The 71,245-nt window shown below is 38.8% G+C and overlaps 7 protein-coding genes across 8 annotated transcripts in view; 4 read left to right on the forward strand and 3 right to left on the reverse strand.

Moving 5' to 3' along the window:
• The first annotated feature begins 13,621 nt into the window (after window positions 1-13,621).
• LOC147855517 (EKC/KEOPS complex subunit tprkb-like protein) lies at window positions 13,622-16,628 on the forward strand. Its single transcript, XM_087330772.1, has 6 exons — window positions 13,622-13,748; window positions 13,872-13,938; window positions 14,998-15,120; window positions 15,221-15,304; window positions 15,983-16,069; window positions 16,217-16,628. The coding sequence occupies exons 1-6, from the start codon at window positions 13,672-13,674 to the stop codon at window positions 16,301-16,303; spliced, it is 525 nt and encodes a 174-aa protein (XP_087186898.1). The 5' UTR covers window positions 13,622-13,671; the 3' UTR covers window positions 16,304-16,628.
• Window positions 16,629-18,705: 2,077 nt separating this feature from the next.
• On the forward strand, window positions 18,706-24,702 carry ATERDJ3A (DNAJ heat shock N-terminal domain-containing protein). Its single transcript, XM_087330398.1, has 7 exons — window positions 18,706-18,903; window positions 20,267-20,322; window positions 20,526-20,599; window positions 21,320-22,050; window positions 22,904-23,245; window positions 23,690-24,028; window positions 24,140-24,702. Exons 1-7 carry the CDS (start codon window positions 18,790-18,792, stop codon window positions 24,425-24,427), a joined length of 1,944 nt encoding a protein of 647 aa, XP_087186524.1. The 5' UTR covers window positions 18,706-18,789; the 3' UTR covers window positions 24,428-24,702.
• Window positions 24,703-26,910: 2,208 nt separating this feature from the next.
• LOC147855519 (ATP-dependent zinc metalloprotease FTSH 8, mitochondrial-like) lies at window positions 26,911-32,160 on the forward strand. Its single transcript, XM_087330178.1, has 8 exons — window positions 26,911-26,991; window positions 27,934-28,210; window positions 28,325-28,402; window positions 28,569-28,699; window positions 28,815-29,306; window positions 29,894-30,661; window positions 30,873-31,100; window positions 31,192-32,160. Exons 1-8 carry the CDS (start codon window positions 26,950-26,952, stop codon window positions 31,663-31,665), a joined length of 2,490 nt encoding a protein of 829 aa, XP_087186304.1. The 5' UTR covers window positions 26,911-26,949; the 3' UTR covers window positions 31,666-32,160.
• A 5,839-nt stretch (window positions 32,161-37,999) lies between these two features.
• On the reverse strand, window positions 38,000-40,222 carry LOC147855520 (uncharacterized). The gene is made up of 2 exons (XM_087330806.1): window positions 40,042-40,222; window positions 38,000-38,890 (listed from the first exon to the last, which is right to left on the reverse strand). The coding sequence occupies exons 1-2, from the start codon at window positions 40,137-40,139 to the stop codon at window positions 38,305-38,307; spliced, it is 684 nt and encodes a 227-aa protein (XP_087186932.1). The 5' UTR covers window positions 40,140-40,222; the 3' UTR covers window positions 38,000-38,304.
• A 553-nt stretch (window positions 40,223-40,775) lies between these two features.
• LOC147855521 (cytosolic endo-beta-N-acetylglucosaminidase 1-like) lies at window positions 40,776-47,336 on the forward strand. Of its 2 annotated transcripts, XM_087330450.1 has the most exons (11): window positions 40,776-41,511; window positions 42,683-42,820; window positions 42,963-43,072; window positions 43,178-43,289; window positions 43,375-43,482; window positions 43,629-43,741; window positions 44,218-44,299; window positions 44,394-44,474; window positions 45,800-45,855; window positions 46,007-46,139; window positions 46,495-47,336. In XM_087330450.1, exons 1-11 carry the CDS (start codon window positions 41,191-41,193, stop codon window positions 47,173-47,175), a joined length of 1,935 nt encoding a protein of 644 aa, XP_087186576.1. In that variant the 5' UTR covers window positions 40,776-41,190; the 3' UTR covers window positions 47,176-47,336. The 2 variants fall into 2 exon arrangements, with proteins under 2 accessions (XP_087186576.1, XP_087186577.1); XM_087330451.1 differs by lacking the exon at window positions 40,776-41,511 and having other exon boundaries at window positions 42,682-42,820; window positions 42,980-43,072.
• Window positions 47,337-47,840: 504 nt separating this feature from the next.
• On the reverse strand, window positions 47,841-50,859 carry LOC147855522 (protein IQ-DOMAIN 14-like). The gene is made up of 5 exons (XM_087329932.1): window positions 50,497-50,859; window positions 50,155-50,318; window positions 49,386-49,787; window positions 49,041-49,283; window positions 47,841-48,481 (listed from the first exon to the last, which is right to left on the reverse strand). The coding sequence occupies exons 2-5, from the start codon at window positions 50,275-50,277 to the stop codon at window positions 47,990-47,992; spliced, it is 1,260 nt and encodes a 419-aa protein (XP_087186058.1). The 5' UTR covers window positions 50,278-50,318; window positions 50,497-50,859; the 3' UTR covers window positions 47,841-47,989.
• Window positions 50,860-65,708: 14,849 nt separating this feature from the next.
• LOC147855523 (uncharacterized) overlaps window positions 65,709-71,245 on the reverse strand; it is a 9,585-nt gene continuing 4,048 nt past the window's right edge. The window contains exon 2 of the mRNA XM_087330083.1: window positions 65,709-66,649. Coding sequence (XP_087186209.1) covers window positions 65,709-66,649 — 941 coding nt within the window. The remainder of the gene's footprint in view (window positions 66,650-71,245) is intronic.

Genomic DNA, 71,245 nt, shown 5'->3' on the forward strand with positions numbered 1-71,245 from the left:
CGGGGAGTGGCTGCAGATCGGTGGGTTTTTGAAGACAATGACGCCTGATGCGTCATGGACGAAGGACGAGGCCAACCGGATCCGGAAGAAAGCGTACCGGTTCTTTCTCCGGGATGGCTATCTATGGAAACACCCAAAGAAGAGGGACGGCGCTCCGCCCCGGGTGGTGGCGATGAAGGAAGAACAGGAGGAGCTGCTGACGGCCTACCACGACAGCCCTTGGGCCGGACACCGTGGAACTTGGGCCACGTTCGAAAAGATAAAGGAGAAGTACTGGTGGCCGGGACTGTACCAGGACGTGCACCGATTAGTGACAACTTGCGAGAGCTGTCAGATGCACTCCGTGGTCCGACACCGGGATGAGCTTCACCCTACGTACCCTCCGACCATCCACTTCAAATGGATGGTAGATCTGGTGACGATGCCAATGGGGGTAGGACAGATGCGGTACCTGGTCCTAGCACGGGAGGATCTGACGAACCAGGTGGAAGGCCGGGCCCTTCCGAACAAAACGACCGCGGCCGTATGTCGGTTCCTAATCGAGGACGTGATATGCCGGTACGGGTGCGTCGGGAAGATTGTGGCTGACCGAGGGGAGTTGGACGCCGAAGAAGCCGCGGAACTGTTCGACCGGCTGGGAGTCAAGCTCTCGCTCACCACTGCGTACAATCCGGAGGCGAACGGAAAGGTGGAGCGCGGACACGGACCGATCGTCAAGGCGCTGGTTCGAGCATGCCGAGGCCAAGTCGGAAACTGGCCGCGGCTGCTACCTCATGCTTTGTGGGCAGACCGGACCACGCACAGTTCGGTAACCGGGTACATGCCGACGGAGCTCATGTTCGGCCAGAAGCCGATCATGCCGATAGAACGGACGATCTCCTCGTGGGCAACGGTCGACTGGAGGGACGAAATGAGCCGGGAGGAGTTGTTGGCCGCACGTATACGACAGCTCGAGCGGAGACCGGAGGACGTGGCACTGGCTGCGGAGAAGCTCCGGGTGGCGAGGACAAAGAACAAAGCCCGGTTCGACCGAACGCACCGGCTCCGACCGAAGAAAATCGACGAAGGTGACTGGGTGCTCGTCTACGACAGCAGCCTCGACAACCAGCACCGAGCTACACGGAAGTTCGCGCGAAGGTGGTTCGGGCCTTACGTGGTGCGGAGCGCCAATGACAACGGGACATATCACCTGGCGGAACTAGACGGCACGAGAATGGCGATACCGGTTGCAGGGAAGCGGATCAAAGCGTTCAAGAAGCGGCACGACGACGAGCCCGACCCAGCTCTCCTAGTCAGCAGTGACGAAAGATCCGAAAACGAGGAAGAACCGACAGGCGAGAAATGAAGACGGGCCGGTTTTCTCCATCCCAACTCTCTTGGTGCATACCGGAGGATGCACGGTTAGGTGGGGGCGGATGTCGTGAAGAAAACCGTCCATAGGCGGAATCGGCGCACCAAGGCGTGGGAACCGGTTCTTCACGCGCGCACGCTCCGAGTTGTACATAGAAGCGAATTAGGAGGATAATCGGCGGGAACGGGCCCTAACACGAGTGGAGACAAAGACCGCGCGAACAGTCTTTTCGGTCGCGCGCGCGAGCGAAGGGACTGTACGAGTCGGCGGCGTAACTACGCGGATGCGTGAAGGACGAAGGGAATAGAGCTGACATGACGGCCTGCTCGTCGGCCTATATAAGGAGCAGGAAAGTGTTGTTGCAGGGATCTCGCGCAGAGAGGACGAAGTGCTGCCGGACCGTTTCTGGACGCTTCTCTCTCTGTCTCCTTCCTTCTTGAGCTCCATAGCTTTCTGTGCAGGGTTCCGAGGAGGCTTGCGCTGTTTCGAGGAACGCCCGAGTGCTTCCGGCAGCACCTCCGACCGGCTACCCCTTTTGCGTCGAAGCGAACAGGCATCGGCATCTGTTCGCCGGCCTGCTCGGTTGTAACCAACCTGTGCCCCATCGAGGGTTGTAGTCGTGTTAGCCATTCTTGATATATATATTTAGTCATTCGCATCTGTCTGTGTCGGTGTTCGTTCGCGTTCTCCGTGCTGAAGGGCCGTGTCCCTGTGTATTCCCGGTCCTGCGTAGCCGGTTCTCTCTCTTTCTCCTCCCTCGCTTGCTCTTTGGTTCGAGACCCCCGCGGTCCCGCCTCGTTTCCACACGCACTTGCGTAAAAACTCGACACCGGTATTGTAGGTCGAATATCCTTTCGTTCCTTCACTCGTACAACCCCCGCATAGTGTACTGTTTTCGTACTTTGACGTATGCTCGCTAGTCGTCCCCATTCTTTTCGTATTTATTGAGAGAGTTGAAGAAGTTGCGGCCAAGTGATCCGGGGTCCATTAGTAATCAGCTCTTGCTTGAGGTCGAAAGGCTCCACTCCTTTCCCCATGGGCATATCCTCCATATTGATCTTTCTCCTTGAACGACGCCTTTTTGAAGGATTCTCCATCTTAGACTCCTTAGTTTTTTTCTTTATTTGAGGGTTACTTGACTCCCCTTCCACCTCTTTTCCCTTATGCGTTGCTCGAGTTCTCTTGATTGGAACAACATCACAATCATCGTCAGTATCATACATAAAATCAAGAAGATTTACATTGGAAGGTATTGTTGGGACTTGAGCCATTGGCAACGGTCCTCCATCACTAGAAACTTGATTATTGCTATTTGCATGGTTGTTAGGGGCATTTGAACCTCCTTGAACTTGATAGATACCTCGTCCTAAACCTCCTTGTCGTCTTGAAGGACATCGTGTAGCAATATGTCCTTCAACACCACAAGAATAACAAACCGGGACCCGTTTTTCTGGTGGCACCTCGCGAACTTGGTTGGTGTTGAAACTGGCTTGCATTTGGCGGAATTGATTTGTTAGCTCGTCAAGTCGTCGGTTTAGTTGCTCGGGGAAACTTCCATCAGTTCTTGGATGATCTACATCTCGCATCATTGGTAAATTAGCTTGGTTAGCTACATTAGAATTAAATATGTTTGGAAAAACCTGTCCTCCATGTACAATAGAGGATGGATGTGGGGCGTTTAGAGTTGACACCACATTCGCATTAGCTATCGCCACCGTTGTATCGACCCCCATCCGCATCACTTTTAGTTGTCTATCATATATTTGACACACTTGTAGAAGAGTTTGAAAATTGGTTGGGTCCTTCAAATTCGCCTCCATTGCAAAGTAAGGGTTCAAGCCCGCCTTGAAGCGATCCATCTTGAACCACTCATCCTCTACGCCTCCGCGTAGACGGATCCATGTTGACCACAGCTCTTTGAACACCCTCTCGTATTCCGAATACTCCATCAATGTTGTCATACGCAAGGCGAATAGTTCCTCTCGCACCTCCATCGCACTACGACGTCGGATGTACTTGCTTCTAAATTGTTGAACGAGCAATTGGTAGTTGGTTTGTTGGTTGGGAGGTAATGACTCATACCACTCCCGGGCTCTTGAGTAGAAAGTTGCCACCAACAAGGGCAATTTCTCTATGTCATTCACCTTCCCAATCGAAACCGCATGATGCTCGAACGATGCCAAAAAAGCTCCTCCATCCTGAACGCCATCACCTGCGAAAGCAAATTGAAACGCCATATCCACGTAATACTAAGACACAATCAATCTTCCCAAGGTACGGAAAAGATCGACCCTCCCTGGAGCGCCAAAAATGAAAAGAGAGATGATGATAGAAAAGAGAGAGAAGGAAGATATAGAAACCCAAATCTACAAAGATATATTAATAAGGAGTGATGATCATAGAAACAAGAGAAAGAAGATACATAAACTCAAGCCTACAAGGATGAATTGATCACTAGAAAAAACGCACTACATGAATAGGCAAGAAAAACCCCACAAGAAAAAGGCCCCTTTTCACCACCTCACCCTTCTTGCTTTATATGAAGTTCTCCTCTAGTAGATAAGTTTCGCTTGCTTTCTTTTCCACGCTTTTTTTAGAGCTTTTCCATCTCCTATTCTTAGCTATGACACAACGATCTTCTAATCGTCATATCTCCCTCATCCATGCTCCAAATTTAGAGTTTTAAAAAGCTACGGATAGCTCTCGTCATAAGCTTTATAACCAATATTTACACGTGATATTTGGGTGTCAAACGAGAGAGTTATGAGCATTTGTTTCTGACTGCGTTTTGGTGGTCTGCTTTTTCTCTTTTTAACTTTTCTCCATCTTTATTGCTTTTATTTGGACTTATCCACGAGATGTTAGTTCATGTCCTTGTCCTCCAAATGTGAATCCTCCATACCTTATATTCTTTTAGTGTCCAATGGCTTGAATTCTAAAAACAGTTTCACAAATACCAAAACCTGATTAATAGCATTCTTGTTCTGGAACATGATGTCGATCTTCTCCTAGAGTTCATGAGCCTTGCTCTCTTCATTGAAGTTGTTGTACAGGCTCATGTCGATGAAGCATTGGATGTATGTCGTCGTCTTCATGTGCATCACCTCCCACACTGTGGCATCGATCTTATCCGGTCTCTTGTCCCTGAACTAAACTGGCAACCAAAGATTATTAACCACCAGCATATCCCTCATCTTCGGCTTCCACACAGTAGTTGGAGCCGGTGAGCTTGAACATGCCGCCGAATGATTCTTCCATTTCATGTGTTGTTTAGTCTGATACCAGTTTGAAGAGAATAGCGCGGAATACTGCTCGGCCACAACCGATTCTTAGATCACTTCAATGAGAATGAAACACAAAAATGAAAATAGAGATGAATACTCGTACACCAAAAGAAAGTACATAGGATGTTTACGTGGAAAACCCTAATAGGGAAAAACCACGGGAGCCCACAAACTCCAAACTATCACTATATGAGAAAGGTACAACCAGAGACTCGGAGGCAACGACCTGGAGCTCTGTTTCTTCGCCAAGCAGCGGTTACAACAGAGTATTGCTCTGTATCTCCTCTCTCCCTCTTCGTCTCTCTCTATACAACAGTTATGCACATACAACAATATGACAACTCACTTTGAGTTATTGCCCTAAGTCATATTTATACTTATATGAACTTAGCTCAATAGGCTTACTCAAAACATATTTACAAATATGTCTTCTCTTCCGGTTCTCACCGGGTCCATCCGATCCGGTTTCCAGATCTCTTCCGGTTCTCACCGAGTCCATCCGATCCAGTTTTTGGATCTCTTCCGGTTCTCAGCGAGTCCTCTTCATCCATAACCAGATCCCATCCGGAGGGACCGACTTCCCTACAACATGCTGGAAGGGTTGCATGATACGGAAGCATACTTAGACGAAAACCCACAGATCATACCGTTTTTCGAGATAGACATCCTCGAGACGGATAACGGTTACGTAGCGTCGGCCGTACCAAAGGGCGAGGAGTACAAACTAGATTCGGAATCACTGCTAGAGCTGAGCAAAGCACGAGATGCGTTTGAGAGAAAAATGGAGATCTCTCGAGGAGTCACAACGTCGACCATAGAAGAAATCAATGTAGGGACAATGGAAGCACCATGGCCACTATTGATAGCAAAGGACCTGACGCCTACCGAAAAGGTTGCAATGATTGACCTATTATGAGAATATAAAGATGTGTTCGTAGTCGCACGACGACATGAAGGGACTAGACTCAAAAAAATTCTAGCATAAAATTAATCAAGCCACAGACACGAAACCAGTTCAACAATGACGCTACCGCATGAATCCGAATTACGCGGCACGCATAAAGGAGGAAATCGATAAGCTTTTGAAATTTGAGTTTATTCGGCCAGTGAAGCAAGCTACATGGCTTAGCCTGATTGTAGTCGTACCAAAGAAGAATGGGATAATCCGGGTTTGTGTTGACTACCACAAATTAAACGTTGTACAATCACAGACGCCTTCCCTTTGCCGTTTACGAATGTACAGTTTCCTGGATGGGTTTAGCGGGTACAACCAGATACACATGCACCCAGATAATCAGGAGAAAACCGCTTTCTTAATAGACTGGGGCGTTTTCATGGCCGTAGTAATGATGTTCGGATTAAAGATCGGCCCGGCCACGTTCCAACACATCATCGCCGAAATTTTTGGTGACTTCTTCCCTGCATTGATGCAGGTTTTCCTCAATGACATTGCGGTTTATGGGACGTGAGTGGATCACCTAGGCCATCTACGACTATGCTTAGAACGATGTGTGCCACACGACTAAACCTCAATTTGTCCAAGTGCACGTTCGGAGTCACCAACAGAGCCCTTGTTGGGCACATAGTGAGCAGGGACAGTATCGCAGTGAATCGTAGGAAAATCAAAGCCCTTGTCGAGGCGCTGACTCCTGGAAACGCAAAGTCTCTTAGCCACTTCTTGGGGCAAATTCGCTGGCACAACCGCATGCTCTGTTACCTGGCGGATTTCGTGACACCATTACACGCCGCAGTACACCGTTGTTGTGAAGTTTTACGGCAGCGGTGAGAAAATCACATGGAACGGAGAAAATCGAGAAGGTGGAATGTGCACATGAATGAATGGGGCGATCAATCTATGCATCAATCAAGCTATGTATTGAATCAACATCTTAATATTAAAAAAACCTACTTATCTTATTGGTGACTTGTCTTATTTCCCAAAATTGATGTCAAGGGTTCAAACACGGAATTGGAATTTCCATCCATCTATTTATCTATCTTAAACACTTCCTCAATTCCCGTCTCTCTCTCACACACACACACAACCACATTAGTGCGCACTTCGGCTACTACAATTTCATTTCGTGTGGTCATTCACTCTATCTCTGGAATTCTCATCAAGAAGGAAATAGCACCAGCAAATATCATTTCGTCGTCGTCATCGCCCGCTAAACGTTGCACACCACCACATTACCGCCGCCTACACATCAATCCACCGCACCGCTGATTCTAGTTTGGGTGCGTCTTCGACAACAAAGAACACCCCGACCATAAACCTAAAATAGCTACTTCATCTCCTCCATAACCACTAGTGGATAGAGGCCCGATGCTTGTCCGCGCCTGTGTGACATGCACATCGCGACCTGTGGCACGTGTGTCACGCTCCACGCGACACCGCACACCATTCAAATGGACCACGACGGAAGATAAGGCATACGAAGCACTAAAAGTGATGCTTACACAAGCACCAATTGTACAACCTCCGGCCTGGTCAAAACCATTTCATGTGTTTTTTGATGCATCCGACATAGCCATCAATAACGCACTCATGCAACTCACCGAGCCCAATTGGTATCGGCCAGTATATTATTCTAGTCATAAATTAACAGATGTCGAACAGAACTATTCAACAACCGAACGTGAAGCCTTAGGAATGATCTACAACATCAACAAATTCCGGCATTATCTATTGGGTTGAAAATTCACCTTCCTCGTGGACCACACCACATTGTTGTACCTCGTCTCTAAACAATCACTAACCGGGAAGTTGGCCCGGTGGATGTTGTTGTTACAAGACTTTGAGTTTGAAATATAGCATCGGCCAGGGACCCAGGATGCCATAGCGGATTATCTAAGCCGGATCGACAATGGCAACGACGCAGTAGTGGGGCATGACGACTTTCCGGACATTGAAATCTTGTGTATTACGACAACCACAGTGGAAGAAGGCAAGCAGTCCCTGTAGAAATGGCTGATGGAAATGACTTATTTCTTAAGTACGGGGTTGCCACCTCCGCGGTTGTGAACGGATGAGAAGAAACGACTAGCGGTCAGGAGCCAGAACTTCTGTCTATTAGAAGGAATACTATACCATAAGGGCAACGATTGCATCTGGCGACGGTGTGTACGACATGACGAGAAGGACGCGGTATTACGAGAGGCTCACTGCGGCACAACAAGGGGACACTACACGGGGGATGTAACTGCTTGGAAGATATGGCAAGGAGGATTGTGATGGCCAACAATGCAAAAGGATGCTTATGCATATTGCAAAGAATGCGACCTCTACCAGCGAATGGGCCAACCAACAGAGCTAGCATGGATGCCCCATCAACCAGTACTACCGCTTGAGCCATTCCAGAAATGGGGTCTCGACTTCGTCGGACCCTTTACCCCAACCGCGACTCGAACAGGAAATAGATATATCCTAGTTGCCATGGACTATTGTACAAAATGGGTGGAAGCCAAAGCACGACTCAACAACACCGCCCGTGCTAAACCTAGTGGCCCTAAAAAAAACAAAAAGAAGAAGAAGAATAAAGAGAAGACATAGAGAAGAAGAATAGACAAAGAAAACGAGAGGGGGCATACTAACAAAATGTTAGAAACCTAAGGATATAATAAGAATTTCAAACAAATTGGAGGGTAGAAGAGGAAATTTCGAAAACAGAAGGGCGGAAAATAAAGTTTTAAAAAACCTGAGGGGTACAACATACAATTTCGGAAACCCAAGGGTACACAAACTCATCACTGTTCACACTACGGAAGAAGAATATATATATATATATATATACCCACAATCATTGTTAGACCTCAACGACTTTTACCACAATGGATAAGCCGATTGGTGTACCTGGTGTGCAAGACTCCTTTGCTTCTTTTACCAGATCCTTTAAAACCTTTTCAGCTTAAAATCGATGCAAGTGATTATGTTATAGGTGCCATATTATATCAACATGGTCAACCAATAGCATTTGAGAGTAAGAAACTTGATTATGCTCAATGTCGGTATACAATTCAAGAAAATGAATTATTTGCAGTTATTCATGCGCTCAAGACATGGCACCATTATCTTTCGTTTTGTGGTAACTACAGACCACGAGTCCTTGAAATATTTTTGTGACCAACAAAACCTGAAAGGTCATAAGGGACGATGGGCTGATCTGATCTAGGACTTTGATTTTTCCATACGATATCATAAAGGTTCCATGAACATTGTCCTGATGCACTGAGTCACATTCGTGCAGTTAACATGCTTAGCTTCACTGAAATAACATCATATCTTTATGAGCACCTTCGAGGAACGTATCCTGATGACAGTTATTTTGGAAAATATTGGGGAAGACTTGAGTCTAGAACAAACACCACCACATCCTCGAAGGAATCCTTCCACATTGCAAACGATCTGCTCTACCGTAATGGGAAGGTTTGTGTTCCAGATTTGCTTGAGGTCAAAAAGAGAATTCTTTTTGAATGCCATGATGCACCCTCAACAAGGCACCTTGGAATACATCTTACACTCATTCTCATCGCCACTCAATTCTATTGGCTAAGATGTGTCCTGACATACATAGTTATGTGACAAAATGTCACCAGTGTCAGGTTAACAAAGCCGAGCGACTTAAAGTCGTTGGACTTTTACATCCCTTGGAAATTCCCAACAATAAGTGGTGAGAAAGTATATCCATGGATTTTATTGTTAGCCTTCCTCGCACCCAAAAAGGCCATGATGCCATATGGGTTGTGGTTGATCAACTAACTAAAATGGCCAGATTTATTGCTACTAAAACCACGGTAACAACTCCTGAATTGTCTTACCAATTCATTGACGAGCTATTTCATTTTTCTGGGTTACCGATGGATATCATGAGTGATCGAGATCCAAAGTTTACTAGCGACTTCTAGACACAAGTCTTTAAGAAGTTAGAAACTACATTGAGCATGAGCTCCACGGATCATCCTCAATCCGATGGACAGACAGAACAAGTAAATCAAATTATTGAGGAATACTTAGGCATATGTTGGTGCAAAGCCAACAAAGTGGGAACATTATCTCCCAAATTTGGAGTTTGCTTATAACAGCTCCAAGCATACATCGATGGGATATAGTCCTTTTATGTTGATGTATGGTTTTTAGTCACGAGCCCCGATTGATGTTAATATACATCATGATGAGTTGCGAAGTACGCAAAACTTTCTTTAAACTTTCTTTGGGATATGGACGATATGTTGCATATTGCATGAGATAATATAAAAACAACTCAAGATAGAGTGCGTTTTTATGCCGATCATAATAGGCAATCTCCTATATTCAACCCTGGACAGAAAGTATTTTTACGTGTACCTCACAATTCTAAGACATTATCTACAGGTAAATGCACTAAGTTAACCCCACGGTTTTGTGGACCTTTTACAGTCCTCAAACACATTGGTTCATCATCCTATCGTCTCACTCTTCCTGATGGCGTTGAAATCCATCCAGTTTTTCATGTAAGTAGTCTAAAAGAACATCTTGGTTTTGGCGACAATCCAGTTACAATAGAAACTTTGGTTACTTCTGAAGAATTATCTTCTAATCCACATGTACCGAAAAGAATTCTCGATGTTAAAACAAAAAAATTGCGTTCTAAAATAATCCGAGAATTTAAAATAAAATGGATGGATAAATCTATTAAAGATGCCACATGGGAACACAAAAATACTCTTAGAACTAACTTCCCTAACTTTCTATTGCAAGAATGCAATGTTTTAAAGAGGGGGAGTATGTTACGGGCATGACCATATCCCCCGTGGTAAGTTTTATCGTAGTATTCTATACAAGTGAATAAAGTGTGAGGGTTAAACAAGAGTGTAAAGAAGGAAAGGATTACTTTTAATACTTGGGATTGGGACAACCCATTAGGCCAAGTGTGAACTTGCCTGGGGGCCTTAGGTCTGGCTAATAATATGAGGCCTAACTACCCTCATTGGATACATTATCAACTACATCAAGACTCTGTCATTGTGGTGGGTCGACTCTTGTAGCGAGCTCGCCAACACCAAGTACGACTCGACGCCACGGTAGTGGTATGGGACGCCGATCGAGGCTTGAGTCCGTCTTGATCCCTTCGCTCAGGGGTGGTCGGGTGGATCGGCACCCTTCTTTCTCACTCCTCTCTTATCTATTTTATATCTATTATATCCTTATCTCATGCTTACATTAGTAGTTGGCTCTAACATAAGTTGTCTAAGATGTTTAATAATTAGGGTTTAGAAAGTTAGAAATTAGACAGTGAGAAGTTAGAAGTTAGAATTTGAAAGTTGAGAGAGAGACTGACAGGAAGCCATAGGCAACAAACTGTTGAGTGACGAGAGAGGGAGGGAAAGAGAAGGAGAGGGAGCCTGCATAGTGGACAGAGAGGGAGAGGGAGCCTACATTATGGACCTCCTCCTTGTTGTTATATACATTCTTTCTATACATATAGGTGAAATTTTAGTTCCAAATTCTCTCTTGAGTTTGACCTAGGACCTAGGACGCGACGAGGTCAACCTGAAGGTGGTCGAGGGATGGGGAATAGCAATCGATAATGGACATATTGAGGTCCAGAAAGGGTCGGGCGGTAGCAATCTACAAAGGAAGATGAGGGTGGGGGTGGGGGAGCATGTCAAAATTGGAGGAGGATGAGGATGGGGGACATGCCAAGGGGGTGGGAGTTACGAGGAGGAGAAGAAGAGTAGAAGTGGTAATGGTGTTTTTTGGGTTTCTTCACACCTCTAAAGCTTTTTCGTCCCAAACCGACTCACAAACCGGTTCCTAAACCGGTTTAGGGATCAGTTTGGTTTGGTTTGGTTCAGGTTTGAGAACCCCAAAACGGTTTAGGCTTAACCGGTTTGGCTTGGATAAGGCTTAACCGGTTAAGCCTAAACCGAACCGTTGTCGATTCCTATCCAAGCTATCAGTACCAATAAGGTAACCTAAGTGCTAACACACATTCAGTTGATCCAATATTTGCCAACATAATCCAAGATCAACCAAATCACTTAAAGTGCATCTAATATCCCACAACTCCAAGCACTAACTTCTGCTACTACTTTGGCCAAAAATCTCGCACAGCCTAACCATTAATTATATTGGTCTCCATTGAATAAAGGGCATAAGAGATGCAACTTTTAGTGTAAGTTTAACAAGACCAAATTTCCATGATTTAGGTATCTTGGCAAAACTCCTCACTTCTTGGAACAACATTGTAAGAGGACATTTGAGTTTTTCCTCAAAAATTTCTAGAAACTCATTTGTAATTCTATCCCAACCCATAATTTTATCATCTAAAAGATTTGAAAATACACACTCCACCTCTTCTTCCTTTGTATCCTCTTCTAAGGAATCATGACATGTTGCATAACATTATTACCCTTGATTGATTCAAATAGCATTAATCGTGCTTGCCTCGTTTCATCATTGTAGGGAACATTCTTAGCCCAAACTAGTTATGAAATGTTTAACACAATTATCAATATTTATTTGGGGCTTTGTATTAAAAGTTCCATCAATCTGTAGGCATACCACATTCATTATAACATGGGATGCATGCAACCCAAGAAAGTGTTTATGTGATTAACAATTGTGATCATGTAATTAATTTTTCATGCCCATCACACAACATTGTTGATAACTACAAACCTCTAGATCTTGTAAAGCTTGAGACAGCATCCATTGAATATCTAACAACAAATCATCAAATGGGATTGAGACAAAAAATGCATTACACTTGTCTAGAATTTGTTGGATTAATCTCATCTTTCGTTTGCGGATAGATGCTTCAAAAATCCCATAACAACATGGAAAATGTTAAATATTAGAAAAACAAATATAATGACAAAACACCATAGACATTGACTAATCTAGCAAACTATCCCACCAATTTTCCCATAGCATGTCGAAAATTATCATGTCTAAGAAAAGAAGTTTAAATGTAAGTGGTTGTCTTCCCAATAAGAATCTAAAACCATCCACTATTTGATGTGTGCATTTCAAAACACCTTGAAAATATCAAATGATCCAATCCCTCTATACACTTGTGTAGTCAAAAACCTTTGTAAAAATGTCTCATTATGCATTATATAAATGTTATCTAATCTACTCCAAGTTTATCTATGTTTAATAGATTGAAATTTATAACCAAAATAAGTTCCATTGATCATCCAAGTCCATCCATCATACGTTACAACCTCCACTATAAACAAATTTGAAGCCTCTCTTTCATTCATTGGTTCCCCCCATCCCCCCGAGAAAACAACAAAACATTTGTGGGGGACCATTAATGTGGACACACTTGCACCACTCAGCCTCTCCCTTGCTAAAGTAGAAAACCAAAGAGCAATCAAACGCCCTTGGATATCGAGCTTCGAATCACTCATTATCGTGTAGAAGCAATTAAGAAGATAAGGGAATGGGAGTTGAACCTTGCCTTGAAGCTATGGTCGTGATACCATTTACATAGTGACCATGGAGCACACCCTCATCGAAACCCTTCAATCCCTTACTCCATTTCAAGGGACTTGGATGGAAATGAAACTAGTCTCAACACATGGCCATTTCCATTATAGAACAACATGCTACACCTCACATTGAAACTCGTTTATTCATGTTTATTTCGTTTTCATTTTCGAGTATTGTAACCAGTTGTGTTATGGGCCAAATTTGGTCAATGGCTCGGCTCAAGCTTAAACCGAGTTGTTTAGCTGCATTCAAACGGTTCGACGGTTCGGTTGGGGTTCAGGTTTGAGGTTCCCAAACCGGTTTGAGCTGGGTTTGGCTAGGGGTCAAGCCGAACCAAAACCGTTTTGGGCCAAACCGGTTAGGGCTTAAAGTTTGAGTTGTACTTCCCAACCGGTTAAGCCGAAACCGGTTAAGCCGAAACCGAACCGTTGCCTATTCCTAGCCGGATTCTCGTAAGCCTTTAGAAGAAGACAGTACAATACCTTTCTTTCTTTTGTCTCTCAGAGAGTCAGTCAGTGTGAGTGAGAGTAGTAGCAGTAGTAGACAGGTTCTCGGCGATGGCAATTCTGGAGCTCGACACGCACCCTGGCCAAACCTTGGCGTTGTTCCTCTTCAGCGACGTATCGAACAGCAGGTTCTTCTTCCTTCCTTTCCTTTCCTTTCTCCGTAACTGTGTCTTCTTTCTTCACTTCCTAACTGGCTTCTCATCATCATCATCATCTTCTTCTTATTCTTCTTCTTCTTGCCCTCTCCCCAGAGAGCTTCTGCAGGCAGTCCAGCAAGGTTCTTTGGTTCCTGAGCTTTCTCTCTTCAACGCATCCCTGGTAAGTCGCACTATGTCTTCCTTAGTTGTGTCCTTATGAGAGGTCGCAACTCTACGGAGATATTCGAAGAGATTTCACGTCGGAGCTGGCCCTTACTGTCTTCGGCGTCATTGCAGAAAATGTGCAAAACTTCGAGAGTCCATGGAACAAACATGCATAGAAGTGCGAACAAATGCATTGAATATGTTAAGTAGAATGAAGGAAACTAATAAGGAGATTGAACAATTTTCATGTCAAGACTATTTCTGTGGTTTCCATAGAGTGCAAGTAATGTGGAATAAACATGGCCAATTGGAGCACACATATTTAGAAGATCAAAAAATCCATTAAACATCCTAAGCACAATGAAAGAAGTTAATGTGAAATTCAAACAAATTTCATGTCAAAGTTGCATTACCCTTTGGCTTCCATATTATGACGAAATGTGCCAATGAAGAAGCATAAAAGTGACGTTGGTTAACCTAAAATTATCAAGGATATTCCTTTGAGTTTGAAGCTAAGTTCAAAGGAGGGGAAAGCATATTAGAATTTTCAATGAGAAATTGGAAGTTGGAGCATACTTTGATACTGATTGTGTGTTTTGATTATCTAACACAGCCATTTTTGTGGTGTGTCTGGAACTTTTTCTTTTGTATGGGTAAATGCTGTTCTTTTAGTATTCTGTTTCTTTCATTACATTGTGCATTCAAAACAAAAAGCTCAAAAAACTGTTGTTTTTTGTTTTTCATGCAAACCAACAGTGTCTTGGGATCTTCTAAAACTCATATGACCAATGATTTTATCCATATTGTCTTTTCTACCACACAAAACAGAATAAATTGTATAATTTATATTTAAAATTTCGAACGTGCAAAGTTAGAAAAACAAGTTTTACCCATAAGTTCAAATTCCTGTATTTGAAATTTGTTTACTTAATGGAAAATGTAGCAAATTTGAAAGTTTTGCTTCGAAATAACTTTGTTCACCAAGTGTACAGATAACTTTTTTTTCTTTACAAACGCAAATCAGCCTTTTTCTGAACTCTTGTGAATCGGAGTCTCTTATGTTACTCATTGGTAGGTACCAGATACCTTTCCTTTGCTAGCTGCAGCGGATAAGACATTGCTAGCTCAAAAACGAGGCAGTTTAGTCACCCGAACTCTTCCTTCTGAATTTATTTACAACTATTCTGGTTCAAAGCATGTTAGTGGCCTTATATTTAGATTTTATAAACTCAGCAATTTCATTTGGTACAATATTCCAGTGTTAATGAGCTGCTTTACTTTCATTTTATTGACACCAGATCACAGAATCACTACGAAGATGTGGTATCACAGAAAGCTCAAACTATATTTTGGTTGCCCGATTTAATGCAACACCTGAAGAGGTATTTCTTGAAAGGTGGTCATTTTTGTCATGTGTTGATATTTCACATTACTTCCTGTCCTTGGTAATACATATTGTCTTTGATCTTTCTGTGAATATATTGCAGTGTTATATTATACTTTTGATTCGTGAGCTATAAAGAGTCTTATTGAATGTACTCCTAAGGCTATATGGTATGTAATGAGGTTTAGAAACATAATATTCATAACATAATATCCATGGTACATGATGAGAAATTGAGAGATCCTTACTACCATGGGGACTTCGAACAAAATTCTGGAAACAACATTACCTTGGCGTTTTAAAATTAAATTTTTTTTTCTCTCTCAATGCCACCAAATACTGCTTTTCAAGTACAATTGCCCTATCTATATGGGTTCAAAGGTTTGTAAAATAAATGAAAAGCAATTCAACTGCCTTAGTTCTGCTCTTTCTCAAAGGTTATGTCTAAGAAATGTTCTTCTCTAACTTTGACTTCCAAGATGTTTCCATTTCATTTTTCTTATGGAAATATCCAAAAAGTGCACAAGCTTTGAGTTATCATTCATTACATCAACTATATGAAAAACCATCCTCTTGCATAAAAGTCTACATTTCTCTCATGGAAATGATTTTAAATGACGATTGATTGAAGTGTGTCATTTCTTCCATAAATATATGTATACTCTACTCTACTTAGGTTGACATGGCAAGAAAACTAGTACATGGTAATGAAATTGATTTGAAAGAGTTGGAGTCAAGAGCAGACAAGTCCTTGATACAGAAGGTATGATTAATTTTATTTCTATTCTAGGGTTGGATTCCATTTTTCTTTTTCATGTAAAATGGTTTGTCATACACGGGTCACCTCATGTTAGAATAAGAAATAAGGAGGCAAACACTTCTTTTTTCTGATTGGCTAAATTTGTTGCAGCATTACAAGATATCCTCTTTGGAACTAGAGATCTCTAGTTTAGCTGATGCTATAACATGTCGAATCGCAGCTCGGGATGCATTATGATACCTTGGGGAGTTGAAAAATATATTTCATAACCTACTGATTTGCGAGGATATAGTTTCTTGTATCATCCAATGCTAGGATATGTAGATTAATGCATGGTTCAACTGGTTTGGATATGAGTTTATGTAGCCTTTAAAGCTACAACTGGCTTGGTTATGTGCTCATCTAGATGTTCATGCAATTTTTAGTTACTCTTTTTTGGTTCAGAAAACACATGACTATTTCAAGGAAAATTTCTTTCTTAACCAGGATGATCCAGTGGAAGGTTAAAATTCTTTCTAAGAGATAACTATCTAATTTGTTGCCAATCCAATGTGCGTTTAGATCTGGGGATCATGTTGCCACGTTAACCTAGCTTGAGTGTTGTAATTTGCAGTAGATAAAATGTGGTAGTTAGTGTACTAAGGTGCTTCATTGTTTGAATGTGCCTCTATACAAAAACCTGGTTTTCATTTTTCATGCATCTATTTTTAGAGTAGTGTTTGTTGGAATCAATACCAAATCATCGTAGTGATCTTTAGTTTGTTTATTGAACAAATTATATAATCCAAAGAAAAGCTTGCCCGACTTGCCTGGATTTTGACTTGTCGGCTTTGCACTTCCAAGGTAACTATATATAATGCTATGCTAGCTGATTGATTGCATTCTAGTATATCTGTCACTGAACTGCTTATTTTTAATAATGGGGTTGTGGGAGCCATGAATTACATGAATTAGTCCAAAAAACTTGAAATTGACATGGGATATGGTAGGGTTGTACCACCCTCTCTTTGTTTTTATAAAATTATGTGCACACATGGTAGCCTGAAATTACATGTATCTTTTCCATGTTTGTGCTCTTTGAAATGTGTCATTTTTGGAATCCATATAATCTTTAATAGCCACAACATTGAATCCTCCTGATTATACCGCATTGCCATGGTATTGGTATGTGAGAAAAGCAAATAAAGTGAACATCTGAAATAATTTGCATAAATAGTTAAGTTTGATGTCTATAGATATGTTAATGAAATTATTGTTTCTTGCATTGAAGAGAATGTGTATGTGAATGACATGGAACTCTCGTGGCCAACCACAAGGCACACCATTCGTTCAACATGTTAATGCAACACAATTGTTTTGAAGTGGTGATTGCTCTATAAGATGATGAAACAAAGAGAACCCGTTGGTTGCAATATTGTCATTAATGCTCATCTATATCATGAGTGTACAAACTTTACAAGTAGTGGTATGGAAAAGGTGCTCTTCATAAAAATGAAACCGTTAGTTGGAAATATTTCACAAGGTGATGAAAGTATGACAAAAACATGCAAAAACTTCCTATTATATATATGGCAGTTCTCAAAATTTACTCTTAGTTTGGGTCACGGGTGGGAAATGAAGCTTAGCTTGACCAAGTAGATCAAATTATGTTTAAAAACATTGCTTACAATTGCCAAGCTCCTTTGCCAATTAGTCACAAGGAAAAAACTTTGTCGGATATTGTTTTCAAATGCTTCATTCTTTTTTTCCCAATTGCATTTCTTGATAGTGCTTACAAGTACCATTTTCCATGAAATCTCTATGAATATTCAAAACTCTTCTCTCTCTCTCTCTCTCTCTCTCTCTCTCTCTCTCTCTCTCTCTCAATTTGAGGGTGGTGATTATTAAGGATGGACACATCCTTCAGGCAATGTCCATCTATATGATTCTCGTAAGCGTGTTTCTCTCTTAATGATATATTAGCATCCATGAGGGACCATCATCCCCCCTCTTCCAAGTAGATGGGAGCCATTTCTAAACAAATGAAAGAAAATGTTAAAAGCTCAAATGAAAAACGAAGCTTCACTCCAAATATCGATGGATGGATGTTACATGAGCGTCTTCATGGTGGAGTAAGTCTAGTGGTCACCTGGCACACAATAGTTCCATCCTTGTTAGTTCTTGAAAAGGTTTAGGTCGGCCGTCATAAGAACTCTTCAGAGTTCATGGAAGATGTCCTTGGGGCGCATTCATGCCGACTTGCCATAATATTGAGAAGGTTGATGCAACCGAGGCTACACAATTCCCGCACATCTATCTTTCTTCCTTTTTCCTACCGGTTTCATGTTGGCATGTGCCCGGCCGTTGTTTTAAGATCTTAGGGTGCACGGGAGCCGACATGCGTGTGATGGTCGGGACTCAAGGCATTGGTCAGGTCTTCTTCTCTTTTGAGGGGTAATTCGAGGAAATACTGAAAAGTTAGACCAAAAAAGATGTGTATATATAAATGAGTAGAAGCTTCTGGAAAATGCCGGCAAAAAAATGAAGCAAGGAAAATCGAATAATAATAATAATATTATCATTATTATTATTGTACACGTGGCAATATGCTATTGGATGTGTAGGCGCAGTAGTAAAATTGGAAGAGAGATGATGCGTCTGCTGCTTCTGCTGCTGATGAAGAAGAGTCAGGGATTTCTGTTTGTCTGTCGATTTTCTCTTCTTGGAGCTTCTCGGAACGAACGATGTTGTTGATGCAGGCGAAGATGAGGAAGGATCGATTCTCTATATCTCTGCTTAGTGTCGCGTTTCTTCTCCTTTTCCTCATACATTTCGCAGAAGCCAAAGATCTGTACAAGGTATGTCTTTGCAGCATCTACAGTTCTCTCGTATATACTATATATATATATATATATATATATATATACATATATTTGCATTCGTGCGCCTATGTATGCTCATAATGCGTATATAATTTTCTATGAAATCAGAATTTTGTGTCGTTTTCTCTACAAAGATCTCTGCATTGTATTGGTTTAATAGCGTCTATATAATTATTTCTTTTTGTTTTCTTTCTTTCTTCTTTACACTAGAATTTGTTTTACGTTTTTCCCCAAAGTATCTCAACGAAGTATGTTTTTGAAGCTTCTACGATTAGAAAAAAAATCTTTTTTATTTCATGTTTCTTCAGCACAACGATAACATATTTTTATTGTTGAATTGTTTAGATTGTTTGTATTATTCTGTTTTGAAAGTATTTCATTTGCTTCTCGGTGAAATATTCTAGAAGTTGTGCTCTTGTTATCTCTTGCAAGGGAGCACCTGGTGATACGAGAGCATCAAACATGATGCGTTGATCTAGCACCTAATCAGCCATTAGGTCAAGTTTCAAGACTAAAACTTACCGCAACTTATTATATTCCTCGGGTGTTCTCGTAATAAATGTGTGCTCAACGTAGTTTTACAGCATATTCTTAATAATGGGTAGATAGCATATCTATAGACTTCTCCCTACCATGGTTCATTGAAATACATATTTTGTGCCTTGTACTTTCAAACAGAGCAGGACAAATAGGGCTATATCTCATGTTCTGGAAACTTAAATACTAGCATGAAATGGAATAAATAGAAGATATTTCTTGCTCCATTAATTGCTAGTTGAATGTTGTGGAAAGTTGACTAGTTAGTTAGCCCAATAATTCTATGCTTTTAGGGTGCTTAGGAATCATAGTAGGCTAAAGAATCTTTGCAAAATTCTATCCTTTTTATAACTTCATACACTGAAAATACATCTTTGATGTCACCAGTAATGTTATTGTACAATGAGAAAACCAGGGATGAAATTTTGCTATCTCGTTTTTATCCTCAAAACTTTTTGAAAAATTGTCTGCAGTTGAGAAGAAATATAGAAGATTACGAATTTTATTCACCAGAAGTAATAAAATGTTACAAATAGTTGAAAATTTGCCAATGTTTCTACAATTTTAGGATTTCTAACTGATAGATTTTGCCCAATCATTTATACTTAATGCTTGTTTGGGGCTCCTTGTTCTCTACTGTTGGAATACTCAATTTTATAAGAAGAATTTATGGACATATTGTTAATTTATATAGTTCAAAACGACTTGAGATCAAATTTTGGTAGCATCAAAGTTACTAACTCAAAATGTGAGCCTTTCGTTTCATTTGGAAGTTTGAAGCTTACCATTGCTTATAATTCAGATTTTAGGTGTGGAGAAAAATGCGAGCCATCGAGATATTCAGAAGGCCTTCCACAAGTGAGTTTCTGTAACATTTATTTTACTGTAGAAAATTTTCAAGAATTCCGTTGTTGGCCATTGCGTAGCACCACTTGAATACAAGCAAGTCCATGGAGTAGTTCTTAGACTAAATTTTTTATGATGCGATTAATTAAAATATGTATTTTTGGGGCATGTAAATAATAAATGTTACGTTGAGACTGTTTTTCTATCATGGACAGGTTGTCTCTGAAATATCATCCTGATAAGAACCCTTCAAAGAATGCTGAAGGAAAATTTGCTGAAATAAATAATGGTAAGCTAACTTTTACTTTGCTATAATCTCTTCTGTATCTCTAAGGCAAAGATCTAATCCTTGGATCTCAAAAAATGAATGTTGATATAGTGTGTGATGTGGACTATATTAAACGATAAGAGTAGCCAATCATGTCTTGTTTTTAATGTATCTCTAAATAGTGAAAATCCTTTGAGTTGTTGTAAAATCTAAGCTGTATTGTTAGGTTTTATGCAATGTACTTCTCATGCAAAAGATTGTTGAGCACTGTTGTCAATGCAGGAAATGATTCCACAAATGTGGATGCAACAAAGTTTTCTATCAAATGAACAATTCAATACGTTAAAAGTTAGGATCAGGTGTGCATGGTATGTTCTCTAGAAGTTTTAGCAAATGAAGCGATGTTGTGGAAATAGCCTGATTGTAATAATATTGAATGAACGTGAGACAAACTCCCGTCTGGTTGGAATCTAGAGGCTTCACTCTTTTCAGTTTTCGTATTCTTTTTGTGACACATGTTCAATCTTAAAAGTCTTCAATATTGATGCTATTCTCATCATAGATGCTATATTAGCTTATCTTTCTTACTATCAGTCACATGGAAAGTGAGTCTTATCTGACTTAACTGAAAAACCTATATATTCATGCATACATTCATATACATATTATATAGATATACATACATATATATGAAAAGATGAGAGGGAGATTCATGACATGCCGTATTTATATTTTCTTCAGCTTATGAGGTATTGTCAGATGATGAAAAACGCAAAAACTATGATCTTTTTGGAGATGAACAAGGTCGCCCAAGGGGTTCGGATGCTTCTGATGCTCATAATGGTGGCTACAATGACTATGATAAAAAAGGAAAACATGGTGGTTCCCAAGGATGGAGCCAAGGTGGTTCACATGGTTGGAGGCAAGGTGATTCGCATGGATGGAGCCATTTCAGTTATTCGTCAAATGATGATGATGGATACAGGTTTGAACAGAGTCAGCATGGATTTGGAGGTGGGGATGGCTCTTATGATGAAGGGGATCGTTTCAGTTTCCCATTTGGAAGTAACTTCGAAGGACAGAAAAGGTCGTCTTTTAGCTTTGGTGGAAGTGAAAGCCCCTTTGAGAATCTTTTCAACAGCTTTTTCGGTACAGCACAAGGTGGGAAATCTGAACAGCAGCGATTTACAAGCTATACCACTGGCAAGACTAGGAAAAAAGAAAAAACTGGTTATCGAGAAGGACATGAATCTACCACTGGCAAGACTGGGAAAAAAGAAAAAACTGGTTATCGAGAAGGACATGAATCTAGCGACTTAAGCGAGCAGCTTAATCCAAAATCCTTTGCAAATAGAGTTTTAGGCCAGTTATACACTTGGGCGATTTTATTTACTCCCCATGTCTCATGGGAACTCAGGGAAAGGCTAGAGCTTTTGGAAGCAATTTCAGAAAGTCTTCGTGGGAGTATAAAGGTTTGGTTCTCACTACTTTAGGTGATAGCTTCCTTCTCTTGAGTTTTGTTTAGATGCTATCTCATATTTTGTCAGTGTATTCTGTGAACCATGTACTTCTGCCTCACAAACATGAGTAATTTTTCGTTAATCATATGCATCATGGACTTTGTCACTTGATCTGACATGCTATTTCATAGGCTGCCAGTGCATTCTGTGACCCATGTATGTCTGTCTCACTAACATGATATGTGTTTCCTTAATCACATGCATCACATCATGGAGCATTCCGGAGGTTTGCTGATTTGCCTTATAGCAGCTATGCAGTATGTAGTTTGAACTGTGTTTTGCTGGATCATTCAAGAATCCATAAGATTGATGCGAATGCTTTTGAAACCGTGGAGCCAGACATCTATTTTGTGTTCATGTAACGTGGGTTATGTAGAAGCATTGCAGCTCAATTCTACATGTCTCATATTAGGTGATAATAATGAGCCAGAAATAAGCAATCCTTTGCATACAATAGTTTGAAAACTGTGAATATGGTTAAATCTCCATTAGATCTCATGCAAACCACCTCATCTGTCTCCTCATAAATAGTACTTCAAGGACCTTTTCCATTTTATCTTTACAGTATTAAACCCTACATTTCTCAAATTTATTCTTGGTCATCAGGCATAACTGGCTGTCAACTCCTTACCTTTCCTCAGAGAGAGAGAGAGAAGTGAGAGGGAAAAAGAGATATTATTATGTCTTCAAAGGTCAAGTATGACCAATGAGACCAAAAATATAACAGTTTCTCATAATAATTGTGAAATTGAGTAGCAACTCTTGATGTGAGACTGTCTGAGGGAGAGGAAGATTTGATTTGCAGGTTGGATATATCAACTGTGAGAAGTACCATGAGTTTTGTAAAGAGTATAAAATGTGGCCACTGAAGACATCAAAGTTGCTTGTTTTCTCTTTGAGGAGGAATGGAAAGCTGGGTGCATTAGACTATACTGGGAAGTGGTCAGAGAAGGATGTAAAGAGTTATTGTGTAGAAGCATTGCCAAATTTTTCCATGCACATGGAAAGCATAGAATCATTGAATGCTGAAATTGAGGATGTGGAAAGTAGTTCTGCCGTGCTTCTCACCCAGAAAAAAGCAGCATCAGCAATGTGGCGTGCCCTAAGTGGATTATTTCATGAACGCATTCATTTCTTTGATTTACAGGTTTTTATACACTGGCATTTTTTAACTCCTAATGTTCCCTGGTGTTAAATTTTCTTGAACCATAAAAAGGACAATAGCAAAAGAGAAATAGGAAACAGGATAGGGAAACAAGAAATTATTTGCAAAGTGCAGTATGGTGTATTTCCTCTTAGGGATGGCTTAACATTTGAAAGAGAAATATTAGACTAGAAGAACATTTTGAAAACATGATCAATGGATTAAAATAAGAGCATGAAATATTTTCACCTAACTAGGAGCTAAATTATCCTACCTTTTAAATATTTTAAACAAGAATTTCAGGACCAATAGATTGTCTCCAGCCCTTTAGAGATTTCTATTGTAAAGAGAGTTGAGGGCTGCCAAGAAAGGAGAAGCAAAAATGCTATGAAACTGGAAAAGTAAAAAGATTTACTGAATAATTTGATGAAGAATATATTCTTGCAGATCAAGGATTATGATACAATAGCTAAGATGTTCAGGGTGGACAGTTTTCCAGCTATAATAGGTGTCTACCAAAACGGGGAAAGCAAAGTTCTTGCGGATGGCATCATGCTAGATCAAACTAATCCTTCAGTTGATGATCTGAAAACAGTGCTGGAGGAATTTGAGAAGAAGAGCAAAGCCGCAGGAACCAAGAAAGCCAAAACAAAGGAATCAATTGATGTAACTCATTTGACGAAAAAGAACATGAGGACAATATGCGGTGAAGAAACACCTTTGTGCGTGATAGGAGCCTATAAATCCTCTAAAGGGATGGAAAAAGTGAAACAGATTCTGGAAGAGGTTAGTTACTCAAGTGTTTTATTTGTGTTGCCCTTGTTATGTGATTTTATTTGGCATTTTGTATGCCTATGGATGTGTATCAAGGAGAGATTCTTTTCGGTGGATATACAGATATCTCATAAAACCTTGATTAGGAGAGGACAGAATTCAGGTGCATCGAAAAACCCCATCTCCTTCTGTATTGTTGACGGAACAAGGCAATCAACATTTCTCAATTCATTTCATCCTTCCCTCTCGAAGAAAAATGGTGTCATATTGGTAGCGTACAAGCCGAAAAAAGGAACGTTTATCTCTTATGATGGAGTACTAACCCTTGAGAATGTGGAAAACTTTGTGGTTGAGGTTCTTAATGGCGACCTTCATTTTAACAAAGTTTCACGTGATCCAGTGTTGGTTTGATGATTATGTTTCTGATCCTTACAAAAGTATTTCAAGCTAAAAATCAATCCATACTGTCTTTTTTACAGCCAGTTGTTTTTTGCATTAGTGCAACCCCAAATTTCAATGCACTACGATATACCCAATTCATGCCTGTACTCCCCTTCGAGGGACAGTTTTGGGTTCAAAGAGTAATTACAGGGAAGAGGAGATATAACCCTCAGTTGTATATCTGTAGGACTATGTATATATGATTCTGGTCGATTGTACAATCCAAACATCGTTTTTTAAACTTCGAGCATGGCAATACAAGTGTGTTAACTAAAGTTATATTTGCAGCATAACTAATCATTTTCTCTTTTTGTGAAGCAATGCAATATGATTTTTGCTCAAATCTGAGTTTCGAACATAAGAGCACCCCAAAAATGTTAAGTAGGAATATAATATTGTATTTATCAGAATGCATAGGAGGCAAGACATTTGGAAGCACTTCAATTCATATTTCATTATTAATGATTCGTGGTCATCCATTGGGAGAGCAGTGATTCCCTTGGTTCATGTTATTTTATTAGAATCCAGGAAGTCATATTTAAGCTAGAATTTTGTTTGATGGACTATCATTTCAGCATTAAATGATCTTCAGTTGGTCATGATTGGAGATCTAGCTGATGCAATAATAAAGCCTCATCTATATTATAGGTTTTGCTGTGAGGAATATAAGTTTTTCATGAAGCCTTATTTTGTTGTAGTAATTTGTAGCATTTAAGCTAAAGTAATTATTTGAATCAGAAATTATAGATATTTTATTTGTTATCTTGCTTTATGTGTGGTAGTAACAATATGGTAAAATACATAGAGCCTTATTTAGATATATTGGTATCATCACTTACAGCCCTCATAAAGATATTCACTCAACAAGAGTATTAAATAACATAATAGATTGATGTGGTCGTGTCTAACAAACCTCAGTCTAGATACATTGGTATCACTTAAAACCTCCATTAAGATGTTCACTCAACAAGAGTATTACATGGCGAAGATTATGAAGTTGGAATTTGTCTCAAGAAAGCATCACCACACATGAGCATCATTCTTAAGTAAGTCACTCATACCAATTGAGTGAAAGGGATATATCACAAGGGAATGGAACCACTTTGATCCCAATTCAATGAAAATATTTGCCTAAGACTTTACAACTTGTACAAATGAATTTCTCCCCACACTGAGCAAATGATAAATCATGTTTCCCCTATTGATTCATGAAGATAGACATACAATGTCAATCCATCAAATGCTCGAAACTGTCTTGTTTGTTTAAGCAAATGCTATCTTTATACATTTTCCTAGATGCAACAACAAATGACCAATCACTCATAATCTTAACTTCATGTCAAATTGAAGAGAAAATCCTACGTGGTTTTAGAGTGTCACATGTATCCATTTCTTCACAAGAATAATCACTTCTTCACACAATTTGGGCTTGGTTCTTGTGGCTATACACCAATCATTCTTTTCCATTACGAATATTACACAAGAGATTTTCATGCATGAGGCAAACAAAATGGTTTCATATTTGATCCTACGAATGTTTTAGTAACCTCGTGGAGTATTTAATGTGATTCACGTAAATGAGGTTTTTGTCTTTCTCTTTTCTTGCATGGATCTTCTCTTAGCTTACACACATAAACAAACATAACATAGGAGTGACAAGAGGACTACTTTGCCATATTGCCATCCAATCTATAGCCATCCCTATATACAAAGATGTACCCAACTTAGGCTACCTATGGATAACGATTATTGAATGTAGTCATCTTGTTAATTGCCCTAATTTACTTGACTATATATGTTCATTTTCACTAATATGTTCTCATTGGATGTTATATAGTTGGGCAACAAACACCTCATAAATATAGATAGTACCAAACATCAAGTCAAAAGGACATGTAGAGAAGGCCCCCATGTGCTCTTATGTGTATTCATGCTTCCTTGCATTGGGGTGTTTTAACTTGCGGTGAGTGCATGCCCCCCGTAGTTTGACCTTAGTTCTAGGGCAGGGGCAGGGGACAGGGCTGGAGGATTTCATCGATGGTCGTCGTCATCGGATCACACAATCTCCTGCACACGTAGTGTAAACCCTCGTCTTTTGCAATACCAAGGTCGAGGGCAGGGGTAGTGTAGGCAGGCAAAGGCCGGGGCCAATAATGCGAGGCAAAAGGGGAAACTTGGTGAGCAAGGTGCTCGACGAAAAGGAAGGAAGGAAGGAAGGAAGGAGCCTACAAGACACACACATGTACACACACACATAGAGACAGAGAGAAGAAGAGACAAACACACAACCTGAAGAAATCCATTGTTATTCATAATTCTTATAACTTCATTATGTATTATTGCAGCAGAGAGATCTCTTCTTCTTCTTCTTCTTTCTTCTTCTAGAAAAAGCATAAGACTATTTGTTATCAGATTAGAGCTTCTTTTGTCCTCCTTCCCCTGTTTCTTTCTCTTCAAAACAAAAAACTACAGAGGCGGCCCATCCACCTATCATGTCCAGGCGGCGTTTTGGTCTTCTCGCTCTCTACGCTTCGGTTAGTTCTCTCCTCCATTCTTCACCTTCCTTCCTGTTTTTTGGGATTATTTTTTTTGGGTGCACTCGTTGAGTTCGCATTCCTTTGCTTGCACAGATTTTTTGTCGAGGGTTAATCATTAGGTTTCTGTTTCCCCCTTCCCCATGATGGAATTAGGGGTTTAATCAGTTTTTTTATTTTTTTGCATGAGCGGAATTGAACTAGTTTAAGCACGATTGTGATGGTATTACACATTCTTTTCTGTTTCTCCATGATGGATGGAATCTGTGGTAATCATCATGTTGGACTAGTTTAAGTACAGTTGTACTCTGCTATGACATCCAACTAAAAGAGCACCGGAAGTGGGGACTTCGGATTTCTAATCTAAGTTTCATTTTAAGAAAGCTTGTATATCCTAATGTGCTTTTAAGCAGGACAAAAGAATGCGAAGAAAGTTTTCATGAACATGATGATGTTTTCATTACCATTCATGTTGTTCACATGAAGTTGATGATGGAAATTTATATAGGATTACCATTTGGGATTTCTAAATGGTAATGAAATTTGATGATGTTTTTGAATTAAGTTTCACAAGGGAGATAGTAATGCCAATAAGGTTTTCTCTAGGGTAATTAGGTTTTTGCAAGAGTGAAATTTTGGGATTCTAAATCATACATTGAAATTTGATGAATTTTTTGCATTAATTGAAGAAAAAGGAAAGAAGTCATTCGGATAGCTTTGGTAACGGCAATGTTTACATATTTTCATGAACATATGCGTGCAGCCTATCATGTTATGGTCTTCCATACTAAATGATACATGGAATATTGGTGGTGTTTGATGATTCTATTATTCTCTATGCACATACATGTATTCTGGAGAGTTATACTGTCTACAGTTGATGGGACAATAATTTTGAAGTTGAAATTTTTATTTAGATTCTTGTAATGATGATTATGTTAGGAGCGGAGATTACTTCCCCATGGATTTTCAAGCGTACATTCAAGAATATTTGACCAAGGAAGTCAGAAAGGTGTCATATCACCACTTTATAGAACGATTGCATCAGGGTTTTCAAAATCAAATAAGATACCATGTGAAAAGGTGAACTACAACATTTGTTCGAAGGACACTTTTAGGCCTGGAATATCCTTGAGAAGAATTGTAAATGAACAAAATGTTCAAAGGTATTTTCCTGGAATGCAAAGATACTGCTCAAACGAGGCTTCTAAAAATAATGGTGAGATATTAAAAGCATGGTTGGTCTCATTATTCCGTGTGTTTGGAAAACATTGTTTCAAATTTGCAAGAATTGTTGGAGATGTTTTATTTCTTTCGGGTTGCCTTTTTTCAGGATATGAAAACTTCTATCCAAAGCACAAAAAAGAGCTGCCCAAAGGTCGCATTGGATCAACCGAAGAATCTAAAAGTGGTAATGATCTATCCATTATTTACTGATTTTATTTTGATGTTTAATTTACCTAGGTTAAATTAACCAGCTCAAAAGTGTGCATTTTTTCACATGTATGACTGCATTGCTCATGCCTATATAAGTAACAGCATAAATATATTGATATTATAATGACTTGTTTTTGCAGAAGATGGAAAATCAGATGAACAAACAAACGGTTCGGGGACAAGCGATCAACTTAGATCTTTTATAACAACAGCAATTGGTACCATGGTTGTGCTTGCAACACTATCTCTGCGCCAGAATGATGCTCAAGAGGTAACCTTGTCTACTATAGTATGCATTGCTTTCAGTGGTTTCACGTTTTCTCACAAGAAATGACCTATATGCTTTCAACATTTTCTTTGTGAACATTTGTTTTTTTCTCTAGCAGGTCAGCTTTCAGGAGTTCAAAAATAAGCTTCTTGAGCCGAGATTGGTGGACCGTATTGAAGTCGTGAATAAAAATATGGCTAAGGTTTTCATAAAAGGTTCCATACCCCAAGGTGTATCAAATAATGATACACAGCAGGATTCAAAACCTAGCTCAACTAATAATAGTGAATACAAGTATTTCTTCAACATTGGAAGTGTGGACTCTTTTGAGCGGAAGCTCGAGGAAGCTCAAGAGTCTTTGGGGATTGACCCCCATGCTTATGTGCCTGTAATATTTGTTGAAGAGCTTGGTTGGCAACAAGAATTAATGAGATTGGCTCCAACAGTTCTCCTAATTGCAGGTTTCATCTACTTGTCACGTAGAATGCAGAGTGGCTTAGGTATGGGAAGCAGTGGCGGGGGTCTTGGTGGTGGTCTCGGTGGTGCACGTGGGTTATTTACTGTAGGAAAAGCACGCGTGACAAAACTCAGCAAGAATGCCAAGGATAAGGTTTTCATCAGTCATTATGTATATGTGTGATCTAGTAAGCATTGTTTTCACACTCCCTATTGGACATTATGTTTCCACACTAATGCTTGTACATAGGCAACAATAAGGTTCTCTGTAGATGGGAATGCTCACTCTAAAAGGCGTGAAAGAATATTCTACCTCACCAATACCTCTGTAAACTAGAATTTCTACACCGTTGAGAACCTTGTAGCTGCTTAAGAATAGGCATTGAAGTGAACAGTTCAAGATAGAGTGTGAATACCACAAACATAGTCTCTGCAATATATACATAACAGAAGCCTCTCGCTATCATGCCATAAATAAACCCCATTTTGTCTATGGAGAACCTTGTGGCTGCCTAATAATTGGCATTAATATGAACAGTGTCCAAGATAGTATGAATATATAATAATAGAAGCCTCTCACCGTCATTTCATTGTCTTGTATCAATATTATTATCATTTGCTATCTTATTTCATCAAAACACTGTAGTGTGATCAATAGACTAAACAATGAATGCTCAATAAGTTTTAACAATTCATTCCGAAATTAGATTTTGCAGTCTGACTTCTTTGTATTTTCTTCAGGTGTATTTTAAAGACGTTGCTGGATGTGATGAAGCGAAGCAGGAAATTATGGAATTTGTACATTTTCTAAAGAATCCCAAAAAATATCAAGAGTTGGGTGCAAAGATACCTAAAGGGGCTCTATTGGTTGGCCCTCCAGGAACTGGGAAAACTCTTCTTGCTAAGGCCACAGCTGGAGAAGCTGGTGTACCATTTCTCTCAATGTGTGGCTCTGATTTCATGGAAATGTTTGTAGGTGTTGGCCCTTCAAGAGTTCGGGATCTGTTTGCTCAAGCAAGGCAGTGTGCTCCTAGCATTGTCTTCATTGATGAAATTGATGCCATTGGTAGAGCCAGAGGCAAGGGAGGATTTGCTGGATCAAATGATGAAAGAGAAAGCACTTTGAACCAACTCTTGGTTGAAATGGATGGCTTTGGAAGCACCTCAGGGGTGGTAGTAATTGGTGGTACTAATAGACCAGACATTTTAGATAAAGCCTTGCTTAGGCCTGGGAGATTTGATAGGCAAATCACCATAGATAAACCAGACATCAAGGGGAGAGAACAAATATTCCGAATTTATTTACAGAAGTTAAAGTTGGATAAGGCACCAACATATTATTCTGAAAGACTAGCAGCATTAACACCTGGCTTTGCGGGTGCTGACATTGCAAATGTATGCAATGAAGCAGCACTTTTTGCAGTACGTCAAGAACATACAAAAATAACTATGGACCATTTTGAGGCTGCTATTGACAGGATTATTGGTGGTCTTGAAAAGAAGAACAAGGTTTTGCCCATATTCCCTATCTATGTTTTTCAAGTCCTTGGTATTTTATTACCTTGTATTTAGACGACTTTTAATATAGTAGATAGTTTACTATGGTTAGTAAACACAAATTACATTCTGTACCCATATTTTGAGTTATTGGCTTTTCTTTCTTCGCATTATGTGAACATCCAGACTGCTATTGATGTACTTTATGTTGTCATCGCAACAGGTTATGATCAAGGAGGAGAGGAGAACAGTTGCATATCATGAAGCAGGTCATGCGGTGGCAGGCTGGTTTCTCGAACATGCTGAGCCTTTGCTTAAAGTGACAATAGTTCCAAGGGGTACTGCTGCACTAGGTTTTGCCCAATATCTGCCGAATGAGAATCTTTTGCTAACCAAAGAACAGTTGTTGGACATGACCTGCATGACGTTGGGTGGTCGAGCTTCTGAAGAGGTAACTAGTTTGTTTTTTGTTTATAAACTGTATATATGTGAAGTTTTGTCAATCTGTTTATATGTATAAAGTTCTGTTGGCTGTTTTGCAGGTGTTGCTGGGGAAAATCTCAACTGGTGCTCAGAATGACCTTGAGAAAGTCACGAAACTGACTTACCAGCAAGTTGCTGTGTTCGGTTTTAGTGAGAAAGTTGGTCTTCTATCCTTCCCTCAAAGAGAGGATTCATTCGAGACATCGAAGCCTTACAGCAATGAAACAGCAGAGATGATTGATATAGAAGTCCGAGAATGGGTTTCAAAGGCATATGTACGCACTGTAGAACTTATTAAGCAGCACAAGGAAGGTGTAGAACAGCTTGCACAAGAGCTTTTGAAAAGTGAAGTTCTTCGTCAAGAGGATCTGAAAAGGATTCTGGGTGAGAGGCCATTCCAAAGTGCAGAGTTGAGTAATTATGACAAGTTCAAGCAAGGTTTTAAGCATGAAGATGAAATCGGAAATCAGGAAGAGAAGTCCGAGGATGTGACAGACCCGGCCTCAATTGAGGGAACGCCTGCATTATCTTGAAACATGTGGCCAAAATCGGAAAGAATTCCCATGTATACCTTTCTCTCTCACCTTTGTACAGTGCTCATTTAAACCATGCCATCAACTGCTGGTGAATGATCTCCTTTGTTGCAAGGATCAATCGTCAATTTATTTTTGTTTCTGTTGTTCTTGTTTGGGTCAGAAGCTTTCTATAAATGTACCCTTAGAATGAAAAAGGTTTTTCACTTGGGTGTATTAGTGGCCCCCCACCACATACACACACACAGATGTTTTGATGCATCTGTTCATACATAAGAATGCAGCTGTTTTTTCTGGACTCTGTTTTAGGTTCTCATTGATTATGAGATCTGAACTGTAAACCACCCCCCAAAACAGGGGATAACAAAAGATGTATATGTTTTGAAATGTTCCAGGTGCAAAACATCAAATAAGGTGGTATGTATACAGTTTTCTCTATATTATGTATATATTTTGTATTTAACTATACATATATTGAATGAATTATTTCCTCTATTGAGAGCTTTGAACACAATTCAGTTGAATTTTTGTGCTCTCATTAAATTGGTGAAAACTCTTTGCACGTTTTTTTCTTCTCAATGGTGGTTGAGAATGAACAATAAATTATTAAGATTTCTTTATGTTCTGATTTTGGCATAGAGTACTTGTGTAAGGTCAATGTTGATCGTTATGAAACATATTTATCCGATAGTCATGAAGATTTCCATCCAAATTGGAAGAAAGAGATCCTTGCTGCTCTACTTTTCACTAATCTTCTTCTTGTTGCTATTGGTTTATTTGCTCAGCGATGATTCCAGAAATTGGGAGGGATTGACAAACTGAGAACAAAAGACATTATGATGTGAGAATTTAATAATTATGAAAAATGAATCATGAGATTCAAATGATTGATTAAGTTGAACTTGCAAAATTTGAAAAATGGGAATGCTTGACCTTTTCATATGTTCTATTTGATTGATCTTAAATTGCTTTAGTTTGCTAAGTCTATCAAGACATGTACAGTTGCAATGCAACACAACACAACACAACACAACACATGCCCTACAAACTTCAATATAGCTTCATGATTGAAAACCATCCATGGATCATATACTATTATCTCCATATGGCCTTTTGCATTTTGTCCCCCCTCTCATTGCTCGAGAACCCATTTGAAACATTCTTTTGAAACCTACCAAATGCTTGATTCGAAATCTTAACACTATTATCTCTATATGGCCTTTTGTATTTTGTCCCCCCCTCTTAATGCTTGAGAACCCATTTGAAACATTCTTTCGAAACCTGCCAAATGCTTGACTTGAAATCTTAACGAATGTTTTGTTGTCGTAGTGAGCATTTTAATTAACGTTAAACAAATAAAAAGGAGAAAATAAGGAACAAAGGGTGTTAGACCACTTGATCACCCCCTAACAAAGATATAGATCCAGTCCCCCGTCGATACCATATGATCGAGTTCAGGCTTATTGTACCTTGGGTTTGAAGGAGGAACACATAGATGTAACTAGAGCTTTGCGACACTATTAGAGTCTCTATATAATCAACTCTCCCTTCATGAGGGTACATTAGGCTCAAACCTTTGGTCCTTAGTTGTTTCACACTTAGAATACTTTGTGGAGGTGGACAAGTCATGAAACACTCAAAAAGTTATCTCCCACCAGTAGGATTGAGAATAACTCATAAGGACTATGTCTCGTTGATATATGCTTGGAGCTATCATGAGGAAACTCCAAAATAGGAAGATACTATTCCCATTCTTTAGGTTTATTGGTGACACACACTTCAAGCATATCCGTAATGATTTGATCAACACATTCTATTTGTCCATTAGATCGAGGATGGTTTTTGGAACTCGTGCTCAAAGTAGTTTCTAGTTTTTTAAAGCCTTGCATGTAGAAATCACTAGTAAACATAGGATCTCTATCACCCACTATATTTATTGGTAACTTATAAAATTGGAATAACTCATCAACAAATTTGTAAGAAAGTCTTGAGTTGTCACTGTAGTTTCCATTGCAATGAATCTAGCAAATTTTGTTAATCTATCAATAACCACACAAATGGCATCATGACCTTTCTAAGTATGTGGGAAACTAACAAGGAAATCCATCGATATACTTTCGCATTTGTTATTAAGAATATCCAAAGAATGTAAAATACCTACAACCTTAAGTTGTTGAGTCTTGTTTACTAGAGGTGTCGTGTCATTAACATAATATTCTACGTCAAGATGCACTTTAGGCTAAAACCCTTATTTCTGAAATATCCACATGTAGCTATTTTTGGTGTGTTATGTTTACCAACAAATTGTGACAGATTAGGCATAGAAGCCAAGGATTTAATTATGGTTCTTCTTTGATGTATGACCATGACAAAATAAAATTTCTAATATTGCTTTCTCAAGATTGGTAGGATCCTTATCATGGACTGACTTGTGATAATCAGAGTTAGGAGTAAAAGACATAATCATTGAGGGAAGAAAATTTCCAGTTGGAAAGATTAAGTAGGTGTTGTGCTACTTTAGTCTTATAAGGAGGAAGTTGGAAAAACTATTTCTTAGATACATCAACAAGTCCTCCCATGCATTGAGCAATTTTTGTCCATTGTGAATCCCATGCCACATAACCGATAGCTTTATTATGTCATAGCTTACGGTTGACATAGGAAATCTTGGTATGATCGGGCTTGAAGTAGAGCTCAAAATGAGACTCCCAACGACCACGCCATCTGTGAATAGTTTCTTTGGTTCTTTCCTTCTTATAACCCATGTAAGATTTCATGAAAAAGGACGATTCACCTATGGTTTTCTTTCATGAAAGAACTCACGTACATATCAGGCACATGAGGCTCAAGAGCTACGTGAGATTTTCGAAGCTAAAAAAGCTCAATCAAGGTGGAATTGAGGATATATTGTATTTGTTGCACCATTGGTAGTAGTTGGTGTGTTGGTTTGCACCATTGGTGGAATGGCATATGACTTATCTATATCATTGTTTTGCGCTATTGAGATGTCTTAACAAACAATTGGTAACATCTAGAGAACCATGCTTATAAAAAATAATATTTTTGGATAAACCTTGACAAGTATTTGATGAAGATTGATAGAGAAAAAAAACGAGTACAGAAGAAGGGAGAAGAGAACTTCAATTTTACTAATACAATGAGAATACAAACTTTTTACATCATAAATACAACCACAAACTAAATAAGTAATATCACCCTATTCCATAATGTTCACTGTTTCTTCTCATCCTTCCAACTAAGACTCTTCTAGTCTAACTTCTTCGAAATCCAATCTTCTTCTTCCTCTTCTTCTTCTAAGTATCCTTGAGGTTATGTAAGGCGCTCAAGAGTTTCATGAATATATCCTAAACACAAACATCGTTATCCTTTTTTGACACAGACTTACTATGGTTTATCACGATTTCTTCTATGTAGCTCCAATTTCCACATGCAAGATATTGTTGGAAATCTTGTGTCAGTAGCTTTTAAGTAATTTTTTCTTTCTCAACTTGGATGTTGGATATTGGATGAAGAAGTTTATGAGCTTTTTTTTCTAATTGAATCTTCTTATCCATGACATTTTTTTTTTTCTTTTTTACTTTTTTGAAAAATGCATTTATCTTTATCCATTTGAGTTTCTTCGTTCTTCGATTGTTATGATGCTTGATTCCTCAATATTAACCTTTATTCTTGATTGCCCGAATTTCCAACGTATTTGCAACAATCTTTCCTTTAGAACAAAAACTGACTTCACAGTATCATTCAATGAAAAAATCTCATGTTTGTACCCCTAATGGGCGTGTGAAGAAATGTTTCAAGAATAAGGACATTATGGTAAACATTAAGGTTTTTGTTTTCTAGAAAAATACGACTTCGCTAACATTAAGGTAATTTAAGTTTTTTTTTTTTTCAAAAAAAATAATCCTTCCATTAGTTATAAAATTTTGCATATGAGATTAATATATACAAATCCCTGTAGGGACGCGATAGGTCCATCTTATGTGGATGCCCACCGACTCAATAAAGGGGGAGGTCAACCATTGCTAGATGAAGGCTAGTCGTCGTCTTTCAACTCCATTGGAGTCGCCCTTGAGGCCATCATATTGGCTTTTTAGAGTGGCTACAACTTCACTCCATATCTCTTGCATTAACACTATTGGTTGCGCGGTTTGGTTGGAGAAGACCCGTCTACACCGTTGTTTCCATAGAGTCCAAACATAAAGTTCTTTTGGTCTGGAAAATTGCAGTTCAGTATTACATTGGGCTGGCCAATTCCAACACAACTTGAGATTTGGCATTGATAGGAGTTAAGTGGACATTGTCGATGGTGGAGTAAAAAACCTCTTGTGCTTTTATCACCACAACCATCCGCTCCTGATGCTCGTATTGTCAATTGGGGCATGCCACGATAGCCAACATATATTTCCCCACTTAATTAAGCCTTGCACTTGGCATAATTGCAATAAGCGGCCAACCCCCTACCATATTCGATGGGACTCTGGGCAGTCCCACAAAGCGTGTCAGATTGATTCTATTGCATTTGGGCACGCTACATAATCAAGAGAACTAAGGTTCCCACGCTGCCATGCACCAACCGGTAGTGACCTATGTATTAATAGCCATTGGAAGGTGGTATTTTAAGTTTTAACAACCATGGGAGAGACATAAAAAAATGTTAGTTCCTTATCTCTATATTGAATGACGATGGAGGCTTCCAAAGGCTCAACCATAGTTGTCTACCATAAGGCATTATCTAGGCAACTAGACTATAACAATAAAATGTAAGCAATATGCCTAGTTTGGTGGTTTGTCTCTTTAAGTTCAACTCGAGGACCCCCAATTGCACATTTTTAAAAAATGCAAGAGAATGCCGATGTATAGAAAAGACATCTCAATGTTTAGTATTTCTCTCATCCTCAGTGGGTTGATCGCGTGTGGGACTCATGTAATTAGCGACCAAAGTCTTAGATAAGTTGGGGTGTTTATTTATGTCATCCTAGTGCAACTTGTTGTCCTTTAAATTTTATTTTTGGGTCTTGAACATATATGTAGATATAGATATCTATATCCGACCCAATCCAATGGTGTTGTGTGAATAGGTGAGCCTACATGTATATACACGTAAGTTTTCTATGTTTAGAATTATATGCATATTTATATATAGAGATATATGGATATTTCATATCCTACGTAAAAAAAACACACTTGATATATTCGATTGTGAAAAAGAAAAGCACACCTAATATCCAAGCTGGAAAAAAAATCGTAATCGATATCCAAACAAGGAAAACAAAAAGCATACCCAATATCCTCATCAAGAAAAAAGTATACCCATTTTCAACGAGGAAAGGAAGTCCCCATAAATCTATATATAGTGATAAATTTAAAAATAAAATAAACGACATCTTATGGCAACAGTAACATATTCCACAAGTATCATTGAGGGTTTAAGGTTTAGCATTTGTTTTAACTATATTTCCAATGGCATATTGTCATCCTTGACAATTTCTCTTTACCTTGTCAAGAATGTGTTGTATCATGTATGTACACCATTTCTATCGATGACATGAATTGATTGAATGTAGATGTCTCTAGACATGAATTGAAGGCCATTCCAACAATCCATATAGAATCAATATAACTAGTTAAAAAGGAGAAATAAGCTACTTTGGTCAAGGAAATGTTGGCATACTAATCGTTTGTAGAGTTAGAGAACTACACGTAAGTTGTTAAGCATACACATGGGGGAAGTTAAATTCAAATGAATGCTATTGTGAAGCTATATCCAATGAGGAGTCAAGGACAAAAGAACAAATGCATAATGTGCCTTAGTTTAGATATGTCATGGATAATACTTACTAGTTTTGACTTAAAAGAGGAGTCTGCCTAGACTTTGATCGGAAAGGTAATAGTTGTTGGTAATTCTTCAACATTTCCATTGCTTATCATAATTACATATGATGAAGAGATTGCATCAAAGTTATCACCAAACTCGGTGAACAATCCTTACTATATTGGTCATACACACCACATGTTATTTACAAGGATAAGTTATTGCACATTTTCTAGAAAATATTTGCAATTGAACCTTATTCAAATCATAGGATGGCTATCTTCTTTAAGTCCCTTGGTAAATATGATTAATAAGAATGGTGATTTTAGCGAGTTATATTTATAAAGATTTTCACAATTTAATACCATACCACTCCCAAAACAGCATAAACTATCTTTAGATATTTACTTTCAATCATGCTTGTTGATTGAGATCCATGCTTAAATAAATATCCTAAGCATCACAGATTTTGCTTGCATAACCTAGTAGAGTTGTCTAATATGAATGGAGATGCTTTTCGGGCATTGTATTTTTTGCTATATTAATCAGCACTTTTACATTGACCTCTCTTGATTCATCAACTTTGCTCCTGAATATTATTCAATATGTTCCCAAAAAAATGTTAAAAATATTCCATGTCCATGAACTAATGACCACACATTATGGGCACAACACACTATGATGTAGTCAGACCTATTGACAAAATGTGTACCTACCACTGTGAAAGATTTATACAAAATCCTTTACTTGTGATATCTTCTTTGATGATTCTTGCCTTTAATGTTGGATGCTTGAACTTTCCAAATTTACCTTTTCTTTCTAGAATTCGTTGATGTTTTCCTACTTGATTGATTCCTGGTCGATTCTTTGCTACTTGATTCCTTTGTGGTCAATTCTTCGCTAGTCAATTCTGTGTTAGTTGATTCTTTGGTTGCCTCGCCTTTCTTCAAGAAGCCGTCCAAATTTATGCACCCACCCACAGCACAAAGCATGGCTAAGGTGAACATGGGTAAAGCAAAGACATCACTGTCCTTTCCACCCAGAGTATAGATGTACCAGAGCACTATCACCATTCCACATGCACTAACCAACATCATGCCAAGGATAGCGAAAAATGTCCCGATAATGCATAAGTAGCAACCGATTTCAAGACCAAATTCAGACATAGACTTTTGTAGATGACCTTTGTTAGCCATGTTTGCATCCTTCAAGACATTGCTCCAATTAGGGAATGCAAAAGGTTCATTGTCTGCAACAATAGCTTCGATCTTCGAAAATGCTAATCCTGGATAAAGGAGGGTCTTGACAATGGCTTCCGGAGCTCCATTAGCGAGAAGACTAGCGGCGACAACCTCTACCGGACTTGAGCACATCCCTTTATGGCAAGGAACACTGCAAGAGGAAGGGAATTGTAAAGAAAAAAAAAAGCGTTAGTTAAATCGTCAACCGATTACATTTCAACTAGAATATTCAACCGCCAACCACTAAAGAAAGAATAACGATACAAACAAGTGACCAAAAAACATATTATATAGACTCTAAATGAGAATCAATGCTTTCGAGCATTGCCTCCGAGAAAAACAATACCAACCCTTTTAATTAAGTGACACTCTCAGCCAATTCAGATCATTATTCAAGCTGGGGAATGAACATGCAACCATCAATGTGATGCATGTACCTCACCACATTGTCGCATTCTGCAATAATTCATAGTGACAAGCTCTCTTTGAGAAAATTCAGTCTAATATCTTTGAAGAAGCTATTTGCATAGTTTTAAATGAAATATCATAGCCATTGGCACTCTCATCATTCTGCAATATTCATACTGACAAGCTCTCTTTGCGAAAATTCATTCTAATATCTTTGAAGAAGCTATTGCATAGTTTTAAACCAAATATCATAGCCATCGGCACACTCATAATTTGGGAATTATAGTTGACCGAACATTTTCCCCATATATGATTTCACCCTGATTACATCTTAAATAGAAAGTTTTCGCTTGTAGGAACGGCATAATACAACATATATAAGGTTCATTCCATGTGCATTTTCCAAATAGATTTGACTCATCACATGCATTAAGATTTTCTTGCATCATTTCAACATGATAGATAGCATCCAAAAGAGAAGTTTTGATGTGTATGAAGGGATGATACAACCTATGAGTCATTCCATCTGCACTTATCAATAAATCGTCGATCCAACACACAAGAAAACCACAAAATCATGAATTCAGAATCATTTTTCGACCTCGATTTTATTGTGATTGTGTCTAAGAAAGAGGATTTAGACTGCACAATGGAAATAATATAGCATATACATCTCTACCAGACATAGGAAACTGGAAATTCAGAAAAACAAATTCCAACATAGTTCTCCCCCCCCCCCTCAGATCGCACCAAAAAATAGAATGTGTTATCTTTTCAAAAATGATCAAAAGCTGATGAGGATTTCCGAGCCAGAAGACCTGCAAAAAGAAGAGGAAGAAGAAGAAGAAGAGGAAGAAGAAGAAGAAGAGGAAGAGGATGAATGCTGTTACTGACCTGAAGATAGGGAAAGAGAAGAAGATGACGAGGACGTAGAATTGAGAAGCCCGTTGGCTCCATCCTCCGAAGGTCTGATTTGATCTCACCCCGGCCATAGACACTGTTCTGCCCTACTCTGTTCTGTTCTGTTCTGCTCTGCTCTGCTCTGTTCTGCCCTACTCTGTTCTGAAGTCAACAAAAATAAGTTATAAGTTATAACATACATACATATTAGTGATATTACACACAAATATACATACATATGTACATACTGATTAGTGGTGGCCATATGTTTTAAATTTTAATGAACAAATATGTAAGAGTGAAGTCAATTGTGGTGTATGGGTAGGGATGGGCACCCACATGAGAGATTGGGGCTCTTCACACGCACGATCTTGCGCACATCCACTACTACATCTACAACGTCCAAGGAATCGAAAATCAATGCTTTACGGGACCCACCCATCATAAGTCAAAAAGAGCCCCCTCCCCCTTTGTCCCGATGAGATCTAACCAAGTCTTCGGAAAACGTCATTGACACATGACACTAGATTTATACATTCATTGAACATTGATCGCCTAACGTGTGAGAAAGTAAAGCTTAGAACACTAGATCGACATTCGGATGACATGCCCGCCTAATCGAATGAAGCATATGCAATGATTGGAAAACCCGATCCCTAAGCATGATTTGCAAGTGTATAGCCATGGTGCCATGCCGATCCATCATTGGCCAGGCACTATATGTATGTATGTGTTATCAGTCATTTTCTAACATTAGCTTGAGTTCCACGATCAGAATTTAAAATCCCCTTAAGCTTGACGCTTGATCCAGAAGAAGAAGAAGAAGAAGAAGCAATTGAAAGCAATTGTGAAGGGAGGGGCAAGCGGAGGAAAAGAGCATTCCATCGACATGATTGCCCAGAGAAGCAAACTGATGGAAAAAAGGAAACGTTTTATATAACATATATGGATCCATGGATTGAAGAGGCGCATTTCAAGCAAGCTAAGGAAATTCCCATCTGATCTTATGGATTGAAGCGGCGCATTTCAAGGAAGCTAAGCAAATTTCCCATCTGATCTATGAATTTAAGAGCAACATTTCAAGCAAGCTAAGCAAAACCCATCTCGCAGAACAATTCAGCAGATACTTCCAGATCGAACCATATGTCTCTACCCATCTCCTACCCTCTGAAAACGCTAGATGACCTAGAGAATCGTTCATACTTCGATGCTTTCCATTTCCCATACAATAAGAGCAGTGTGCCTCTTTCTAGTTATGCTGTGGGGAATCGACCAAGATTGCTTGTGTGCCATGACATGAAAGATGGGTACCTAGAGGATAAATGGATTCAGGGGAGCAACAAAGACGACATCTATGCTATTTGGCATTGGCATCTTATTGATATATTTGTATACTTCTCGCACTCACTCGTCACTCTGCCCCCTCCTTGTTGGACCAATGCAGCCCACAAACACGGTGTTCAGGTGATCTCATTGTCTCTCACTCTTTGGTTTTGTATGTATTTGAGGATTTACATGCCACCTATGCAAGTGTCCATCTTTCTATTCTGTGAGAGACAGTGAACTAATGCACAAAGACGGTGTACACGGACAAGTTCGTAGTCCCTTCCTCTTTGTTCTGTGTTGAGAATTGATTGATCGCATGCCACCTGTGCATGTTACATCGTGTGTTCCATTCATCAAACTCCTCTCTAAATATGGTTTGTGCAGTGTGTTACTGGACCACTGCCAGCACTCGGTTTTGGTAATGTCTCAAGATGTAACCCTACATAGAACAATGCTATTGAAATATTGTGAATTGTTCCAACACGTGAATGCCTTGAGCTGTAGGCTTACTTAACACTACATTAGTTTCTGTGTACCAAAGACGTTATGAATCTCTGCTCTAATGGGGTTTAGGTTTCTTGTTCCAATATGTTTCCTGATGGGTTGTTTAATCTCTCATCATGGAGACCTACCTAAAAAGGTGAAAGTTGGGTCAAATTGCTGGAACAAGGGAACCCATCTCCCTGGTAAGAACAGTGTGAATAAAGATGATACACTAAGGTCCTTATGATAGCATCAAATGAATACCCATAGATCCGTAAGTATATGTTAGGAGCATGTACATGACTATGCATCTAATATTCCAATAAAGTAAAACATTATAGGTATTGTAGCCATGCTTTTTATTTGCTACTGGGAGTCAAATCAACAGAAGAAATAGTGAAATCAGCAATTAGGAGGTGCATACAGCTGATCTGCAATTTAGATAGCTAAGATCTGGATATGGGTCACATTGTCCATACAAAAGTTGCCTGAAATGCATACAAGCTTTCTAATGGGTTCAATTGTTTGGCTCGGGTCCATCGTTGTTGAGCAGACTTTCTACTCTGGGTTATATGAACCTACTTCATTTCTTTTTAATAGCATAGTAGAGCTTAAATAGTATACATAGTTTGTTCTCTCCCATTTCTCCTAAACCTTTCCAGCTATCGACATGTTTCGTGAATGATGTTGCCCAGCATAAGTATCACATGTGTTCTTTGCATTATTCTTTTCATCTGCTTGTCCAGACCAAATTTACAAAATGGACTCATGGTTAAATTGGTTGGTTTAGGATTTGGTTTGCTTAGCCTTCAAGTTGTGTCCACAGGTATTAGGTACTTTCATTACTGAATGGGATGAAGGATATACTGTGTGTAAAAGGTTGTTAGAATCGAATGATTCTATCAAAATGTATGCGTCACGGTTATCTGAACTTGCTTCGGTTTTGGGCTTTGATGGATGGCTGGTGAGAGTTTCAACGTAATATAGTTCAATTTAGCTCTATATTTTTATGGGATAATCTCTAATTTCATAAATAATTTAAGTTTGATATTTATATAGATTTGACTTTTAATTTACCTGAATTTTGACTTTGATCTGTGAAATAGATTAACATTGAAAACAAGGTGGATAAGGATGATGTGAATAAGCTCTTGGATTTTGTAAATCTGCTTACTTCATACATGCATGAAAGAGTACCTGGTTCAACTGTTATCTGGTATTTCCTATATTGTCCCAACAAATTGTTATCCAATTTTTCATGTTATTGGTGTGCTCATAAAACAGTTTCTTAGGATTTGGATTTGCCACATAATTGTAACAGGTATGATAGTGTTACCAAGGATGGAGAACTGAAATGGCAGGATTGCTTGAATGACCTCAATCATTGTTTCTTTGATCTTTGTGATGGCATATTCACAAACTATACCTGGACGGTTAGATAGTGAACATATGCTTCATATCTCCATACCCTCATGTTTTAGGTCCATGTAATAATTATTATTGTTTTAACTTCAACAGAAGAATGATCCTATTGAATCCGCAATAAAAGCTGGTAGCAGGAAGTATGATGTTTACATGGGTGTTGATGTTTTTGGAAGAAATACATTTGGAGGTGGTGGTTATCAGGTGTTTGTAATTATACTAGTTTTCTGCTTCTGATACAGTGACAACAGTTTTCACTGTATAGTTTAAACTTTTTTCGAGAGAGTAACATTAAAAATTTATTGTTATAAAATTTGAATATATACATATTCTTACTCTTTATATTTTAGAGTAATGTGGCGTTAAAAGCTGCAAGAGATGCTGATGTTTCGGCAGCAATATTTGCTCCTGGTTGGGTTTATGAAACCGATCAAGGGCCTACATTCTCAGCTGCCCAAAATCGGTAAGTATGTGAGAGCTATAAAAATAAATAAATATAACTGCCTTGTTAAGAAGACATACAACGGAAATGTAACGTAATGATGGGAACCAACAGAAAAATAACAAAGGAATATTGTGCTAGAAATGTACTCTTGTTGTCAATAATCCCTCGCATTATAGTTGCGCCAGTTATTCCTAGCTTTTTGCATTGTATTTATTTTTTCTCTGGTAACACATAAATATGTATGTGGTTTTGTCTAATAACCCTTTTTGGTCTCTGTGAACTCTCAGAAGAAAACTTTCTTTCTTTATTTCTTTTTGTATTGTATCTTTGGTTATGTTCGACAACACATACAGATACACGTGCACAGGTTTTGTTTTTGACAAATGTGTGTTTGGTAAAAATGAGATTATGAATTTATATCTGCATTCCCATTTTCATGCTCTTTGATTTCCAAATTTGATATAATTTTCATGTTTATGGCTATTGACTGGCAGTTGGTGGGGTCTTGTGGCAGATTGCTGGCCTTTGGCTCGATGCTATCCAACTCAGATCCCTTTCTTCTCAAACTTTGATCAGGTAAAAATACAGCTCATGTGCTAAATGGGTCCTGTTAAATAAATCTCTTCATATTACTAGACTTAAAATCATGATTGTGTTTGCTTTTTATTAGGGTTTTGGTAAAGAGATATATCTATCTGGAAGTAAAATATCAGGAAAACCATGGAGTAACATATCGTGCCAGAATTTACAGGTTACTTATCAATGTACCATTTACTATTTTATGTACAACTAGTTTTTTACTATATAAATTGCATGGCCATGGTTCACTGAATTAATTTGAGGGCATATCCATATGTCTACATTCATGTGCTGAGTTTGTTGCAGGTTTATGTATTGTCTCTGGATTTATCTTATCTTTTCTTTTCTCATAATGGAAAACGAGTCATAAATTGCTCATTCGTTTAGGAACCTATCCTTAGTTGAAGCATGTAATACCATTGCAGTTTTGACTGACAGAGACACATTTATACGTACATATGTGGTAACATGGATACACTGATAGACAATCAACTGGGAGGGATGTTTCATAAACTGTGTTCACAGGTTTATTTGATATCTGATTGTTCATCATATGTGAAACATTAATTTGGCCATCCGGAACTTGATGACGGGAATTCTTTATCTTCATTTCAGTGTGTATTTGATGAATGGAATCCATCCAATTTTATGTTTAAATTCTAGGTTTTGGGGGATTATTACATAGTGGATGTTTGTTTTTAATGCTCAAGATGGTATGGTGTTTCTTATTCTTTCTTTCCAGTCTTATGGACGATTTTCTTCAAAAGAAGTGTCTGGTTTCTCATCTTTCCATTCTTTCCAAGAGGCGGATAGAGAGAGAGTTTAGGGTTTAGGGTTTGCGGAATTGGGGATTGCGTCAGAATTGGGATATGCGCAATGCTTTTGTATTCGATGGTAGGCATGGAGTCAAAGCATATTTACGGAAGTTGAAGAGAGTACTAATGTGACATTTTTCTTTATTGAGCAAGTAGAAATTCTTTTCTCTGTGGAGTGTTCATCTTGCCTATAGGCAATTCAACATGTTCCACTACCTATGTAGTTAGTGGGCGACCATACTTCATTGTGACACCCATTGTAAGTCGTGTTTTTCACACTTTTATTAATATAATTGTGTGTTTTCACCATAGTGAGATTTTAACTTCGGGGTGCTTGGGATAGTAGAATCTTGGTTTACTCTTAAGGCATAACCCTGATAGGGAAGAAAAGTGACATACTAATAACATCCATATCATGCTTGCACCCTTTTTATGGCACTAAGAGCATGAAAATTGAATTTACAGGGGAAGGGACCAAATATTTCTCTCTTTCTCTCTCCCCATCACATTTTCTGTTGTTCATCTTATTGGTTTCTCTTCTATTTTTAGCTCCTTTTTTATAGAATAATGTTTATTCTCTCTTTATTCTCAGTAAGATATGCAGTTTTGATCATCATATGAAGATGATATTTATGAAAATGAGTCTCTGGTCTTTCTTTGAAGGCTGTAGTTGTGTGTGCAGCCTTTGCTTAACATTGGATTACAGCCCAAGGATGGATCTTTTGAAAGCATCGTCAGGTAGATACAAAAGATGACCATTTTTTCTTAACCATGATCTTTGTTTAAGATCAGATTTATTTATTTTCTTTTGCAATTTCTGTGTCATTTAACAAATATGTTCAAGTTTGAACGCAAACTTCTGACATAGTAATATGAGGAGTTTTGGCAGTGAAGACTACCCTGTATATAGTGGAGGATCGTGTGTTCATTTTATGGGCAGCATGAGGAGGCAAATTTGCTGCATGACACTTCTATACAAAGCTGATGCAGCTGTTAACACACCTCTTACGGTATCGTACACGGTAAAAGCCATATCTATTTGTATTTCAATTAATTGAGTATGGTATCATACTTCCGGCAGAAATCACTTCCATAATAAAACCTGCCATGATATTTAGATGAAGATGGTATTTCCCATTTTCTTGAAAGACAAATATTGCTTTTAGAGCATTTTAGTAACGTTGTGTGTTTATATGTTGGGTGCACATCATACAAATTTGATGTACTGTAATGGGTTACTGGTTATTCGGATTCCTTTTCACATTGTACAGTAAGAAGTAGTATCCTCACAACTGGAAAGTCAATAGAGTTTCATCACTGATGCTTTGTTCTATTAATGGAATTGACATCTTATGTTTGATTTTTTAATGTTTCCAGGCAAGGTGCCAAAGAGATTCAAGACTGTCACTCCTTTTGAAGATTAATGATGAAAAAGATGTTGTGTATGTGTTATTGGTGGGACCTAATGAAGAAGTGAACCATTGTGAACTCTCAAATATAAATATTTTATGCCCTAATAATAATAATGCAGACAATGAAGTCCTAAGCTGGAGGCTTAGAGAATACAAATTGGAATTAAATGGCAGACTGACTGGCATTTCAAGCATAAGTTACTTTGGAAAGTTAAATGCCAAGAGAATGTTTGATGGTATTGAATATGGAGATTCTCCAGAAATATGCACCTATGATGCGTGCCTTGGGCATATAGCCATCTCTAATGATGCAAATAATGACTTTAATATATTGACTTTCAAATGTAGTGGGGTATCTTGGGGAGAGGTTATTGGGAAGAGGGTGGTCAGCTTGAAGCTCAATTGGACAGTGGAAAGCTTGAATGAGGCCGAAATCGTAAATTACCGCATTTATGTGGCCACAGATGCCGCCAATGATGGTGAGTTTGAGCACTTGGGGGTTGCAATGGTTAAATCTTTCTATATATCCGAGCTTCCGGTGCTGGAGGGTACCCGGACACTGACCTTCTACTTACAAGTGTCTTGCATGCGTGGTGTCTCAACTAAGCTTGCCCAGGCTCCTTGTGTAACCATTCAAATTCCTTAGATTGATGCATAACCATACCGTATCCACCCCAGTTATAATCATTTTCTAAGATGTTTCATTACATAACCATTAAATGTAACTAAACTGCACTTGGATAACAGGCTGGATAATACAATCCAATTTAATAAAAACCTAGTCGATCATAAATTTTCCATTCCTGCAATAGTAGTCCAAATTGAATGTATAGTATTGATGGTGACTATGCTTTTTAAACCCAATGTCTACTAAAGGTGGTTCATGTTTATTATATTATCACTGTAGATTATCGATATGAGGTAACCCATGGATAGTGTAAAAATATGGTACCATGGCATAAAGGATACTTCTAATTTAGTGCTCTTATACCCATGAATTATGGAGCTTTGATAAATAAAGATACTTGGATTCATAAATTCAAACATTTTTAAAATCAAGTAAATGATGTGATTCAAATGCGCACATGGAACGGTATAACCACCTTGATATATCTAATATCTACATATAGTTAACATATATAGTGTTTGCATTGTATTCCTTGATATATCTAATATCTACATATAGTTAACATATATAGTGTTTGCATTGAATACGGCTTGTAAATCATTTATTATTAAATACAAACTCATGGAAGCAAAAAGTTGAACAATTTTTGAAAAAATTGAACCTATTATGAAGAATGTAAAGACTTGTATTTTAACTCGACGGATTTAACTATTGCTAAAGAAGATGATGAATTTGGGGTTAACAATGTAGTGTAGAGTGTTGACATTTGCCATGAAATGAAAACTATCAAAAAAATTCTTTTGTTTTGGATGTTTCGATGTAGGTTTTAGGGTTAGGGGGTAGAGTTAAGGTAACTATCATTTAGTGGGAAAGAGAGTCTCTTTCTAGCAGAAGAGGTCATAGTTATTTGATCATATTGAGACGTACCATTGGGCCTTTGCTTGGGATTGCTAAGCGACCTTGTTTTGGCCCTTGCAGAGTGAGTAGCACACATATAGCGAGGGAGCGATGGTGAATTCGTTAGCATGAAGCTCTCTACATCATCATCATCATCATCATTTCTAATAGAAGTAGACCCTCCAATGCTACTCCTACTAACTTGGGTTGACCTAGGCTCATAATACATATTGGTTTGATTCGTACTCCATGTAGAAGACATTCCGCTACCACTTATCTCGTCCTCCTCCTTTATTTTATCACAACTAGGGCTCATCCATGTTCTTCTTCTCATTTGAGTATATTCATTACATTTTTGTGATGTGGGTGATTTTCGTAAAGATTGAAAACTTTCATTCCACATTTGTGACCCATGAGCTCCATCAAGCTGCAAAAGAACCATTAGAAAATAGAAATAGTTATTTTCAATGGACAATGGTAGTATTCTATAGAGAAAAGAGGTTATTTTATGCTAGTATGCTATCAGAAAAAGGACTTGTTTTAAGGGTAGTATTCAATGGATAGTAATCTTTTATCTTTAGAATTAGAAAGAGTTAATTCAATGGACATAATGTTGATTGATAAAGGTATGAATCTATGGAAAACAAATGCTTTGTTCAATGCTAGTATTCATTCGAGCCAAGACAAGAGCATTATAATGTCTTTCAAATTTTCGCATTAAGGACTTCACATTGCAAGATTCGTATTCAACATCAACATGACGGGCTTCTTCAAGGGACAAAACCACAAGAAAATTGGTTTGTGTTGTTTTTTCATGCATGCATGAAAAGGAAACCAGCCCAATTTACACATAACATCTACCTAGTAAAATCTTGAAGATTGTAAGGAAACATGTGATGGGGACTTGGGGTGAAGTCTTAGTTATTATGTCTTCTTTACAGGAGTATTGTATTATACATGATTTTTTGGATTCACCTATCACTTACTTGATGAACACTTTGTTTGTGTGCAAGCATCATTCTCTCATTCCTTTGCAAAGAGGCAACATCTTCAACTTCATCCGACCTTATTAGTGCGTGCCTTCGTCTCTCTTGAATGTGGCCTTGAACTTTTAGCAGCATCCTCATGCATCGGAACGTGGTGTCGGCTTGTTTCCGTGCCGCCGGGCTTGTGGCCAGACTTTGGACCCTTGCGATACGGCCTCGAAGAATTCGAAAAGCTCGTCGAGCCTAGTCACAAACAAAATCATTCGCAACGAAGTTCCAAAAACAACAAAAAAAACAAAAAAACATTGTAAGATACAACAAACTAGCGAGAGAATTATTGCTTACAATGTATCCTCTAAAAGCTTTTTGGATCTTGGTGGCAGCCACATGTTGTTGTTGTTGTGTGTGGGTGGTGTGGGATCCCGGATTCGAACTTGTGATGCATCGATACGAAGAAGAAGAAGGCCGAGAAGACGAGGAAGAAGGCGAAGATGAAGGCGGTGTCATCTCGATACCGGTTTTCGGTATGCCCCCCGAGCTCCGAGCCAATTCCGCGGCCGCATGTGCAACCACCCCAGCAGCTTCTGCCATTATGGCAAGTAGTGCTTGTGTCTGCTTGGTCTCCACCTCATCACCCATGCCTATCACCTCACTCTCTTCATCCACCTTTGGCAATATCTTCAGTGGAGATTTGCTGGCAAAGCTCCATCTACTTCTACCTCCACCTCCACTATGTTGAAGATTATACTATATGTTTACAAACCAAATAATAAGTGTTTAATGGCCTTACCCTTGATTCATGCATGCATGCATGCATCTATCTATGTAATAATGTATGTATGACCTTCCAAGTTTTACTCAAGCAATATACTCATACAAAATATATGCATGCATAAATGTATATATGTATGTATGTATGTATGTTGCATGAATGTATGTATTGTATGTATGTATGTATGTATGAGCAACATTGAAGCTATGAAAAGGTTGACATCTTTCCAACATTTGACACCCACATGATGATGATGATGATGATGATGATGAGCAAGTAGATCAATTTCTTGATCATTCATGCCAATTTGTTTGTAGAGATTTCTGGGCCAGAACTTTGTACCTCATCTTCGGTTGGAGCTTTTGTTTGGGATGATGCCGAGTTCCGGTGGTGGTCGGCCGACTTCTTCGATCGCGGCCTAAACACATCGATAACCGCTGAGAACCAACCCCCTTTTCTACCCATGGAATATAACTAGTTGGAAGTAATCAGAATTGCACTAGCAACTATGCAAGGTCATTGAAATTTAGTTAAAAAATTAGTGAGCCAAAAATGGAGTTGAAAGGAGAGAAGTTAAGATTATACTATGTTTATATATGTTATCTAACACTAGTTTTGACCTCAATTAACAAAAATGGGTCTTAGTAGTAGTAGTAGTACACCATGTGTGTGTCCTTATCTTACTTGACCTTAGGGACATATACATGTCCTGAAGTGAAGAAGAAAAAAAAGCTACACATATCTATAACACGATTAGAGTTTGAATCATCGACCGACGACACACTGGATTTAAGAGAGAATATAAATGGTGGGTTTTGATGTGATCGTGGGAGAGATGATGATCGGGTAAAGAAATATATTATTGAAAGATGGATAAAAGAAGGGGGGGAGGGGGGGGTGTTATGGAACAAAACATGATGCGATCGAAGTAACTCGACTTGACCACATAATTTATGGACTTTCATATTGGCTATCCCCAAAACCAAAATAATGAACTCGAAGTGTTGCGCTACAATGTGTGTGTGTTCTTCTTCTTTGGAACGCTCCACAATGCGTGCCCACCTCTCCCAAGGGTAACATTATTAAGATTGAGGTGACTTATTATAGTTACCCCTCTTTCCGCTTGGGTGCATGTGTCCCATGCTTGTCCTCTTCCTAGGACACATAACCCTTTGCACAAAATGGCCAAACTTGTAATGTCCAACCCGTGTAACTTGATTCCTTGCTCGAAATCACATTTCCTTTCACAACCACTACTCTCACATATGCCCATGCATATATAGGCAACCGTGCATGTGCACACTCACACAAACAAACTAGTACATGGTTGAGTTATTAATCTTCCATGTACACATATCCACCATTTTTTGATGTACTTGAGTATGACATCACAATTTCTACAATGTCCATGTTGTAGAGATGAGTTCGTCGGTGAACGAGTTAAATCCTCATGTGCAAACTCTTATAGCACGTTGGACTCGGGATCGTAGAATTCATTTATGATATATTATTTATCGGAGTCTTCAAGACTAATGGGAAAGGAATTTTACCTTGAGTTCTTCTGTAAACAATTTAAAAACTTCTACAATTCTTGGCCTTGTCATAGTAATGGATTCTTGATATTGATGCATGAAAAAGATTTGGAAATTATTTGCCGACAAAGTCGAAGTAACTCATCGGTTATATGCAATTGATAGTACATTGTAGAAATTAAGATGATCATTTCTTTTCTTAATTGGTTCAACCGCTAAAAAGTAACCACCCACACCTAAATTTAACATTTTTTTTTTCCAAAAAAAAATTTAACATTTTAAATGCGCATGGAAATGTATTATGTTAATATTTATATGTGTATCTCAATTAAGATGCTTTACACCCATTTAATAGATTATGGTCGCTAATTAAGATTTTAAATGATTGTGTACCATTTAATAGATCACGGAGTCTTCCAAGAAACTTCAAGTCTAAGAAAAAATGTTAAGCCTTAACATATTGGAGCATTATTACATGCATAGAGAGCTCTTACACAAAAACAAAGTGCTACCAATTCTCACAAGATCTTTGAATTAATGGATACTCAATTAAAGAAGTTTGTCTCATTTATAACTTTTCTGCCACTTTCACATTTGACATTATAGAGAAGTGTCAAGTCTACTGTGCTTACACATACATGGGCAATGCTCTTCATTCAAAGGATGATTTATGCATATGGCTATTTGCAATTGTTTAGACAAACATTTGGTTGAAAGCATTTGCAAATGACCTTGCTTTTCTAATTGAAAGTGCATAATCTTTGGGATTGTAAAGCATGGTCTTTTTTTTGAACGTGTACAACATCAAACATTTCGAAACGATGAGATGGAGAAGGTTAAAAGGTGAGAATGCTATCAAGATGGTGCATTTGTGTCTTATGTAAATGTGATGTATTATATATGCTTAAACATGGTCCTTTATCCCGATCTCATTCTTTCAAAGGAGGGTTTCTTGTTCATTGCAATTTTAATTATGAGGATGAAGATTATGAAAATTTAATGATTTGTTTCAATATACTACGTGTTGGGAACCTATTGTAGAACCCCTAACAAATAGCTAGTCACCATTAGATACAAGAAAAATATGTGTTGTCATTTGCATTGTACATTTGATGCGAATATTTACATTAAGGGTTTAATTTAGAGTCAAAATACACGATTGTTAAGAGTCATGAACTTTTCGATCATGCACACCCTAGAATATATGAAAATTATGCAATGGAGTCATAAGTTGTGCACTCTTGAACAAAGAATGAATACTAACCACCTTGTCGTAGGATCAAGTAAACAAAATTGGTTGTGAATATCCATTTGTGTACACTATCTATGGCTGTCATAAAATATAAATGGACATTAGTCCAGACTCTAGACATATGCCACGCATCCAAGACCTCTTAATGTCTTTTGAGGGTTCCAATGGCTTTGAGACAAATAATGTGCATGGATTCACACATGAGCTCACCTTGAGCATCAACCATGAAAAGGAAATATCATACCATTTGCATTTGATTGAATATCAAGTGTGGAATAAAAAACTTTCCATGGATTAGGATTACCTTGAATTTCTACAACCTGCACCTATATCAACTTCACTTCTCACCTATGGAATATGTACCTATGGTTTCAAAAATATGCCATCATGTTCTTGTATTTGAAAGTAAACATTTAATAAGGTAAAAAAGTCATGAATTTGAAACACTAGTTTGTAAAATAGAATTGGTAGTGTCATTTAAAGTTGATAATATGATATATAAAAAACAATGCTTTTAGACTGCTTTTAAATCAAATGTTTTTGTCCTACTTTAAGACTTTTGTAAGGGGTTGAAACGTTGGCCAAAACTTATCTAATACATAAATAAATTCATCTTTTAATATTTATCAAGTATCCACACAAAGTGCTTCCACTTTTGATTGGCATACATATTGTGTAAGTTTCCTTGGTACAACATAGATTGTCGTGACTCAAGTAAAGATATAAAGGAGTTATATGTCTACAATCTTCACATGCCAATTAACCCAACATTGCTAGTGTAGCTGCGTATGACAAATAACTTCTCTTTCTTGGATAATCCTCAAAATGTATCCCTACAATCAAGATAACTAAGTGAATATTGATTGGAAATGTAAAAACGTAGCCCCATATGCATTAATAATGAAGAGATGTACAATGAAAGCTCTAGAAAACAAAATAAGTCCTAAAACGGAAAGCAACATCAATGTGGGACTTGAACATGGATTTGACATTTACATGAACCACAAGCATATCTAAAAAGTTTTACATGAATTTTTATTCGTAATTGATTTATAATCATATAGATAATCAATATCTTCTTACTTTTTATGTGATAGAGGATAATGCACATGTTTTGCAGCCTTCTCAAGATAGAAAAGGGAATTCAACATATTGAGTTATGATATGGATGATCATATATACATATATATTACCAAAAAATGGATATTATTAGCCGTGCATCACCCCACACTCTCTTCATTTATGACGTGTTACTATTAGTTGAGATGATATAAAAATGATGGTGTAGTGTCAAAACTTGTCTTTTTTAGCATAAAAGTTGTCAATTTGAGAATTGTTTAAGGAGATTTGGCTTATGGTGGCGTGTTTATCGGTCTGGAACATTTGGACCAGGCGTTGTAAATTTGTTTTTCAGCAACAAAAGCTCTCATACGGGGAGGTGATGTTAAATATCTGGTTTGAACTTCTGGCTTGGTTGCATAGACGGTATGACTTGATTAAAGGGGAATCAGATGAAGCAAAAAGGGTAAGGTCAAAGTTCTTACTGAAATGGGGTGGTTCTCCCATGATGGTCAAATCTTCAACGAAGCCTAAGTGGAATTACCAGGCGCCTAGGTGGATGTTTCTATCGATGGCTCCCAATATTGTACATGGGATGTAATTATGTATGTATAGCTAAAGCACAAGTGGGTTAGCATAGTCGTGTTAACTAGATAACTAAGTTATAAAAGACTTCGTTGGGAGAAGTAGAGTCGGGGTAAAATGGGGTTTATTTATTTTTGTTGGAGTTAAGGGTCGTGTGAGTTTTTGTTTTATTTTATTATAGTTTTGGAGTTGTTCCTCCGAGTTGTACATGTTGATCCCATTGTGGATTCGAGTAAACCATGTTGCTGTATTCTATTTGCTAACTAATGCGAAGTAGTGTTTTTTTGGAAAAAAGAAGTTGTCAACTTGAGTCTTCATTAATGCCCTCAATATTGTGTTAAAGTTATTATAACGTTCTTCATGATTTAAGTTTTTGGGTTCATTCATAATTAGCCCGTTGTTTTCTCCTAAAAGGTTAGTGTGATATACAAAACATGTATACAAGTTCAATGTTTAAGATCTAATTTTAAATGCCTTATTCCTAAATTTTCTATAAATTAAACAAATGTATAACATACTCCTATGGTAATCTTTTATTTGTCAAAAATGGATAAAAGGAATTTAGAAAAAACCTCTCAATAAAATGTAGTGATAGAGATACGTATCAAAACTAAGACGTGATCCTATTTTTTTTTATATCTACCCAAATTCTCTAAGTAATTCATAAAGGGCATTGTACATCGTGTTTAGTTAAATTAGTGTGTGAATAGGCGTATTCATGTGCTTGTAATAATGATTGAGTCTACATGAAAATGTAAATATGTATTGTCATAGTTCCCTTGATTTACTTTTGTTGGTATATTGAGCTCTAAAGAGCGCATTTATGTGAGTGAATTTTGAGCGTGAATATGCATTTACACATGCATGTGAGTTTTTTATGTGTTTGCGTGTGTTTACTTATACTTATGTGTGGGTTATGTGTTTATGTTATACAACTATGTGATGAGGCGACCATCTTACATGATTTGGACAACACTAGATTATGCCACTTGGATGAACGTGTTGTGCATTACAATAGAATAGGCCGTATTGATGTGTGAATTGTGAGCGTGAATATGCATTTATATGTGTTTACACATGCATGTGAGTATTTTATGTGCAATATGTTTTTGCCTGTGTTCTTATATTTATGTGTGTGTTATGTGTTTGTGTTATAGGATTATCTTATGGGTGACCATTTTACATGATCTAGAGAACACTCGCTTATGCCACTTGGATGAATGTGTTGTGCTTATACTTATGTGTGTGTTATGTGTTTGTGTTATAGGACTATCTGATGGGCGACCAACTTACATGATCTAGAGAACACTAGATTATGCCACTTGGATGAATGCGTTGTGCACTACAACAGAATAGGCTATTAGTGATGCCAAAATGTGTATTTTAGTCATGCTGCAAAGTTACAAAAAGTAACACTATGAAACTACTATTTTTTGGCATTTTTTGGCTTATAAATACTAATCTCCCTCCCATGCTCTTTTTTTATCGTAATAACCTTACCCTATTGGTAACTCAATTTTCTTACGTCCTTATATATCTCTAAACTTACTAGATGCCACTCTGGAATGTTTTTTTATCGTAATAACCTTACCCTCTTGGTAACTCAATTTTCTTACCTCCTTATATATCTCTAAACTTACTAGATGCCACTATGGAATGTAAGGGTGGAACCCATAACCCCTGGGTCTCCAATGCGCAACCTTACCTACTAAGACACATCTCTCTCTCTCTCTCTCTCTCTCTCTCTCTCTCATCGACTTCCTAGAATTGCATGGAAAGCAAGCAAAAAGATCCAAAAGATGCATAAAAGCAAAAATTTGTGTTCCGGTTGGATGCAAGATTTAGAAAAATGGTTTGGTAGATGGGATGCAAGACACTTGCTTCATGATGCGTCACTAGATTCCTCTGTAAATGAGACCTTTTTGCAATGCCAATGTATCATGACATGGGACAAATGTGGTGGATCACGCTTCACACATTATACTACAAATGTTGCACCTAACTACAAAACCATATTCTTCGCGGAACGGGGAAGCCGTACACATCGATACATGTTAGAGACCATCCCAATATCTGCCATTCGAACCATTGCTTCCATGCGACTTAGCTCGCACACATTGAGATGTGAGACGGGGCGTTGGGGCACAAGTGATGAGAGTGGCCGACTATGCACACTTTGCCCTAAACAAGTTCGAGAGTCTGAGTATCACACTTTGATACAATGCTCTGCCTTTGATCATATTCGACCATGCTTTCCACATCTCTTCGATCGAGCCTAGAATTTCTCTCACAACCACGATGTGCACTCTCAATTGCAACATTCATTGGTAAAGTTCTTGAATATCGAGAGTTGCTACTCACCTTTACACGTATCACATGAAATGTAATATTTTTGGTCTCATAGGTCATATTTGACCTATGAAGACGATAATATAATCTATCTATCTATCTCTCTCCTTACAAGTGAGCTCTTCTAATGGATAATGCCAACTACTCATAATTGGATCATGACTATCATAGACCAAACTATTAAACAAGGTTTGTGAAATAATTATGATGGCCACCACGTCATGACTAGGCTCAAACTTGTGACCTATGTATACATATACCAAGGATTTAACCATTAAACCAACTAACATTAATAGCTTTTATATCATAAAGGGTTGAACTGTAGAACATTCTAGAACTTTTCTGAACATCCTAGAATGAAACCCCCTCACTCTTCTCAAACCATTCCGATTCAACGCTAGTCTCGAGTCCTCTAAGGAAGCCCTCTCTTGTATCTCTTTAACTTAATACATATTTCCTTATCTTTTTTTTTTTTTTTTTCCCCGTAAATAATGGCTTTCATTACGAAAGAAAAAACACCACCATGACTAACTTACAACAAACTATAGAACCCTTTCTATCTAGGGATCTAAAGAAAACTACGACACCAAACTCAATGCCACCCTACACACCAATTCAAATGGCGAATATGATGATATGTGACCTTGCAGAGTTCTCTCTCTTCTTGGTTGAGATTTTGTGACTTCTCTAGCACTGTCAATTGCCACAAAAGAAGTCCTTTTAACTTAAGAACATATTTTCTCACCCCAACTTGTGAATAAAAAATGAAGGCATTCCGCATATTCCAATTGAACCATACCTCAAGAACTCAAAAATAATTTGAAAATGAGGCATCGGTTCATTGTTCTCCATATGTGCAAAAACCCAACTGAAGGAAGATAGACTTACTCCTGTTAGAGACATCCACACTAAACTGATACACCCCCAAACCATCCTTGCCATCGGGCATGAAATAAATCGATGCCTACTATGTTCCAATTCCAACGAACAAAAGAAACACAATCCTTTAGTAATGTTTCTTCTTTTTAATGCATCCCCTAATGGTAAAGCTCCAACCATAACTCTCCAAATAAATATCTTGGCTTGTAGCATCAATCGAGAACACCAACCTGCCTTGATCACATGAAACCACCAAGTAATGGGCTTATGAAAACCCCATATCTTTATAACCCTTTCTTCCAACCACTTATGTTTGTCAATCAACTTGTGATAAGCAACATTCGTTGAGATCATAGTCAATCTCTTATTTCCAACAAACCTCCAATCAAGCTCTTGAGATCGCCCATCTAAATCAGGAATTGGCTCATGCAAAGATAGTATTTGTTGCAACTTATCCCAAATAAAGTTATAACCTTTTGGAATACGAAATGTTGATCTTATTGTTCGAAAAGCCATTAATCTTCTTTGTGAAACCAACATAGCATCCTTAACTCTTACCAAACCCAATCTAGCCATCCGATTAAATTGAAGGTTAAGAATTTGTTTACCTTCCCACCTCAACAACCTTGATGTTGCCAAAACCTCCATTTGTAATGAATTGGCACATCCCCTATCTTGTGGGGGATGCCATTCCACAAAATCCAACATACTTTGCCAAGCTGTCAACAAATGATTAACTATCATAGACCTTGTACATTTGACATCCCTGTCAGAATTAATTACATTCCACCAATTCGCTTCAACCTTCATGTTTCCAAGCTTTATTCCGTTCTTCTCTATAAAGTATGCCACCATTTCTGTCCAAGGTTGTACACCTTCAAACATGAATCGAATGAAAGTAAATCGACGAGCCACCATATGCTCATATAGATTCAATATTGATGCCCCACCAAGACGCTTCGGAGTACAAACATGATCCCATGCCAACCATGACAAGGAACTTTTCCCTTTTCTTTTCCATAACAACATTCGCATCGAGCGTGACAACATTTCAAGAGCTTTCTTTGACCATGGGAGCAAAGGAAGATAATAAGATACCATAGAGACCATAATCGATTGGACCACCTTAAGTCGTACATGAAAAGGCCAAAATTGAGACCTCCAATACATAAACTTATCCTCCAACCTTTTGGATACCCACTCAATAAGTTTCACATGAGAAACTTCCACCCCAATTGGATATCCAAGATGACGACAAATCATACCACGATGTACTATCCTTCCTGACCACCCCAACCCTAACACATCTTGTTCTGTACATGAAATGAGGACAAATTTATGTATATTAATTCTCAACCCTGAAGCATTTGAAAACAATTCCCACACATCTCTTGTCTTACTAATATTTTCCCGATTAGGTGCCAAAAACATAATATGGTCATCTGCGAGAGCTTGAACAATACATGGGTTCCCTGATGGCAACCTTAGTCCAAGCAATTCTTCCCCCATAGCCATATTGTGTAACTTAACAAGAATAGGATGTGTCACAATAGTGAATAGTAAAGGACTTACCGAGCATCCTTGTCTAACTGACCTCCGAATAGAAATCGGTTGGGTTACTCCTCCATTAAACATCACATGTGAAACCGAACCCTCCCCTAATGTGTATATCAACTTAGACATACGATCACCAAAACCCATATGAGACATCAATTGATTTATAAATGACCAATCCACATTATCATAGGCTTTCTCGATATCCAATTGTAGCAACACTAATTCTTGTTTAGACTCCTTTGCATAGTCAATTGCCATTTGAACATTTAAAATATTATGTAAAATGTCTCTTTTTGCTAAAAACCTATATTGAGCATTATGAATAATAGAAGGTAAAACCTTATGCAACCTATTGGCCATCACTTTTGCAAAAATCTTGTACATTCCCCCCATCAATGAAATAGGCCTCCATTGAGCAAAGGAAGATGGAGAAGGCACCTTCGGCAAAAGCTTGATCAAACCAATCTTCCAAGAATGAGGCATTTCCCCTGATGTCCACACCTTCTGAAATAAAATCGTAAAAGGCCCCTTTAACTTAATCACATATTTCTTAAAGAGTTCATGTGTTAATCCATCCCACCCAGGACTCTTATCATTAGCACGATGTGACATGACATGTTCCGCCACATCATGCGATACATGATTTTTCACTCCATTAAAAAATACATCTCTATCCTTTTTAACATTATCATCGATACACACTTGTACATCCAACAATTGTGTATAATATTCTATGCATTTCTTCACAATTTCTTGAGGATCGGAACACATGATACCATTTTCCTCTAACCTTACCACATTATGTCGTGCATGTGATTCATGAAGGTCATGGAAAAACTTATGTGATTGACAATTAGCATCATCCACTTCTTGTCTTAGACGATGTAGTCTAGCATGTTGATAATTTTTTGCCGTTAGGTCATGCATCGCAGAAATTAATACCTCTTGATATCCCATCAACTCTACATCCGTTGGCCAATAAGTTAACAATGAGTTGCATTTATCAAGCAAATTAACTAGGAGACTTAATTTCTTTCTCCTTTTAAAAGCATGGTGAATTCCATAATATCTAGTTAACCTCTGAACATTTGCAACAAATACTTCCCACGCTTCATACCCATCAAATTGAACGTGATAGGCAAATGCATCAATCAATTGACACATATAGGCATGGAAGACCTCATGATCCAAAAATGATGAATTAAAAATCAACGGTGGTTTTCCTAAAAACTCATGAAAACCTCTAATTGAGTGGTGATTGAACTCAAAAATTAATGGGAAATGATCTGATATAATTGACCCATAAGACACTGAAATATCCAAAATCTCTGGTAAAAAACCTTCGGTATGCATTACATACATTCGATCCAACCTACTCCAAGTATCCTTATATTGGGCTGATTGAAAGGTATAACCAGGTTCATCTCCCTTGATCCATTTCCATACATCCCTTAACATGACTTCAATCTCAAAATCTCCCCATTCTTGAGCCTCTGGTCCATCCATAATAGAGTGGATAGATGTTGATTGATCTGTCTCACAACAAACATTAAAATCTCCCATCAATAAACCCGGTCTACCATTATGAAGCACGGAGTTTAGAGATCTCCATAACAACTTTCGTTCTTGTGAAACATTTGATGCATACACACCAACTAACCAAATAGCTTGCCCTTCATAACATATCTCTACCACAATAAATCTTCCAAATTCATCTGAAACAATTACTTTTGGGTGAAATTTATCTCTTATAAACATGACAATCCCAGAATAATCCCCATGAACCTTGCCAGCATAACATAATGTATAACCCTTAGAATAACTAATTAAACCAGCATTCCGATGATCTTTATGCTCTACTGCACATAAAACATCCCATTGCTCACTTAACACAATCCTCCAAACCTCATGCATTCTAAATCTAGAACACAATCCCCTCACATTCCATGTGGTGATCTTCATACTTTATTTTTTCCTTTTATTCGAGAAATCTCCTTCTCCTTCACTGCTAATGTTTCTGCCATATCCTGAAATAAACCCCCTAAGATTGCATATGAATTACTATGGGAATGCAAAACTCCAGACCCCGATGGTTCCTCATGTGAACGAGGCACCGATTTCCGTTTATTCCAAGGAACATACAAATTACCTTTATTATCAAAAGATAATTTCTTTGGATAGTCCTCTTGACGAACCCATGGTTTATTCCGCATGGGATGTGTCGGTGTGACCTTCTCCATAGATACATTATGCCCAACTTTTTTATTAGACTTCTTCATCTTTCCAGAAACTATTGACCATTGTCCTTCATCCTCTAGAGTCTTTCCATCCTTCTCATTCACAATTTGTGGTTCCTTTGTTTGCTCTGAAATTGTCAAATCTTGAATCTGATCATGAGTTGTAGGCTCTTCATGTACCACTTCCACTACATTATTTCTTTTTTGAGGACATTCAACCATAAAATGCCCCAACACACCACAATGGAAACAATGTCTTGCAAATGTACCCCATTTAAGCCGAAAATACATAGGTGGCATACCAGAACATGCAATCTGTAAACAACGTGGCCTCTTTATAGCAGTATTCCAAAGAATACACATCCGATATCGATTTTGAGCATTAGCACTAGGAGGCACCAAGATCTTTCCCAACTTTTCCATCGCTGACCGTAATATTGGCCAAACCACTGAATATGTGCACTCTACCTCAACCCATACGGGACACTCTTGCTTTAATATATCTTGATATTCCACTAATGGTCGCCACGGAACAATATGAACCAAACTTTTCTCATAAAAAACTGGCAATTTATTGAGTCATTTCTCTTTATACTCTTGTGATACCAAAACAACCTCATAAAATCCACGAGGACCAGCATAAACATCCTGAACACAATCAGCTTGTAAAATCCCACGTAACCATTGTTTGACCCTCCAAAGGAAAGGTATCTTTCCCGTGAAAAACAATATGACCCCTTTATCACAAAAATTAGCAAATGAGCCCAAAAACTCCTTATTGTCTATTTCTACCTTAGCCACTTCATCGTCAACAAACTCCTCAGCAACTTTCACATTCTCCCTTATACAATCTTCCATTAATATATTTGCCATGCATCTTAAATGTTCCCAATGACTATCATCTTTCTCAATATCATCTTGTCGCATTGCATCAGCATAAGACATGTCATTACTATTATCTCCAATACATCATTTTCTTTTACCATCCCCTCTTGGGCTTGATACTAACTCCACCATGCACGCATCCTTTGAAGAATTTGGAGACTCATCCATATTCATGAAAACACTACCATCCATATGACAAGAAATAGGAGAGAGTTCACTTACAAGTAATTGTGTTGGAGAAGGAATCAAAGCAAGCGATCATGAGATGCATGCAGTCGAATGGAATTTTTACTCGTAACGTTCTACCAAGACCTCCAAACGATACGTGCAGATACTCTTTAGAAAGCTCTATGTGCAGGCTTCGAAACGAGCTAAAGAACAAAGCAAACGGACACCGTAGCAAGAAGATACATCAAAATTAGTGTTTGCCCTTCTCCAATATCTCCGAACTTTGCGTTTTCTCTCTCTCTCTCTCTCTCTCTCTCTCTCTCTCTCTCTCTCTATTACTACTACTACTACTATCTCGCCTAATTCATTCCATAGTCACTCTCTCTTGCTCACTCTATCCACTACTATCTCGTTTCTTCCCTCATCACTATTTCTCTTCCTCTTCCTACTGCTATCTTGCCCTAGCTTTGACATAATACCTCTTTCCCTACTCACTTCCTTAGCCCTATATAGCTATGGACGTTGTTATTCAACAAAATTTGATGTCTATTGTCTCTGAATTGGAGAGCCTTAAAACCAAGTTTCTAGCGCTTGAGATAGAGAATCAATCATTACTTGAGGATCTCCAAAAGGTGACGACAGAAAAACAACATGATTAGTTCACACAACAAGTACTACATATAGAGTTGGCATTGGTAGCTTTGCAACAACATACAACAAGAGATAAAGGGGTTATTAAAGTACCCAAGCTTAGCCTACTTGCAAAATTTGATGGTACAAGGTCTCAATTTAAGGGATTTTTAAATTAGGTACGACTCGTCATTCAAATGCATGTTGTATGATATCCAACAAATGCAACTCGAGTAAGTTTAGTTGGCACCCTATTTATGGGCACAACATTATCTTGGTTTGCTCTACTAATTGAAAAGAAATCCCCATTGTTAAATAATTTCGAATAATTTATTAAAGCCTCCTTTATAGAAACAAATAGTGTTAGGATTGACCTCAATTTAATTTGGTCATTATAGCAAGGGGATCACCCAACCTCAACATATGCAATTGATTTTTGTCTTTTGGTGTTTGATATTCCAGAAGATGATTAAGTGTTAATGGAACAATTCCATTTCGGCCTCCACAATGATGTCAAGGATTAACTTCTTACATTTTCGAAAGATCCCAAATCACTTATTGAAGCCATTCGTATAACTATACGATGTGATAATCAACTCTTCAATCGTTGATTGGAGTGACACCAACAAATCACAAGACAAAGGATACACCTACCTATGCATGTGTGACGACACAACCACCCCTAGGCAAACATATAATCTAGTTCCAATGGATTCTTTGACACCTATGGAGATAGATGTGACACATTGATGAGGACCCTTATGAGACTATGGAAAATGACAACATCGAGCAAATCATCTTTTCTTATATTTTGGTGGTCTAGGATGTATAGCAATGAATTGTTCTCATAGGCCGAGACATCATGTAAATCAAATCGTTACCGTTAATAAACCTGAGTTTAGTTTAATTGAGCAATCTGGTAATAAATTAGATAGCTTGGCATTAGTAAATAGATTAGAGGTATTGAATCAACTAGATGAAAAGTTTAGCCCAAATTGGAGTCATTTGGTTGGACAATTAGAGATCGTTTTAGCCAAATCCTAGTAATGGTTCCATTTTGTCCAAGCATGTTAGTGTTTTCTCAGCCCTAGTCCAAGTAACCAAGTTATATCAAATGGGAACATCATACATGTTCATGCTCTCTTAGATACTGGTGCCAACTCTTGCTTCCTGGATTGTGATTTTCAGTTGAGACACACTTTAGAAAAGCTTTCGTGTCTAGCTTTAGTGCTAGTCATTGATGGTTGACCAATTGCTTTTAACGATATAGTGGAAGAGTCTGAACTAGTTCAACTGGTCTTAGAATAATTGGCATCTGTGATATCCTTCAATATAATTAATAGTCCTAAACATCCGATTGTCCTTGTCTACCTTGGTTTGAGCTGGCAAACTAAGAAATTTCTGGTAGAAAACAAGTTAATGTATAGGTTCAACCCATAGATACCATGTCTCAACCCCACAAGATTTCAACTATTTCAGTACAAGAGCTACGAGAGAAGGGTGACAAGAAGAAATGGTCTTATTTGCAATAACAATCAACCTTTATGATATCGCTAACAATATTTCTAAAAAGAAACTTCCGAGGAAGTATAAAGAATTTGTGGATGTTTTTGATAAGGTCAAAGCTAGTAGACTCCCGAAACATCGACCTTGTGATTGCCCCATTGATCTACAACCATAAACAATTCCACCATCGAGACCGATTTGCAATTAGAGCTTGATGTTCTTCGATCATATAGTGAGGAGAATTTGGTTAATGACTTTATTCGACATTCAAGATCACAAGTTGGTGCATCGATTTTCTTTGTGGAGAAAAAGGATGGTTCACAACACCTAGTCGTGGATTATCGAGCTCTTAATAAGGTCACGATCTGTAATAGGTATGCACTACCTTTGATTCCAAATCTCCTATAACACTAATGGTGCCAAAGTTTTTACAAAGATTGATTTGTGTGGTGCATATAATCTTATTCACATTCAAATAGGAGATGAGTGGAAGACCACTTTTCGCATGCAATATGGTCATTTTGAGTATAAAATCATGCCTTTTGGTCTTACGAATGCGCTAACAGTTTTTGAACATATGATACAACCATTTTAAGAGATTTTTTGGATGTCTTTTTAATTATTTATCTTGATGATATTCTAATCTACACTAAGACTAAAGAGAAGCATGATATTCATGTCTCCCAAGTATTGCGGTGATTGGAAAAGTGCACTTTTGATTGCAAGCATGTGGAGTTTTTGGGCTATATCATTTCAACTAATGGAGTCCCTATGGATCTGAAAAAAAAAGTTAAACTGTGTTAGATTGCAGGTTCTATAAGTGATGTACAATGTTTCTTGGGGTTTGCAAATTTTTACCAAAAGTTTATCAATATTTATTGAAAGATAGTCCTACCCAGTGTTGGGCAAAGTCTCTAGGCCCTACCGGAAATTTTCCTGCTTCTTATGAACCTAACCGGAATGTTAAAATCTCAGCCGGCCACGTTCCTATTAGCGACAATGTCAACCGGAAATGTTGAAATTTTTTTTAACGCATACCAAATAAATAAATAAAATTCTAGTGCAATACCACATCAAATCAATCACAAAAAATTGGAGCCCAAAAACTAAATATATATATTTATCAAAAAATGTACTAACTTTGTAAACAAAATTCACTTTTCGAAACTTTGTAAACTAGCATTAACAACATATTAGATCAAATTAGAGCTAATATATATAAAGTTCCAAAACAAAATAGATCACATTCACAAAATTTCAATCTATATCTTCTATGAAGTCCTCGATGTCATCATCATGCTCATGAGAAGTACCTGTAAAAATATGACGATATGCCTTGCTTTCTCGCCACAACAAAATGCTGGCATTGAAGTCATGTTCTTCTAATTCAGGTCCTTCAATAGATATTCGTATCAATGCATCAACCGCATTGGTTTTTAGCCTATTTCTAAACTTATTTTTTATTAGATTTAGGCGACTAAAGCCTCTCTCACATGCTGCCGTAGAAGAACACTGAATTAACCCTATCAATGAAAGCTTTAGAAGCTCGGGTAGCTTTTCTTTCCACACATCATTACAATTTATCATACCCCAAACATCTAAGAAATCTCTTCCAAGCCATTCCGTGGTAGCTTGCCTTTTAAAAATTGCATATTCATCATACAATTTATCATTATCAATTATGGGAGAAAACACTTTCCCATCTATCATTTTTTGAATGCCATAAAAATTTCCAAGTGTTTTCAACTCATTAAGACCCATAGTTTTTCGTGCTAAAATGCTTGTAGATCCGGTAGACATGTTCATTGGTGATAACATTTTCAATGCGGAAAGAGTCACCGGATCTTGAAGCCTCTTTTTTATTGTCTCTATCAATGCCTTAGAAAACAAAGTTTGGAATTGTATGGCTTCAATTAAGTCCTCACCATCAACACTTCTATCGATGAGGATGCTTTTATACATATTACCTTTTGTGGCATCTCGTAAAACTGAAAGCATTCCTTTTTCTCTACCATATTCTAGAATAATTGGATAATTATCGTTATCCTTCTCAAAACCATTCAGATCCATCATAACATGATGTAAAAATTGTTCTTCTATCTCCCCAATGGCTATCATAGCCAAACCTCCAATGCATGTCACATCCACATATTCCTTTTGGAATTCCATACTTAATGTAGACATGATCTTAAGTACATCTGCAAGGAAGTGAAGCATATACACTACTTTAAAGTTTCTTAAACTCAAGAATACATTGTATGCATCACTTTGCGATGTCGTAGTGTAGGTTGCACACTATGTGGAAATTATATTTTTGTCCCTCCGGATAGAGAATGGAGTGCTCGGTGAGAACCGGAAGAAAACGGCATACCGGCAAGGAGGAAAACGGCATACCGGCAAGGAGGAAAAACGGCATACCGGCAAGGAGGAAAACGGCATACCGGCAAGGAAGAAAACTGCATACCGGCAAGGAAGAGCCGGATAAAGAGACATAAATGTAAAAAAAAGAAATACTCACTACTGCGCAGGGCGTGATTCGAACTCTGCACCTCCACGTTGACAAACCCCAACCTTACCATTACATTAAATTATCTTAAGTGTTTTAAATATAGATTTAATATGTATAAGACCTTTATTTATGCATACCTTTATTAAAAGGTAAATCGTGTATTTCTTTAATATATGAAAAAGAAAAAACACGAGACACTAAAAATAACTCATGCACATCTAGCGTGCAAGAGCCCTATACTTAGGAAATAAAAAAAAAGCATCACATGCACATTTAGTGTGCATGAACATATGAGAAAAAGCATGTAGCTATGCTTAGTCTCTCCCATCACTATATAAGGATGGGGAGCACATTGTAGTTGTTGTTGATTATTTGGATTAAGTATTAATCAATACAAAAATTATTCGTGGGATTCACGATTTATACATCTACTTCTCTCTTAACACCCTAAGTACCAATTAATATAGTATACTCGTGTGATTCATGAGTTTCTTATCTTTCTCTTTGCTATTTACTCATAATTAATCTCTATCTCACGAACTTCTTTCTCCTAGTCCAAGACCTCTGTGGTTCCCACCCGACTCACGCAAACGATCCGGAGCCGAAAGGCACGACACAGTTGGTGAACCCGACGTGAAGACGGGTGGCAAGGAGATGGAGGCTCAACAAGCTAACAATATGATGGCGATGTTCGAACGGATGCTTCAAGAACAACGCACGATGTCGGAGATTTCGGCATCAGTAGAGCGGCTCGTGCAACGCAACGGGCAATTTAATGGTAAGGATGTGTCGCGATATTTGCAGGACTACAAGGCGGAGATGCTCCGGTGCCGGGCTTCGGAAGGACTGCAAGTGACATCCTTTAACCGGGTGGCGACCGACGGGCTTCAAGGGAGTATCCACGGGTTGCAACAACAAAATCCGACGTGGGAAGCATTCGAAGAGGCGTTAAAGACCACGTTTGCCATCGAGGACTCCTCCAAGGCAACGCGGAGGGGATTCGAGGATTGGGTGGAAACGTCAGGTAAGGGGCTGAAGGTCCTCGAAGTGTTTTCGACATTCGAAAGTCGGTTCGGGAGGTTGTCCGCGAGAGATCAAACTATTCTTGCACCGGACAAAGTCATCATGTTTTTGCGAGCTGTGGACGTCCGGGACCGGAAAGATCTCGGAGTGCTTCTTGAGGACACGACCACCGAAAGCGGCCTCACCGAAACATGGGAAAGCGTGCGGGATATCGTCGCGCGGTACACGAAGAGGGGGCAATGGCTTGCCAACGAAGAAAAGAGGGTTTCGGAACCGATTCCGAAACCGAGAACGGGACTGGAAGACCATCAACCGAGGGCTCGGGAGATTACGGCCGAGAAGGGAGTCGACGCGTCTACGGTGGAGCAGCTGCTGAAGGAGATGGAGAATCTAAAGATCGCGATGGTGAAGAAGTCGGATGACCGCCCCACAAGCTCCAAATATACGGATCGACGGTGCATATGGTGCGATAGCGCCGAACACGATCGGAGGGATTGCGACGACCATAAGGAGGCGCTACGACGGGATCTCATCTACTACGAGGGAAACCGGATTCATTCGATGGACTCTCGGAAGCCACTCCGACCGAACTTCCGGAAAGGCGGCATGAAGAAGGTGCTCGAGGAGGAGTTAGCGACAAGAAGCAACTATGCGACAACCGCGGGAATATGTGTCGGGGAGTCAACGGGAGCGAAGGCGTCTTTCTGGCCGGAGGTGCTAGGAAACACCGAGAAAACCGACTCCAACGATATCCGAAACACCGCGGAAGGCGTCCGGGAAGCTACGGGATGGGAGTGCCCTGTCGACAAGAATAGCATATACGCCCTGTGTCAATTACATGAGGTGTATGTGGACGAGAAACGACGGCGCACGGAGGATGCGGCCGGACCATCGAAGATACCGGAAAGCTGGAACTCCGGAGGTAAGGGAAAAGAAAAGGCGACTCCGGCATTCAAGCTCGCCTCGGACATAGAACAACAAACCGACTTGAAAAGAGTGTTCGAGGAAAGAATCTTGGATAGCCGGGTAGATTTTTCGTTGCGGGAACTACTCGGAATAGCGAAGAAGGAGTTTCACGATCTTCTCGTGGATCTCGTGAAAAGGAAGAGACAAAGTACGGAGGAAAATGCTCCAAGGGTGAATGCAAATACCGTTTCAATGAACGACACCGAAGTGGAAGGAGAAATTCCGAACTCCCACTATACAAGGCCACACTGGGCACGTGCGACTACGGAGACTCCGGTCCGAATCGGCAACATCAAAGAACCCGTGCTAGCATTGATTGATCACGGATCGGAGATCAACTTGATGTCCAAGGAGTTCTACCGAAAGGGGAAGTGGCCTATAAACACCAACCATGGATGGAAGATTCGGGCAGCCACGAAAACGACAGAAGACCTATTTGCGGCTTGTCCGGATGTGACGGTAAAGATCGGGGATGTCGAAATTGACCAAAATTTCTTTGTGCAGGATGAGGTTTCACATTCTGTCATCCTCGGCCAACCCTTTATCACGGCTTCACGGATGGAGACGAAGGTGCTCGATAGTGGTGCGGCTTTTGCGCGAATTCGGAGCCAAAACGGAGGGAAATCCGTCCAATTCCTAACGGTGCCGGCAAATCACGGAAGGAACAAGAGGGAACTCTTGTCCCAAGTGAGAATGGATTTTTAAAGCGGACTGTTGCGGAGTGGGGAAGTGATAGTCCGAGAAGCCCTGATACCCCACACAGGAAGAAAACTCTCGGAGCAAAACAAGTACGAATCGGCCCGGATGGGGCATCTACGTACACGGCCGTAACCGGAGGAATGAAGAAACAATACCGACAAGTGGAGGATAAGTTACGGTCGGCATCAATAATAAAAGAAGATGAAGAAATCGTGGGAGTGATCGAGGAAGTGTTCTATGGGAATACACTACAACGGCTTGAAGAGCTTGCGGAAGATAAAAGCCAAGGGAACCGGGTAGTCCCGGTGGAATCGGTCGAGATGTACGAGATCGTTGCGAAAATGGGGCCGGATGCGCTCCGCAAAGAAGAAGCAATGGTAAGTACGAAATACAAGACCGTGGAGAAGAAGGTGAAACCGGCCGCGGGACCACTACCCGCCGATAGTGAACAAAAGAAGAAAGAAGTCTCGGGAGATCCGACACTTCGGAAGTCCGTGGATATCGGACATGCCTTCACAGATGAGACCCGGAAGAAACTTCGGATCGGTGGAGGTGGGTTCCTCTTACAAGAAGAAGAAAAACGGTTTCGAGAGATGTTGGAGCAACATGGCAAAGCATTCGCGTTCACATCGAGGGAGATCGGATGCATTGATCCAAAGATAGTGGAGCCGATGGTGATTTTCACGATTGATCATGTACCGTGGAACCTGAAGCCGATTCCGGTGCCACGGGCGCATATTCCGAAAGTCATCGACTTGCTCAAGGAGAAGGTGGCGATGGGGATTCTGGAGCCATCAAGTGCTCCGTACTCAAATCGATGGTTTACGGTTCCGAAGAAGAATGGGTCACTCCAATTCATCCAAGACTTGCAACCGGTGAACAAGGTGACGATCCGGAACTCGGGAGTCGGTCCGATAGTGGACGAATTCGCGGAAGCTTTTGCCGGACGTGCGATATACTCCATCGGGGACCTATACTCGGGGTATGACCAATTCCAACTAGCCGTGGAGAGCCGAGACATCACTACCATGCGGACACCAATAGGACTAGTTCGAATGTGCACACTACCACAAGGAGCGACAAACTCGGTTGCACATATGATGAACGCGATGAACAAGGTGCTTCGAGATTGCATTCCGGAGATAACGATGCCGTTTCTAGATGACATTCCGATGAAAGGATGCGCGGTGGAAGAAAAAGATGAGACTATGGATGATCGGGGATGCCGAAAGTTCGTGGTCGACCATATTCATGATTGCGAGAAAGTGTTGCGAAAGCTAGAAGATGTGCACCTAACACTTTCCGGGGAGAAATCGGCATTCGGGCAAGAAGAAATATTGGTGGTCGGACATCTATGTGGACCCTACGGCCGAAGACCGTCACCAACAAAGATCGATGCGATTCAAGCTATGAAGGAAGTATGTGAGTCAACATCGGAAGTCCGAAGGTTTCTGGGTGCGTGTGCATTCTATCACATATGGATTCCGCACTATGCACATATAGCGGACCCGCTCTATCACTTGTTGCGGAAAGGTAAGAAATTCGAGTGGAAACCGGAACACACTAAAGCCATGAGGAAGCTCAAGAAGACACTATG

This window comes from Azolla caroliniana, unplaced genomic scaffold, assembly GCF_043228905.1.
Source record: "Azolla caroliniana isolate FFs.n. ecotype wild unplaced genomic scaffold, voAzoCaro1.0.p SCAF_14, whole genome shotgun sequence".
NCBI lineage: Eukaryota > Viridiplantae > Streptophyta > Polypodiopsida > Salviniales > Salviniaceae > Azolla > Azolla caroliniana.

What these genes read in the sequence shown, in the direction of transcription:
- LOC147855520 (XM_087330806.1), bottom strand. Translation starts at nt 40,139, where the DNA reads ATGGCCGGGGTGAGATCAAATCAGACCTTCGGAGGATGGAGCCAACGG. An exon ending in TTCTCTTTCCCTATCTTCAG is followed by an intron (nt 38,891 to 40,041) that starts GTCAGTAACAGC and finishes TTCCTCTTGCAG; the next exon opens with TGTTCCTTGCCATAAAGGGA.
- LOC147855519 (XM_087330178.1), top strand. Translation starts at nt 26,950, where the DNA reads ATGTCCAGGCGGCGTTTTGGTCTTCTCGCTCTCTACGCTTCG. An exon ending in TTCTCGCTCTCTACGCTTCG is followed by an intron (nt 26,992 to 27,933) that starts GTTAGTTCTCTC and finishes TGATTATGTTAG; the next exon opens with GAGCGGAGATTACTTCCCCA. An exon ending in GTCTTGAAAAGAAGAACAAG is followed by an intron (nt 30,662 to 30,872) that starts GTTTTGCCCATA and finishes TCATCGCAACAG; the next exon opens with GTTATGATCAAGGAGGAGAG.
- LOC147855522 (XM_087329932.1), bottom strand. Translation starts at nt 50,277, where the DNA reads ATGGGTAGAAAAGGGGGTTGGTTCTCAGCGGTTATCGATGTGTTTAGG. An exon ending in AAGCTCCAACCGAAGATGAG is followed by an intron (nt 49,788 to 50,154) that starts GTACAAAGTTCT and finishes GTAAACATATAG; the next exon opens with TATAATCTTCAACATAGTGG. An exon ending in ACAAACAAAGTGTTCATCAA is followed by an intron (nt 48,482 to 49,040) that starts GTAAGTGATAGG and finishes GTTCTTTTGCAG; the next exon opens with CTTGATGGAGCTCATGGGTC.
- LOC147855517 (XM_087330772.1), top strand. Translation starts at nt 13,672, where the DNA reads ATGGCAATTCTGGAGCTCGACACGCACCCTGGCCAAACCTTGGCGTTG. An exon ending in CTCTCTTCAACGCATCCCTG is followed by an intron (nt 13,939 to 14,997) that starts GTAAGTCGCACT and finishes ACTCATTGGTAG; the next exon opens with GTACCAGATACCTTTCCTTT. An exon ending in ACTATTCTGGTTCAAAGCAT is followed by an intron (nt 15,121 to 15,220) that starts GTTAGTGGCCTT and finishes TATTGACACCAG; the next exon opens with ATCACAGAATCACTACGAAG.
- ATERDJ3A (XM_087330398.1), top strand. Translation starts at nt 18,790, where the DNA reads ATGTTGTTGATGCAGGCGAAGATGAGGAAGGATCGATTCTCTATATCT. An exon ending in AAGCCAAAGATCTGTACAAG is followed by an intron (nt 18,904 to 20,266) that starts GTATGTCTTTGC and finishes CTTATAATTCAG; the next exon opens with ATTTTAGGTGTGGAGAAAAA. An exon ending in ATTCAGAAGGCCTTCCACAA is followed by an intron (nt 20,323 to 20,525) that starts GTGAGTTTCTGT and finishes TATCATGGACAG; the next exon opens with GTTGTCTCTGAAATATCATC.
- LOC147855521 (XM_087330450.1), top strand. Translation starts at nt 41,191, where the DNA reads ATGTCTCTACCCATCTCCTACCCTCTGAAAACGCTAGATGACCTAGAG. An exon ending in TCACAAACTATACCTGGACG is followed by an intron (nt 43,290 to 43,374) that starts GTTAGATAGTGA and finishes TAACTTCAACAG; the next exon opens with AAGAATGATCCTATTGAATC. An exon ending in TCTTCTCAAACTTTGATCAG is followed by an intron (nt 44,300 to 44,393) that starts GTAAAAATACAG and finishes GCTTTTTATTAG; the next exon opens with GGTTTTGGTAAAGAGATATA.